The sequence below is a fragment of the Lampris incognitus genome, chromosome 10 (assembly GCF_029633865.1).
Source record: "Lampris incognitus isolate fLamInc1 chromosome 10, fLamInc1.hap2, whole genome shotgun sequence".
In the NCBI taxonomy this organism is placed as follows: Eukaryota; Metazoa; Chordata; class Actinopteri; order Lampriformes; family Lampridae; genus Lampris; species Lampris incognitus.
Window position 1 is genome coordinate 2,000,863 of NC_079220.1, and position 72,089 is coordinate 2,072,951.

The following is a 72,089-nucleotide window of genomic DNA, read 5'->3' on the forward strand; positions in this document are numbered from 1 at the left end:
ATCCAGGAAGTGGTGTTGTCTTCATTATTTCATTATCTGTTGTTCATTGTAGAAGAGATGATCTGAATGGATTCACATGTTCTGGATCCAGTGTCGGACAAAGTTCAGCTAATTCTCTATCTCTTATCGCCTATGTGTGATGGCTATGCAAAATAGAATCTATAGCTATATCTAATCTATATCTATAAGATCTATATCTAATCTATATCTATAAGATCTATTTCTACGTCTAATCTATAAGATCTAGTTCTATGTCTACAACGACATGTCTAGTTATGGGATGATGTTTGTCATGGTCTAGTTAACATTCATACGGTGATATTAGTTATAGAGTCATGGTCAGTTATAGATTAATATCGTCTAGTTGAGTCTTATTGTGATATTAATTGTAATTAGTGTGTTGTTGTATGTGGCTGTTATTAGCAAAGTAGAAACAATTAAACCTTTACAGCCAACACAAGATGTCATACACACAAACTCACATTTACAGCTACCAGTTGCACGGCTGTGGTCTTTCAGTTTTAGCCGTTTTGATGATGTCTGATGATTAAAGTGATTAACGCGAAAGAAAAACTTGAAGCAGCTTCTGTTTGGACTCAGAAAACATAACGCAGGTGATTTCCGGGTCAAACAGCACGAAGGCACTCCAGGAGAATGAGATGACTGACAGTCTGTCTCTCAAACCAGTCTGGTTAACGTCAAACCAGTTTGTCCTTTTCCAGCTAAACTTACCAAGCAGGAGCCAACATTAGAACATTAGAACTGTTTCAGTTTTCCCAATAAGCAATCTCCTGATGTCAGGAACAACATTATTTAAACTTGTCATATAAACCCTGTGACTGTTTTAGGCGTTTATATTGTAGCGAATTCGGGGGTACAACGCAACCACAGGAACTGCCGCGGCCGGGAAGCGAACCCGTATCGCCCGCACCGCAGGAGACATCGCTAACCGCTCGACTAAAGGGTCAGACTCGCCAGCCAACGGCCAGCGTGTCTTCTTATCCATGCACGTTACAATACTGTAACGAGAGGCGAGAAACCAACAACTAGTAGTGCAGAAGACTGAAAAGGCGGTGACAGAATGGTGCAGACGGGTCAGGACATTTGGGGAATTTACAAACTGAGTTTTCTAGCCAGTGAACATGAAAGAGGAAACCTGACGGCGTCTCTAAATCAACACCACCAAAACGGGTGGCGGGTCGGCTTCTGAGATTTACTCGCCAATCAGAAAATCTACCCGCATTTGGCGGGTGGCGAGTGTTCATTTGGGACCCTGCTCGTGAGCCTGAAGGCTCTGGCAACAGAAACCGAGAGAGAGCAGCCCACTGATCCCAACGATACCCGTCACTACTACTACTAGACCACTATCATTATTAGGCTCCAGCACCCCGAGAGCAGGATCAGCGGTTTGGAGAACGGATGGAATGGGAAGGACTTCATGAGGTACTGTTAGGACCATCGCGGCATCACGTGGCTCAGCCTCCCTGGGAAAGTCTACTCTAGGGTGCTGGCAAAGAAGCTCCGACCTGTTATTTATATCGCAGCGAATTCGGGGGGCAGTCTTGGAGATCGTCGCCACAGTCGGGACGCGAACCCGTGTCTCCCACTCCGCAAGCGACAACGTTAACCAGTCGACTAAAGGGTCCGACCCGTTAGTCAAGGACCCACGTGTCTACTTATGCATGCACGGTACAATATTATTGCGTTATATGCCCGTTTTACTTTTCAACTTCCACTTCAGCAGCAGCAGGCGGGACTAACAGCTGCGTCAGTGCTTTGCCGTCTGGCGTTACAAAATGACTTTTTGTCATTTACACGTTTGTGAATGTTGGAAACGTAAACGTAAGTATTTCCGCTTCCGTTGCGGGAAGATGGCGGCGCGAACTCCCGTTTGCAGCGGCCTCACCCTGTACCAGTGTGGGAAGATGGCGGCGTGAACTTACCTTTTTGGCGGCCTCACCCAGTAGCTACCGTCCATGCAGTACCTTTGTCCATGTCTGCATCTAAGTTGTCTTTGTTTGATGGCTGGGAGACTTGGCGCTGGATCTGCTGGGAGAGCTTGATCTGCTGTGTCCTGTGGGCCCGAAGAGGAAACACCAAGGGCGGTCTGACAGGATGTGAAAGCGGGGCAGGCTAAGCTAACTACTAGCCCATGCAAACCGGCAGTTCCAACAATGCTGAGGGCGGTCTGGCTGCGGCCTCACCTAGTGTTGACTGTGTTTTTAGTGTCACTGTGTGGAGTGCGAGGAGGTGTGTCAAGGGTGTCTGGCTGGGACAGCTGACGTTGGATCGGCTGGGGGAGCCTGATCTGCTGTGTCCGGTGGGCCCAAGGACCACGGCCCTGCCCGGAGCCGCACAGAAAGGAAGCATGGAGGGCGGTCTGACGGGACGTGGAAATGGGGCAGGCTAAGCTAACTGCTAGCCCATGCAGACCGGCAGTTCCGACAGTCATCCTGGCTGGCGTTCGCTCCCTTGGACAGTGATATGCTTCTTATTGATATGTATGATATGTATGATATGCGTTTTTGTAGTTTGGATGTGTTTTTGTCTTTGTGTCGATATTTTGTTTCATTTCATCTATGCATGTGCATGAAATGAAGTCACAAATAAATGTTTCTGATTCCTGATTCCTAAATCTAACGACTGAGGGAAAATGTCTTGATGCTGCTCAATAATCCAGGTAAGAAGATCACAGAAGGTTGAATCAGTTCATCTGGAGAAAATGTTTATTGACAGAAACACGTCACCATCATCTAAGTGACCTCTTCAGTCTCACCTGCCTGCAGGTACCCCACCCTTATAAACAATACAGTGACTGCAGTTACCCCACCCTTATAACAATACAGTGACTGCAGGTACCCCACCCTTATAAACAATACAGTGACTGCAGGTACCCCCACCCTTATAAACAATACAGTGACTGCAGGTGTCCCCACCCTTATAAACAATACAGTGACTGCAGGTACCCCCACCCTTATAAACAATACAGTGACTGCAGGTGTCCCACCCTTATAAACAATACAGTGACTGCAGGTGTCCCCACCCTTATAAACAATACAGTGACTGCAGGTACCCCCACCCTTATAAACAATACAGTGACTGCAGGTGTCCCCACCCTTATAAACAATACAGTGACTGCAGGTACCCCCACCCTTATAAACAATACAGTGGGGACTTCCGGCTGGCGCTCGACTTCGACGCACACGTAGCTCAGTAGCTCGTCCTCAACAACTGCTAAACTCCTTTTTTCAGTTAGTCTTTCGACCAGCACTGACACCACATGGCCGCATGGTGTCTCAGGAAAAGGCAACGGGAAGGCGACAGGATGTCGTCGTTAAAGAACAACCCCGTCTATGGTTACGATGCCAAAGGAAGAGCTGGACGACGCCCTGGCTAACGCTGTGGAGACCGCGTGGCTAGAACAGCAGGGTGGCCTCGACCCGCTACTCCAGTCGGCAGGGGAGAAGCGACGAGCAGCGTCCTCGTCCCACAGCTAACAGAACTAACGCCTCAAATTCAGCATACCAAAGATAATGTGGGTGAAATGGCCGAAGACCCCGAGTCCTCTCACCAAGCGATCCGGAGCAACACGGCGGAGTTGGACGCGCTGCAGGCTACGGAGAGAGCTAGCAAGCAACAAGCTAACGGTCTTCAGCACCAGGTGGGCAGCTAGCCTCAAAGACCACTCACATGGAGGACCATAGCCGGAGGTCCATAGCCGGTGGACCACAGCCGGAGGTCCATAGCCGGAGGACCACAGCCGGAGGTCCACAGCCGGAGGACCACAGCCGGAGGTCCATAGCCGGAGGACCACAGCCGGAGGTCCGACCTGAGACTGGTGGGGCTGAAGGAAGCGAGGAAGGGCCGGACGCCGGTGGTTTTCTGAGCAGAAACTTGCCGAAGTGGATCCCTTCGTCGGGAGAACGGGTTATCCGATAGACTTCACAGCAGAGTTAGCACAGATGCTAACCGGCCTCGCACGCTGCTCTTGGAACTGCGGGACTTCTCTGGTCGTCAGGAGGGCTGAGCTGCACAGCCCGGTAAGCACAGCGAGCAAACCCAGCTCTTCTTCCCGGACTACAGCAGGGAAACCACGAGCAAACGGGAGGAGCTCGCTCGCCCCGGTCCACAAGAGGGGGGGATTCGGCTTGGGCTCCAGCCGTTCCTGCTTTACCCGGCCCAGCTGAAAATCACCTATCGTGGGGGCACACCGTCAACTTTGGGACGCCACACGAAGCCGAGAAGTTTCCTCAAAACACCTTTCAACCTCCAGCAGCCCTGCAAAACCAGGAGATGGCCGCTTTGCTCCGGGGGCCGGACAACGGAGACAAGATGGCCGCCTCGTCAGCGCCACCGTGAGTTAATGTTGCCCACAGCTACACGATCTTGGTCTGCTGTACACTCTGACCACCTGCTGATCCGGCTGCTCAGCAGTGACGGGACTCGGCCTGGCGTTGCTATTGTTCATTCTTTCTACTACCACTACTACTACTGCTACTTCTACTACCACTACTACTACTGCTACTTCTACTACCACTGCCACTACTACCACTGCTGCTGCTGCTTCTGCTTCTACTACCGCTACTACTACTGCTACTTCTACTACCACTACTACTACTGCTACTTCTACTACCACTACTACTACTGCTACTTCTACTACCACTGCCACTACTACCACTGCTACTACTGCTACTTCTACTACCACTGCCACTACTACCACTGCTGCTGCTGCTTCTGCTTCTACTACCGCTACTACTACTACCACTACTACTACTGCTACTTCTACTACCACTGCCACTACTACCACTACTACTACTACTGCTACTTCTACTACCACTACTACTACTGCTACTTCTACTACCACTACTACCACTACTACTACTGCTACTTCTACTACCGCTACTACTACTACCACTACTACTACTGCTACTTCTACTACCACTGCCACTACTACCACTACTACTACTGCTACTTCTACTACCACTGCCACTACTACCACTGCTGCTGCTGCTTCTGCTTCTACTACCGTTACTACTGCTACTACCACTGCCACTACTACTGCTACTTCTACTACCACTGCCACTACTACCACTGCTACTACTGCTACTTCTACTACCACTGCCACTACTACCACTGCTGCTGCTGCTGCTTCTGCTTCTACTACCGCTACTACTGCTACTTCTACTTCTACTACCACTACTACCACTACTACTACTGCTACTTCTACTACAACTGCCACTACTACCACTGCTGCTGCTTCTGCTTCTACTACCGCTACTACTGCTACTTCTACTACCACTACTACCACTACTACTACTGCTACTTCTACTACCACTGCCACTACTACCGCCGCCGCTGCTGCTGCTTCTGCTTCTACTACCGCTACTACTGCTACTTCTACTACCACTACTACTACTGCTACTTCTACTACAACTGCCACTACTACCACTGCTGCTGCTGCTGCTGCTTCTGCTTCTACTACCGCTACTACTGCTACTACTGCTACTTCTACTACCACTACTACCACTTCTACTACTGCTACTTCTACTACCACTTCTACTACTGCTACTTCTACTACCACTGCCACTACTACCACTGCTGCTGCTGCTTCTGCTTCTAGTACCGCTACTACTACTACCACTACTACTACTGCTACTTCTACTACCACTGCCACTACTACCACTGCTGCTGCTGCTGCTGCTGCTTCTACCACCGCTACTACTGCTACTTCTACTACCACTACTACTACCGCCACTACTACTACTGCTACTTCTACTACCACTACTACTGCTACTTCTACTACCACTACTACCACTACTGCTACTTCTACTACCACTGCTTCTGCTGCTGCTTCTACTACCACTACTACTGCTACTTCTACTACCACTACTACTGCTACTTCTACTACCACTACTACTGCTACTTCTACTACCACTACTACCACTGCTACTACTACCACTACTACTACTGCTACTTCTACTACCACTGCCACTACTACCACTGCTGCCGCTGCTGCTGCTGCTGCTTCTACTTCTACTACTGCTACTACTACCACTACTACTACTGCTACTTCTACTACCACTGCCACTACTACCACTGCTGCTGCTGCTTCTGCTTCTACTACCGCTACTACTACTACCACTACTACTACTGCTACTTCTACTACCACTGCCACTACTACCACTGCTGCTGCTGCTGCTGCTGCTTCTACCACCGCTACTACTGCTACTTCTACTACCACTACCACTACTACTACTACTACTACTGCTACTTCTACTACCACTACTACCACTACTACTACTACTACCACCACTACTACTACTGCTACTTCTACTACCACTACTACTGCTACTTCTACTACCACTACTACCACTACTGCTATTTCTACTACCACTGCTTCTGCTGCTGCTTCTACTACCACTACTACTGCTACTTCTACTACCACTACTACTGCTACTTCTACTACCACTACTACTGCTACTTCTACTACCACTACTACCACTGCTACTACTACCACTACTACTACTGCTACTTCTACTACCACTGCCACTACTACCACTGCTGCCGCTGCTGCTGCTGCTGCTGCTTCTACTTCTACTACCACTACTACTACTGCTACTTCTACTACCACTGCTGCTGCTGCTGCTGCTGCTGCTTCTGCTTCTACTACCGCTACTACTGCTACTTCTACTACCACTACTACCACTACTACTACTGCTACTTCTACTACCACTGCCACTACTACCACTGCTGCTGCTGCTTCTGCTTCTACTACCGCTACTACTACTACCACTACTACTACTGCTACTTCTACTACCACTGCCACTACTACCACTGCTGCTGCTGCTTCTGCTTCTACTACCGCTACTACTACTACCACTACTACTACTGCTACTTCTACTACCACTGCCACTACTACCACTGCTGCTGCTGCTGCTTCTACCACCGCTACTACTGCTACTTCTACTACCACTACTACCACTACTACTACTACTACTACTACTGCTACTTCTACTACCACTACTACTGCTACTTCTACTACCACTACTACTACTACCACTACTGCTACTTCTACTACCACTGCTGCTGCTGCTGCTTCTACTACCACTACTACTGCTACTTCTACTACCACTACTACTACTGCTACTTCTACTACCACTGCCACTACTACCACTGCTGCTGTTGCTTCTGCTTCTACTACCGCTACTACTGCTACCACTACTACTACTGCTACTGCTACTTCTACTACCACTGCCACTACTACCACTGCTGCTGTTGCTTCTGCTTCTACTACCACTACTACTGCTACTTCTACTACCACTACTACTGCTACTTCTACTACCACTACTACCACTGCTACTACTACCACTACTACTACTGCTACTTCTACTACCACTGCCACTACTACCACTGCTGCTGTTGCTTCTGCTTCTACTACCACTACTACTGCTACTTCTACTACCACTACTACTGCTACTTCTACTACCACTACTACCACTGCTACTACTACCACTACTACTACTGCTACTTCTACTACCACTGCCACTACTACCACTGCTGCCGCTGCTGCTGCTGCTGCTTCTACTTCTACTACTGCTACTACTACCACTACTACTACTGCTACTTCTACTACCACTGCCACTACTACCACTGCTGCTGCTGCTTCTGCTTCTACTACCGCTACTACTACTACCACTACTACTACTGCTACTTCTACTACCACTGCCACTACTACCACTGCTGCTGCTGCTGCTGCTGCTTCTACCACCGCTACTACTGCTACTTCTACTACCACTACCACTACTACTACTACTACTACTGCTACTTCTACTACCACTACTACCACTACTACTACTACTACCACCACTACTACTACTGCTACTTCTACTACCACTACTACTGCTACTTCTACTACCACTACTGCTATTTCTACTACCACTGCTTCTGCTGCTGCTTCTACTACCACTACTACTGCTACTTCTACTACCACTACTACTGCTACTTCTACTACCACTACTACTGCTACTTCTACTACCACTACTACCACTGCTACTACTACCACTACTACTACTGCTACTTCTACTACCACTGCCACTACTACCACTGCTGCCGCTGCTGCTGCTGCTTCTACTTCTACTACCACTACTACTACTGCTACTTCTACTACCACTGCTGCTGCTGCTGCTGCTGCTGCTTCTGCTTCTACTACCGCTACTACTGCTACTTCTACTACCACTACTACTACTGCTACTTCTACTACCACTGCCACTACTACCACTGCTGCTGCTGCTTCTGCTTCTACTACCGCTACTACTACTACCACTACTACTACTGCTACTTCTACTACCACTGCCACTACTACCACTGCTGCTGCTGCTTCTGCTTCTACTACCGCTACTACTACTACCACTACTACTACTGCTACTTCTACTACCACTGCCACTACTACCACTGCTGCTGCTGCTGCTGCTGCTTCTACCACCGCTACTACTGCTACTTCTACTACCACTACTACCACTACTACTACTACTACTGCTACTTCTACTACCACTACTACTGCTACTTCTACTACCACTACTACTACTACCACTACTGCTACTTCTACTACCACTGCTGCTGCTGCTGCTTCTACTACCACTACTACTGCTACTTCTACTACCACTACTACCACTACTACTACTGCTACTTCTACTACCACTGCCACTACTACCACTGCTGCTGTTGCTTCTGCTTCTACTACCGCTACTACTACTACCACTACTACTACTGCTACTTCTACTACCACTGCCACTACTACCACTGCTGCTGCTGCTGCTGCTGCTTCTACCACCGCTACTACTGCTACTTCTACTACCACCACTACTACTACTGCTACTTCTACTACCACTACTACTGCTACTTCTACTACCACTACTACTACTACTACCACTACTGCTACTTCTACTACCACTGCTGCTGCTGCTGCTTCTACTACCACTACTACTACTACTGCTACTTCTACTACCACTACTACCACTGCTACTACTACCACTACTACTACTGCTACTTCTACTACCACTGCCACTACTACCACTGCTGCCGCTGCTGCTGCTGCTGCTGCTGCTTCTACTACTGCTACTACTGCTACTACTGCTACTTCTACTACCACTACTACTACTGCTACTTCTACTACCACTACTACTACTACTGCTACTTCTACTACCACTACTACCACTACTACTACTGCTACTTCTACTACCACTGCCACTACTACCACTGCTGCTGCTGCTGCTGCTTCTACTACCGCTACTACTGCTACTACTGCTACTTCTACTACCACTACCACTACTACTACTGCTACTTCTACTACCACTGCCACTACTACCACTGCTGCTGCTGCTGCTGCTTCTACTACCGCTACTACTGCTACTACTTCTACTACCACTACTACTACTACCACTACTACTACTGCTACTTCTACTACCACTGCTGCTGCTGCTGCTGCTTCTACTACCGCTACTACTGCTACTACTGCTACTTCTACTACCACTACCACTACTACTACTACCACTACTGCTACTTCTACTACCACTGCTGCTGCTGCTTCTACTACCGCTACTACTGCTACTACTGCTACTTCTACTACCACTACTACTACTACTGCTACTTCTACTACTACTGCTACTACTGCTGCTGCTTCATAGCTGTGTAGTTGCTACAGTTCTGCACATATTGTTCACTCTTTCTACTACCACTACTACTGCTACTTCTACTTCCACTGCTGCTGCTGCTGCCGCTGCTTCTACTACCACTGCTGCTGCTTCTACTACCGCTACTACTGCTACTACTGCTACTTCTACTACCACTACTACTACTTCTACTACCACTACTACTGCTACTTCTACTACCACTACTACTGCTACTACTGCTGCTGCTTCATAGCTGTGTAGTTGCTACAGTTCTGCACATATTGTTCACTCTTTCTACTACCACTACTACTACTGCTACTTCTACTACCACTACTACTGCTACTACTGCTACTACTACTGCTGCTACTGCTACTACTTCATATCTCTGTAGTTGCTACAGTTCTGCACAAATTGTTCACTCTTTCTACTGCTGCTACTACTGCTGCTACTTCTACTACCACTACTACTGCTACTACTGCTACTACTACTACTGCTGCTACTACTGCTGCTTCATATCTGTGTAGTTGCTACAGTTCTGCAGATATTGTTCACTCTTTCTACTACCACTACTACTACTGCTACTTCTACTACCACTACTACTGCTACTACTACTACCGCTACTACTACTGCTGCTACTGCTACTGCTTCATAGCTGTGTAGTTGCTACAGTTCTGCACATATTGTTCACTCTTTCTACTACTGCTACTACTGCTGCTTCATATCTGTGTAGTTGCTACAGTTCAGCACATATTGTTCACTCTTCAGGGCTGTTTATTCCTCACATTGCTTAACAAAGCTTGTTGAAGCTAATGGCGTTCTGCTGTGCAGGTTATCTGATAGTTTATGTCATAGGGACGGAATCGTTCACATCACGCATTGTTCGCTCTTGAGCAATCTTCCTATTGTTTGGATAAGTTGGTTGATATTCATGATGTTCTATTGTGTGTTTTATTTCGCGTTCTATATCATGGACTGAATAGCCCACAGTGCTGAAGCTCTTTGTGTACTTTGTGTATTATGCCAATTTCAACATCTCTTGTGTGGGGTTTTTCCTCCCCTGATTGTTTTCTGTTGTTTGTTGAACATCATGAGACACAGGAGGGGAGAGGGGTTGTGAGGAGAGGGGCTGTGAGGAGAGGGGTTGTGAGGAGAGGGGCTGTGAGGAGAGGGGCTGTGAGGAGAGGGGATGTGAGGAGAGGGGCTGTGAGGAGAGGGGATGTGAGGAGAGGGGTTGTGAGGAGAGGGGCTGTGAGGAGAGGGGCTGTGAGGAGAGGGGATGTGAGGAGAGGGGCTGTGAGGAGAGGGGCTGTGAGGAGAGGGGATGTGAGGAGAGGGGATGTGAGGAGAGGGGATGTGAGGAGAGGGGATGTGAGGAGAGGGGCTGTGAGGAGAGGGGATGTGAGGAGAGGGGCTGTGAGGAGAGGGGATGTGAGGAGAGGGGCTGTGAGGAGAGGGGATGTGAGGAGAGGGGTTGTGAGGAGAGGGGATGTGAGGAGAGGGGCTGTGAGGAGAGGGGATGTGAGGAGAGGGGTTGTGAGGAGAGGGGCTGTGAGGAGAGGGGCTGTGAGGAGAGGGGCTGTGAGGAGAGGGGCTGTGAGGAGAGGGGATGTGAGGAGAGGGGTTGTGAGGAGAGGGGCTGTGAGGAGAGGGGCTGTGAGGAGAGGGGCTGTGAGGAGTGGCCTTGCAGTACCGGAATGACTAGTGCATGTTCCATGCAAACCTTAGGTGTAACAAGGACCTGGCGGTTTGCCCGTTTGTATTGAGTTCTGTTGTTAAACTCTCCATTTGTCTATGGTAAATGTACTGTGCGGCCATTAGCTATTAAGGGACATATTCTCAGTTTAAGTCTTTCCTTTACTACTCATATAAAGTGGACTGTTTACATGTTATTTTGCTACACTTCTACACCACCACTTAAATGGCCAACTTAAATATGTTGAGCTGGAACATTCGAGGTCTGAACTCACCCATTAAGCGCACTTGTTGCCTGGAATTTTTACACCGCAAACACGTTTCTGTAGCTCTGATTCAAGAGAGTCCAAGCAGATGGCTTGTCCCTTTTGAAAGTATTGGGAGAGACACGGACACACTTCCAGAGAGATGGCCATGACCTCTATTTTGAGGGCCTCGTTGTTGAGAATCTCGAATCTGACATCCTGGCTGGAATTCCCTTTATGGAAAAGAAAGACGTCTCCATCAGAGCAGCCAAACACCAAATCTGCTTGAGCGAGGATATATACCGCTACGGCACCCTCCAAACACCGATGGACAGGCACGCCGTACGGCACGTGCTCCGCGCTCCGGATAAATCTACTGTGTGGCCAGGGGAACATCGAGCTCGAGCTGCCTCCTGAGCTGTGCAGTGTGGACAGTGAGCTGGCTGTTGAACCACACGTCGATGTCTCATGTGACCAGTCTGACACACAGCAGTGGCCTGCCCCAACTTTGCTACAGGGTGAGTCCGGGAAGATCCGTGTCCCAAATCTCACTGGCGAGCTGCAGCTGGTCCAGAAAAGCCACCACTTATGCCGTGTCCGCGCCACATATGTCCCGTCACTCAGTGACGCCGCCGTGCCAGCTGATCCCCCCAAACCGGCCCCGACGACCATGTCAGCCTTTTCCTCTGACCTTGTCGCTCTGGACCCAGATAACATCATGCCTGCTGACATCAGAGATGAGTTCCGCGCCCTGCATAGAGAGTTTGATGTAGTGTTTGATCCCCACTTTGAAGGATATAACGGCGCTGTGGGCCCGTTCCAGGCCAGGGTGAACATGGGACCTGTCCTACCTCTGCCCTTCACCAACAGGTCAGCCTGGCTCGCCATACAGGCAGAGTGGTCTGACCTTAGACGGAGTCTCATCGACGACGAGCGCAGAGACACTCTCAGGGACGCTTTAACCCACTTATGTGTGGGTCTGTGCCCTCTCGACGGCCCCTTTGCTGTGATCAGGACTGACCCTGCCCCTGGTTTTGCTGCATTGGCAGGGGATGGGGCCCTCACTATGTACAGACTAGTTGTTGAGGTGGGCAACGCCAAGAATGTCAATAAGAACCCAGTGGCGGAGAAGGCTGTTCAAGAGATCCAGGTGGAGATTCTTCGTCTCGAGCCTAACTATAGGGCTGTTACTCCCCTGTTACTCTCTGTCGCTACGGCCAACCTGAACAGTCGTGTTAGGTCGTGTGGATTGTCTGCCCGTGAAATGCTGCTTCAGCGTGACCAGTTCTACCATAGGCAGTTGCCTGTGGTCGACCAGGACCTCATCCTGAAACAACACTTGGAGCGTGTCACCAACCATCCGTACAGCATGAAATCAAAGGTGCCTCCCGCCATTCGACCTGGTGAACTGGTGTACCGGTATGGTGACCGGAATAAGTCAAAGGCCCGTGACAGGTACCTCGTCACGAGTGTGGATGGTTCTTGGTGCAATATCCAGAAGTTCACGGGGTCTCAACTACGTCGCACCTCCTACAGGGTCAGGCTGGGTGACTGCTACAAAGTGGAAGGTCCCTCTACGGCCTCTGAACCCCTCACGGACGATTTCGCGTCTGATGAGGACTTGGCCAACCCTGCCCCGCACTGCCCTGACATACCGCCAGCCATTGCTGAGCCCCCATCTGCACCTTTCCTGCCTTGTGATAACGATATGAGGCTGGGGGATGAGACTGTTCCTCCCGTCGAGGTCGAGCCTGGGGGGAGCTCCCCTGGCGAGTGTGTGCCTGCTCTTGCACCTGATGCTGCACCTCGACACTCAGAGCGTCACCGGCGCTTGCTGCGGCATGTAGAGGACTTTGAACTTTAGGCCAGTTGTTTATGTGTACTGGTGATAATGTGTTGTCTTAACTTACAGGTCTAGTTATACAGCCTGAGCTGGGATGTTGCCTGGTGTTCTGTGGTGTTATTGTTGTACTGTGTGTGTGTGTCTGTGTGTGGGGGGGGTCTTTCTTTTGGGAAAAAAGGGGTGACGCCAGTATTAATTGTGGTTGCTATGGTTACCAAGCCTCCCTTCTGGTCTGCCTGCGTTGCAGTCTCTGGTGTTCTTCCTGTTTTAACTAAATGGCTGCTGCCGCACGTTACCATCTGCATTGTGTGATTCACTGATGTCGTCTCTCATTACTGGCGTTTGTCTGCTCAGTGATGATTCGTCTTTGTCTCGCAATTTAAATCAGCGAAGACTAATGCTGGCAGGCTTTACTGCAGCAAAAAAAAGACCATACTGATACTGTGGTTTAATCCCAAACTTCCTTTAATTAAGTGCTGGATGGCGTTCTACCAGAGCGTAGTGTCTCTTCAGTGTACAACAGCACAACTCAATAGAGCCAAGCCTGCCACTGTGCAGGCTTGGTCAGGCATAGCTGTGTCCATAAGAGACTACCTTAAAAGAAGGGATCTCCCCCTCCCTGCACCCCTCCACACCCAGTAACATCAGACCTGGAGCAGGCCAGCTTTGGAAGGTAGTTTTTTCTCTCTTTTCAGTCCACTATTATTAATTTTCCCCCTGGGAATTTCTGTCTCTTACGCTGAGCTACTATGGATATGGTTTTTTTATTCTTTAAATTTTTTCCCTTTATTTCAGTCCCTAAACATTGTTACTAATGTGCTGCCCTGTTGTTGTTGTTTGTGTGTTGTGTCCTGTTTTTACAAAAAATAAAAATTGTTGATCACAAAACAATTCACTGACTGCAGTTACCCCAACCCTTATAAACAATACAGTGACTGCAGGTATCCCCACCGTTATAAACAATACAGTGGCATAACGACCCAAACCAATGACCAATTTCATATGCAAATATGTGTGTGACCATTAACTAGAGTTTCACTCGTCATGTGTACTATTCACAGAGGGTTGGGGAATAGTTGCAATCACAGCATTGTAAGATGGTGACAGATGTACTCTTAGCCCCTCTCCCCCTCCCGGTTCAGTGATGGTCGTTCCCTCGTCACATAGACGGCCTCTTTGACTCCCCATTCAAACCAGCGTTCCTCCCTATCAAGGATGGTCACATCCTCATCCCTGAAAGACTGGCCACTGGCCTGTAGATGGTGTAGACTGTGGAGTCCTGGCATGTAGATGGTGTAGACTGTGGAGTCCTGGCATGTAGATGGTGTAGACTGTGGAGTCCTGGTCTGTAGATGGTGTACACTGTGGAGTCCTGGCCTGTAGATGGTGTGGACTGTGGAGTCCTGGTCTGTAGCTGGTGTAGACTGTGGAGTCCTGGCCTGTAGATGGTGTAGACTGTGGAGTCCTGGTCTGTGGATGGTGTAGACTGTGGAGTCCTGGTCTAACGTGTTAGCTCTCCTGTGTTGTGCCATCCTCTTCGCCAGCGTCTGTTTAGTTTCCCTGATGTACAAGTCACAGCAATCCTCCTGACATTTAACAGCTACACTATATTGCTGTTTATGCCGGGGGACCCGATTCTTAGGGTGGACCAATTTCCATCCCAAGGATCGGGTCCCCTGTCCCCTAGTAAAACATGGCACGCATATTCAGTCTTACCGTTTCAGCAAACAACTGAATTTAAGAGGCAAACTGACCCTTTAAGTTGAAAGTTACCAGCCAAAAATAAAGTAAACCAGCTGACCAAAGTTGGTCTTTAGCAAATAGCAGATCAAGTTTCCTCTTACCAGCAATAATGAAACCAGTCTGCAGAGCAAACCGCAACCATGAATCCAACCTCACCACAGAGTTACCACCTGAGCCAACCTTTAGTTTTTATTTATTTATTTTTTAATCCTGTGCTGTCGGCAGGCTTGGCATTCAACACAGGGAGTTTGCATGAGTTACTCTGCAAGTGGAGTTCAGGTTCTCCACCTAAAAAAGCCATCTTTATTAATTATCAAGAACCGCTTCCAGTAACTCCGTCCTTTGGATGATCTGTGGGATGGCAAGAGCACAGGGTTTGTGGTGTAGATTTGTAGCTGCCACTGGTCCCCCTCTTCTGCATGGTTGATCAGCTATAGAACCAATCAGCATCGCTTCTCCAGGGGGGGACAATCACCACAAGTCAAACAAGGACACTTAGAAACAGAGAATGACAACGTGTATCTGATGAGACAGACAGAAAGACACACTGACGGGTGTTGGACAAAACATAATCGATCTTATCAGTATCAGTTTTGGGCAGTAGTTATAGTGATAAAACAGAAGACAGAAACAAATGAAGGAAGTAAAGGGGAGAAAGGACTAGGAAGACAGGGGTAATCCAGAGTGTTCCAGGGACTGTCCACCTGTGAGTGCATGGGATTAATTCCAATACATATTGGTGTCTTAAATCCACAACTTATCATAGTGTCTCCAAGCAGCAGACAGCCTCGACAGCCACCCAACTGCCCCGCAGTTGTGCAAACACCCCACGAGCAAGAGAACAACCGGAGCCCAAAGCACTGCAACCCCAGAGAAACACCGACCCAATAGGGGGGCCAGGACCCCGCAGAGCAACAGCCTCGCACGCCCCCGAGGAGCACAAACCAGTTCCCAAATCACAAACCGTATCCACACCCCCAAAGCGCATCCCAACCGCCAACCCCCAGGCGCAGGTACAGGGTGCACCTGAAGGCCGAGACCCGAGCTACGGACGGCAAGCAAGTCAAGTCAATTTTATTTGTATAGCCCAATATCACAAAATACAAATGTTCCTCAGGGGGATTAACAGCAACACAACATCCTGTCCTTAGACCCTCTCATCGGATAAGGAACAACTCCCTAAAACCTTCAACAGGGAGAAACAACAGGAAGAACCCTCAGGGAGAACAACAGAGGAAGATCTCTCTCCCAAGATGCACAACGTGACATGATGTTGTGTTTCAACAATTTACACAATACAACATTGAAAGAGGATAACACAATTATAATGGAATTATAAAATATGTGAAGAACAGGATGTGCAGGATGCTAAGCAGTGTCTAGACGCCACCAGAACAGCCCAGCACCCAAGCCACTTGACCAGCATCACCATGTAAAAAAAAAAATATATTACCACCCAACCAGTTGGCAGGCAGGGTAAACTCCATGCTCATCCACACCCGACGTAGGGGTGAAGCCCACCGTGCCACCACCAGTTAGATGTCCCATCTGGCCGCACGCAACGCGCACACACCCATGTAACCGAATACACCTGGGTCAGTCTACCTGACGGCAACACCCCTTGGGTGGACAGGGCCCTACCAGCACCCGTGGACCACCAGACATGCTGTCCCCCACACCATCCCCTGCACCCGCGGCCCCTGTCACAGAAAAGTCATGCAGCAGGAGCAAGTCTGACAGCCGCCCCCTGCTCTGTGGCCCACACCCACGACAATGACCCACCACACAGGGGCCCCGGAAAGCACCTGGCAGCATTCACCGCAGCCCTGCCGGAATGAAGCAGGAAGGACACCACGCAGCACAGAAGACAGAGCATTCCACTTGGGCAGGGGGCTCTCCCCGTCGCCCCCCAGGCAACCACTGATCTACACCGATGAGTCGCCCCTCCCGGTAGTCCTAGTGCTTATCATACGCTCATGTCGTCTATGGAGTCTAAGTGGTGGGGTGTGGAGGTATAAGTGGTCCAGGCTCATCAGGCCTGAACCACTCACGCTCCTCCTGCCCAGCCGACCCTGTCCTGGTACTGGGTGTTGTTTGGAGTGTTTGGAGTATGTGTGAATGTGTGTGTCTACTAAGCAGGTGTGATTGGGATTAAAAGCAGAGCTAGCAGCATCACAGGCAAGATCTCAACCACCCGCCTCACCTCCACCCAATGGCTCACACCTCATCTGTCCCGCAAACCCAAGGCCTATCATTTGGTGTGTGTGCTGCGTATGCATTCCAGAGCAGAAAGAGGAGGGTGAGGCACAGCAAGACCAATGTAGGAGTGCAGCCAGCCGGAGAGTGGCCAAGCAGACCCCCCTCCCCCCGGATCCAGCCTGCAGCTCATCCTTGGTATCATTTGCAGTGACCAGCCGGGTGTACTTGGCATCTCACCAAGCGCCTCCAGAATTACGGGCTGTCCTGCGCTTCCAGCAGGCCCCCGACCAGGACGCCACCGCCACACACGCAGCCCACGGACATGGATATGGCCAACATCCCCCCACCCGCCCCCTTGCGAGGACCACCCCAAGCGCCAAGAGCAGCAAGGAAAGCACACCCAGGTGGCCCAGGATGACAATACCCCCCCTCCCCCCGTGAGGGCAATCACCACCCGGGCAAACCCACCTTGGGCACCCCCAGCCAGGATCAAGTGCCTGCCTGATGTCCACGACCACACGGCACATCCCACTTACCCCGGCACGACCCCCCTCTCCCCCCACGGCACGCAGGCAGACGCAAGAGCCCGGCCACCCCATCTTCCAGGTAGGCGGACCCTGTGGCACACTGAACACACCCCGTACATGCACCTGTAAGCTGGCTACAGTCGCCCACCAAAACCACAGATCCTTCCCGTGCCTCTGCTGGCCCAGCCCGGGAGCGGGAAAAAAAAATGTTTTAAGCTAGTCATATGAGTAAGATCATTGATCATCGGAGGCAGTTGAAAGGTGCTGGTAGTTCATTTGATTTTTGCTTTTGGAGCCAGCTGCAGTTGGAGATACTGCAGAGAGTAGTGGCCACCGATGTCATACCTGTGCTTTAATGTTGGGAATTATAAAAACGAATTGTTTTCGAAAACATGTTCCAGATGAGTGATTCCTTGTCTCTTCCACGACTTGGAAGATTAATGTTCCTTTTTTTTGGACCCGCCCCCTTTCCCCCCAATTTGTTCCCGGCCAATTACCCCACTCTTCCGAGCCATCTTGGTCGCTGCTCCACCCACTCTGCTGATCCAGTGAGGGCAGCAGACTACCACATCTCCTCAGATATATGTGGAGTCACCAGTCGCTTCTTTTCACCTGACAGTGAGGAGTTTCACCAGGGGGATGTAGCACGTGGGAGGATCACACTGTTCCTCCCAGTTCCCCCTCCCCCCCGAACAGGCGCCCCGACTGACCAGAGGAGGCACTAGTGCAGCAACCAGGACACATGCCCACATCCGGTTTCCCACCCGCAAACACGGCCAATTGCGTCTGTAGGGACGCCCAACCAAGCCGGAGGTAACATGGGGATCGAACCAGCGATCCCCGTGTTGGTAGGCAACGGAATAGACCACCACACTACCCGGACGCCCAATATTCCTTTTTTTTTAACCCTGAAGTCGGACTTGTGCCAAATTGGAGTGAATTTATTTGGGGACAGACCTGTCAACAGTCGTTGCAATAAATGGATATTTAAAACAATGAGTCTTTATTGATTCGAGAGAAATGGGAGATCAGATATTCATGATTCCTGAGATTGCAGATGGTTTGCCAGATAGGACTGTCTGATATTTGGGGTGGCTAAACCACCACACTCTTTATTTTTTGTAGTGTTGTCAGTTTAAATCTTTTTTTTTTTCTGCTTCCAGTAGAAAGTGTTGGTTATGGAGTCCAGGGCGTTGAACCACTTGGCTATCAGTTGAACTGGGGTCATTGAGAAAATGTAGGTTATTTTTGGTAGTATATTTTTACTGCTGCTCACTTGCCAATTAGTGACGAGGTTGTTCCAGCGGGTCAGGACTTCTTCACTGGATTTAATTCATGGAGTGCAGTTAAGAGCAAAGCTGACAGATTGGTGGAGATATCAACACCCAGGTATCCGATACCGAGCCAGCCCTTCAATAAAGACATGATCAAAAGCTATGGACAGCCTCTGTTGGATAAGCCTGCAGCCGGGTGAAGGTCAGGACACTGGAACGGCAGGTTCAGCTGCCGGTTTGGGTTCTCCTCCTTCTGCTTTGTAGGTTGAAAAGGAGTCAGGGAGGTTCTTGGCATATTCCACCAGCTCGTAGGAATCTCTGATGTCGGTAAGACCGAACCAGAAGACCGTCCACAACCCGTTAACGAAACTTCCATCACAGTGCTTGAAGTACCTGAGAGAGAGAGAGAGAGAGAGAGAGAGAGAGAGAGAGAGAGAGAGAGAGAGAGAGAGAGAGAGATGAATTGACTGACCAATGAAGTGAACATGGGACTGGTAGATTGAGTAATCCAGATAAAATGACAGATTTTGGCTGACCTCTCCACCGTATGCTTAGATGATGTTAGAAAAAGTGGAATTATTGTGCTAGTCCGACTAAAACTGGACTTTTAAATACAAGTAAACGCGTTAGTCCGACTAAAACTGGACTTTTAAATACATGTGAACGTGTTAGTCCGACTGAAACTGGACTTTTAAAATACATGTAAACGTGTTAGTCCGACTGAAACTGGACTTTAAATACATGTAAACATGTTAGTCCGACTGAAACTGGACTTTTAAAATACATGTAAACGTGTTAGTCCGACTGAAACTGGACTTTTAAAATACATGTAAACGCATTAGTCCGACTAAAACTGGACTTTTAAATACAAGTAAACGTGTTAGTCCGACTAAAACTGGACTTTTAAATACAAGTAAGCGTGTTAGTCCGACTAAAACTGGACTTTTAAATACATGTAAACGCGTTAGTCCGACTGAAACTGGACTTTTAAAATACATGTAAACGCGTCAGTCTAACTGAAACTGGACTTTTAAAATACATGTAAACGCGCTAGTCCGCCGGAAACTGGACTTTTAAATACATGTGAACGTATTAGTCCGACTGAAACTGGGCTTTTAAATACATGTAAACGCGTTAGTCCGACTGAAACTGGACTTTTAAAATACATGTAAACGCGTTAGTCCGACTGAAACTGGACTTTTAAATACATGTAAACGCGTTAGTCCGACTGAAACTGGACTTTTAAAATACATGTGAACGCGTTAGTCTGACTGAAACTGGACTTTTAGATACATGTAAACGTGTTAGTCTGACTGAAGCTGGACTTTTAAAACACATGTAAACGTGTTAGTCCAACTGAAACTGAACTTTTAAATACATGTAAACGTGTTAGTCCGACTGAAACTGGACTTTTAAAACACATGTAAACGCGTTAGTCCAACTGAAACTGAACTTTTAGATACATGTAGACGTGTTACTCTGACTGAAACTGGACTTTTAAATACATGTAAACGTGTTAGTCCAACTGAAACTGAACTTTTAAACACATGTAAATGTGCTAGTCCGACTGAAACTGGACTTTTAAAATACATGTAAACGTGTTAGTCCGACTGAAACTGGACTTTTAAATACATGTAAACGTGTCAGTCCAACTGAAACTGGACTTTTAAAATACATGTAAACGTGTCAGTCCGACTGACATCGTACTAAATGGAATTTCTGGAAGTGGGACTAACACACCTCCATAATGCGGTTGGGGATGGATTTACTCTGGCATGTATACGCTTCAATCGGCCCCGAACTGGCCTAGGCGTTCTGCGCATGATCCATAGTTCCCGCAGCGATCTTTCACCCGGAAGTCGAACAGCGTAGTATCAACATGGCGAGTGCTAGAGAGAGAACCACGCACTTCTGGACAGACGAGGAGACAAACCTCATGTTGCGTCTGCTGAAGGAGTTGGATATCCTGGAGTACATGGATGGAAGGAGGACGCGGAATGGTGAACTATTTAAGAAAGTGGCGGAAAAGTTGAGTCGCATCCAACATGTGCGAGAAGCCTGTGGCGGTAAAGAGGGCACAAAGTGGAGCGCAGCAGAAGTGGCGTGGTTGGAACACTCCAGGAGCGTACAGCGTTGTCTTCTGCCTGCGGACATCACCATAAGCACCAGGGACAGCGTGCATCTCATTTGTACCCAAAGTAAAGCGTAGAGTACGTATGAACTGTACAGAACTCTAAAGTCGTCCATGTTTTCACCGCTCCACATGGAACCCGCTTGCTAACTTGTTTGTCGCTTCTTTGGTATGTGACGCTATAGGTCAACCGGAAGAAGGTCCAATAGCAACCAACTGAAAGGGGGCATATCGCCTCCTACCATACCGGGGTCGGACATACGTCTGTCACTAAATCGATTCTCCCCCGGTTCTTGTATACTGAGACAACGACAGTAGTCCAATTACATGTCCTGATGGCGCTGTAACCGTAGCTCCACTTAACTGTGCATGTAAACACACTGACTGACAGAGGGGAGGAAATGAAAGGGCTGGAGGGGAGGATGACTTAAAGACAAGGAGAAGAGAGAGCAACAGAACAGGGCACAAAGATTGTTTTCTTTTAAGTTGATTTTGTTTTATATTTTGTGTCAGGGAGATGACGGCCCTCTGGTAGTTTCGATGTTTCCACATCCAGACTTAGAAGAATGTCCATGTTTCACTTCCTGATTGTAAACGACCACACTTCTGATTGGGCGCTGATGTTTGCCAATGGTACACGTCTGAATTAGGGTTGTGTATTGGTGAGAATCTGGCAATATGATACGTATCACGATACAGGGTTACCAGTCAATATGTCGAGATATATTGTGATACTTTAATGTACTGCGGTTTCATAGGCCTGTGTTCTTTGTGCTTATGCTACTTCCTGTCTCAGTTTACGTTGTTGGGTTGGAGTGGATGAGTCAAATGGCTGAAGGTAGAGTATGACACTGTTATCTAGCGGTCGTGGGGTTACACACAACACAACATGGTTGTCACGAACCTTTACATGTAAACAATTAAAATGGATATAGTGGTTTTTAGAATCGATACAGTATCACAAAAGATAATATCTCCATACTCGAGTGTATCGATATTTTCTTACACCCCTAGTCTGAATGGCCTCATGGATGACCGAGATGATCCAGAGTGTGTGTGTGTATGTGTGTGTGTGTGTGTGTGTGTGTGTGTGTGTGTGCTTCCTACCAGGGGTTGATCCTGTTGGTGGCTCTGGATCTCCAGAACAGTTTGCCCAGGTCCTGTCTGATGCACTCCCAGAGGAGGTGACTGTTTCCCTGACCCTGCTTACTGCTGCTCACCACGAACTTATCCAGGTACAGAGTCCCGCTGGACACCGGCTCTCTGGTTACTATGGCAACTGCACTGTACCTAGAAAGACAGAGAGAGAGAGAGAGAGAGAGAGAGAGAGAGAGAGAGAGAGAGATTGATTGATTTTTAAAAGCTACATTTATTCAGAATACATTACAGTGCAACAGCTGATACTCAAACAAAGTCATCTCTTTATAATCCAGCTCATACAAAGAAAACAGTTTCAGGAAAAAAAGACCACTGACTAGTCTGAAAAAGTGTTTGTAATAACAAACAGAATTTCAAAATAAAATAGCCCAACATAACAAACACAAATTTGCCTCAGGGGTGTGTGGTGTGTGTGCAGCAACACAACATCCTGTCCTTAGACCCTCGCATCGGATGAGGAACAGCTCCCTAAAAAGTCTTTAACAGAGATAGAAAAAATCTGTGTGGAAGCTCTGCTCCCCTGTTGTAGGCCTTCATCATCTTCAGCTCTTCTTCAGACAGGTTTCAATTCGTAGCTTTAAAAAGTCTCTGTGTGGCATGTAGACCTCATGTTGAGCAGCTGAGCTACTGCCTTGGTGTTGTCAGGTCTCGATCCTTCTGCAGCCACTATGCGCTGTAGGGTGATGTTCCTGGCAGAAACCAGTTACTGGGAAAGTCCTGGAGAGCACCAGTTGTGGACAACCAGCCTGGCTCCATGAATCAGTGGCACCTCCAGCAGCAGTAGGAGGAAGCTCACCCAGTGCAACACACTCTTATGACCTAACTTACTGAGTCTTTAACCTTTTAGAACCTTTTCTTTTATTGGCCTGACACATCTTTCTAAGAGCTGTTGCATGTTTTCTCAAAAGGATTTTTTTTTCATCCAACACAGCAAACCCAACTAATTTCTGCACAGTCGACACGCTTTCAATAAATTTTTACGTTTCTGGAAAATACTCAGATACTTCCACAGCTTTTCCAAAGGTGTCATCTACAAAACCACTAATTTCCTTTAGTGAGTACAGATCTAGAATTTGTGACTGTGAGTCTGTAACAGATGTCTGTGAATATTCTCATTCATCCATGTCATGGTTATCCAAAGGAGTTGAATCAAGTGCAACTGGACTTGGTATATATCCGTGAAGACGTTTCGCCTCTCATCCAAGAGGCTTCCTCAGTTCGTGCCTTTCTGACTAGACCAAGCTAGTCTGACTGGCTGGTGACTCTGACTGTATTTGTAACAGATACAGTCAGAGTCAGTGTCACACCCAATTTCCTCCACCTCATCCTCACCAGCAACACTCTCCATAATGCCCGACTCACCCTTTCCCCCCATTTGCACCACCAGCCTGACTATGGTCAGGTCCAGCTGCTGGCCCTTTTCCGCTGCCTTTCCCTGGTGCCGGTTTCTGCTCTACTCTTTTCCTTTTGTCTGTTTTGACACTCGTGACAGCCTCATGTGAGAGTGACTGGAGGTGTTTACCCTGGCAAGGTTTACTGTTCTTAACTTGGATCCAAGGCTCTTGGATGGATGAAGTTGACCAAACTTGGGTCTTAGGTTTTGTGGCCACAGATGATAAGTCCAGGATTAACTTGTCCCTCTCCCTGAGTTCAGCCTGCAGTTGGGTAACGTCTGTCTTCAATTGTGCAAAGGTAAGACAGCAATTCACACAGTCATGTTTGATTTCAAGCAATAAGCAGTAAAGTTGGTGTAAAAGTCTATAAAGGTACTAAAAGCTTAAAATCCTCATAAAAGCAACCAGCTAGCCTAGCCACCAGGCTAAAAATAAACCTTACTAAGCTGGCACCAGTCAAGACAGTCCAGTAAGCTACATCCAGCTGAAAGCCAACTTGAAATTACTAATAACTTGAGATCCAAACGTCGGATGACTAAAATATTTTAACTTGCTAAATCATGGGTAAAACAACTAGGATCGAACAGTGTTTCATAAAATTGTGGCTAAAACTGGATAAAAATGTCAATTTATGACAGCGCTAGTGGACAAACAGAGCATCAATGTATGACTGCCTGCCTCCTCATAACCTCGGGTCCACGAGCTTCTGGCCTGTGAAAAAATCTGACCATTCTTTTTTCCCAGACCAAAGAAGTTGGATGGTGTGTCCATCTGACTAGCACTCTGAAAGCATGACCACACCAATGTCCCTCGAGCCATAGAGGCTAGTAGGTCTTTATGGGCAGCCCTGTTGGAATTCAGTACGTCCTCCATTTCCTGTGGACACCACAAAACTTTATAGTTTGACGATTTCAGCCTCAAGGTCATTTATAGCAGGGGTCCCCAACCACCGGGCCATGGACTGGCACCAGGCCGCAAATCATTTACTACCGGGCCGCAAGGAAACAATATAATTTACATCCATCCATCCATTATCCACAGTGCTTCTCCTGCTCTCAGGGTCACGGGGATGCTGGAGCCTATCCCAGCAGTCATCGGGTGGTAGGCAGGCAGACACCCTGGACTGGCCGCCAGACCATCACAGGGCAATATTCAAATAAAGGCCCGGTCCAGGCATATATGGCTGGACCGTGTAATGCTAGAGGGCTTTTAATTTGAAAAGGATACTTGAAGTGTGTACAATGATGTAATTCTATTTCGGCAGACCAATGGTAACTAACTTCATAACTCAGAGACCACTCAGTCAGCTCGCTACTAGCAGCTAGCTAGCTACCATGAGTACCGGTAAATAACAGACGTCGCTGGGGAGTTTCTTCGGAAGAGGTAGGGGTGATAAAAGGTGTAATGATGTTATGATACCGTTGATTTATAAGCATAACCTATATTCCGGTCGTTATTAACCCACCCCCGCCCCTCCTCCAGTCCGCCAGAGTATTGTCAATATTAAACTGGTCTGTGGTGCAAAAAATGGTTGCAGACCCCTGATTTATAGATCTGGTGATGTCTTGTGTGGGATTGAGAGTATACAGTCAACCTTCCCACAGTACCCCATGGCCCGAACAGAGTTACGTCATATGCTGTAGATCAAAAACCTGAGAGGACAAAGCAGTGTTAAGATGCCAGTATACATGTACCTACCCCTCATGTACCTACCCCTCAGACATGTACTTACCCCTCAGTTACCTTCCCCTCAGACAGGTACCTATCCCGCAGACATGTACTACCCTTCATGTACCCACCCCTCAGACGTGTACCTACCCTTCAGACACATACCTTCCCCTCAGACAGGTACCTACCCCCCAGACATGTACCTACTCCTCAGACGTGTACCTACCCCTCATGTACCTACCCCTCAGACCTGTACCTACCCCTCATATACCTACCCTTCAGACATGTATCTACCGCTCGGACATGTACTTACCCCTCGGACATTACCCCTTAGACATGTACCCACCCCTCAGACATGTACCTACCCCTCATGTACCCACCCTTCAGACATGTACCTACCCCTCAGACGTGTACCTACCCTTCATGTACCTACCCCTCAGACGTGTACCTACCCCTCATGTACCTACCCTTCAGACATGTATCTACCCCTCAGACATGTACCTACCCCTCATGTACCTACCCTTCAGACATGTATCTACCGCTCGGACATGTACTTACCCCTCGGACATGTAGCTACCCCTTAGACATGTACCCACCCCTCAGACCTGTACCTATCCCTCATGCACCTACCCTTCAAACATGTACCTAGCCCTTATGAACCTACCCTTCAGACATGTACCTACCCCTCAGACATGTACCTACCCCTCAGACAAGTACCTACCCCTCAGACGTGTACCTACCCCTCAGACATGTACCTTCCCCTCAGACATGTACCTACCCCTCAGACATGTACCTACCCCTCAGACGTGTACCTTCCCCTCAGATATATACCTACCCCTCAGATATGTACCTTCCCCTCAGACATGTACCTACCCCTCAGACATGTACCTACCCCTCAGACGTGTACCTTCCCCTCAGATATATACCTTCCCCTCAGATATGTACCTTCCCCTCAGACATGTACCTTCCCCTCAGATATGTACCTTCCCCTCAGACAGGTACCTACCCCTCAGACGTGTACCTATCCCTCAGACATGTACCTTCCCCTCAGATATGTACCTACCCCTCAGATATGTACCTTCCCCTCAGATATGTACCTTCCCCTCAGATATGTACCTTCCCCTCAGACATGTACCTTCCCCTCAGACGTGTACCTACCCCTCAGATGTGTACCTTCCCCTCAGACGTGTACCTACCCCTCAGATATGTACCTTCCCCTCAGATATGTACCTTCCCCTCAGATATGTACCTTCCCCTCAGATATGTACCTTCCCCTCAGATGTGTACCTTCCCCTCAGACGTGTACCTTCCCCTCAGACGTGTACCTTCCCCTCAGATATGTACCTTCCCCTCAGATATGTACCTTCCCCTCAGATATGTACCTTCCCCTCAGACATGTACCTTCCCCTCAGACATGTACCTTCCCCTCAGACATGTACCTTCCCCTCAGACGTGTACCTTCCCCTCAGACATGTACCTTCCCCTCAGACATGTACCTTCCCCTCAGATATGTACCTTCCCCTCAGACATGTACCTTCCCCTCAGACGTGTACCTTCCCCTCAGACGTGTACCTTCCCCTCAGATATGTACCTTCCCCTCAGATGTGTACCTTCCCCTCAGACGTGTACCTTCCCCTCAGACATGTACCTTCCCCTCAGACATGTACCTTCCCCTCAGATGTGTACCTTCCCCTCAGACATGTACCTTCCCCTCAGACGTGTACCTTCCCCTCAGATGTGTACCTTCCCCTCAGACGTGTACCTTCCCCTCAGATATGTACCTACCCCTCAGATATATACCTTCCCCTCAGATATATACCTTCCCCTCAGATATGTACCTTCCCCTCAGACATGTACCTACCCCTCAGACATGTACCTACCCCTCAGACATGTACCTACCCCTCAGACATGTACCTTCCCCTCAGACATGTACCTTCCCCTCAGACATGTACCTTCCCCTCAGACATGTACCTACCCCTCAGACATGTACCTTCCCCTCAGACATGTACCTACCCCTCAGACATGTACCTTCCCCTCAGACATGTACCTACCCCTCAGATATGTACCTTCCCCTCAGACGTGTACCTTCCCCTCAGACGTGTACCTACCCCTCAGACGTGTACCTACCCCTCAGACATGTACCTTCCCCTCAGATATGTACCTACCCCTCAGACATGTACCTTCCCCTCAGATATGTACCTACCCCTCAGATATGTACCTACCCCTCAGACGTGTACCTACCCCTCAGATATGTACCTACCCCTCAGATATGTACCTACCCCTCAGACAGGTACCTACCCCTCAGATATGTACCTTCCCCTCAGATATGTACCTACCCCTCAGACATGTACCTTCCCCTCAGATATGTACCTACCCCTCAGACATGTACCTTCCCCTCAGATATGTACCTACCCCTCAGATATGTACCTACCCCTCAGACAGGTACCTACCCCTCAGACGTGTACCTATCCCTCAGACATGTACCTACCCCTCAGACAGGTACCTACCCCTCAGATATGTACCTTCCCCTCAGATATGTACCTTCCCCTCAGATATGTACCTTCCCCTCAGATATGTACCTTCCCCTCAGACATGTACCTTCCCCTCAGACATGTACCTTCCCCTCAGATATGTACCTTCCCCTCAGACGTGTACCTACCCCTCAGATATGTACCTTCCCCTCAGATATGTACCTTCCCCTCAGATATGTACCTTCCCCTCAGACGTGTACCTTCCCCTCAGACGTGTACCTTCCCCTCAGACGTGTACCTTCCCCTCAGATATGTACCTTCCCCTCAGATATGTACCTTCCCCTCAGATATGTACCTACCCCTCAGACATGTACCTTCCCCTCAGATATGTACCTTCCCCTCAGATATGTACCTACCCCTCAGACATGTACCTACCCCTCAGACATGTACCTTCCCCTCAGATATGTACCTTCCCCTCAGATATGTACCTTCCCCTCAGACGTGTACCTTCCCCTCAGACATGTACCTTCCCCTCAGATATGTACCTACCCCTCAGATGTGTACCTTCCCCTCAGACATGTACCTTCCCCTCAGACGTGTACCTTCCCCTCAGACATGTACCTTCCCCTCAGATATGTACCTTCCCCTCAGACATGTACCTACCCCTCAGATATGTACCTTCCCCTCAGACGTGTACCTACCCCTCAGACGTGTACCTTCCCCTCAGATATGTACCTTCCCCTCAGACATGTACCTTCCCCTCAGATATGTACCTTCCCCTCAGACGTGTACCTACCCCTCAGATATGTACCTTCCCCTCAGATATGTACCTTCCCCTCAGATATGTACCTACCCCTCAGACGTGTACCTTCCCCTCAGATATGTACCTTCCCCTCAGACGTGTACCTTCCCCTCAGACATGTACCTACCCCTCAGACGTGTACCTTCCCCTCAGACGTGTACCTACCCCTCAGACGTGTACCTTCCCCTCAGACATGTACCTACCCCTCAGACGTGTACCTACCCCTCAGACGTGTACCTACCCCTCAGACGTGTACCTACCCCTCAGACGTGTACCTTCCCCTCAGACGTGTACCTTCCCCTCAGACATGTACCTACCCCTCAGACGTGTACCTTCCCCTCAGACGTGTACCTACCCCTCAGACGTGTACCTACCCCTCAGACGTGTACCTTCCCCTCAGACGTGTACCTACCCCTCAGATATGTACCTTCCCCTCAGACGTGTACCTACCCCTCAGACATGTACCTTCCCCTCAGACGTGTACCTTCCCCTCAGATATGTACCTTCCCCTCAGACATGTACCTTCCCCTCAGATATGTACCTTCCCCTCAGACATGTACCTTCCCCTCAGACATGTACCTACCCCTCAGACATGTACCTTCCCCTCAGATATGTACCTACCCCTCAGATATGTACCTACCCCTCAGACATGTACCTTCCCCTCAGATATGTACCTTCCCCTCAGATATGTACCTACCCCTCAGACGTGTACCTTCCCCTCAGATATGTACCTACCCCTCAGACATGTACCTTCCCCTCAGACGTGTACCTACCCCTCAGATATGTACCTTCCCCTCAGACGTGTACCTTCCCCTCAGATATGTACCTTCCCCTCAGACGTGTACCTACCCCTCAGACGTGTACCTACCCCTCAGACGTGTACCTACCCCTCAGACGTGTACCTACCCCTCAGACATGTACCTACCCCTCAGATATGTACCTTCCCCTCAGACGTGTACCTTCCCCTCAGATATGTACCTTCCCCTCAGACGTGTACCTACCCCTCAGACATGTACCTACCCCTCAGACATGTACCTACCCCTCAGACAAGTACCTACCCCTCAGACGTGTACCTACCCCTCATGTACCTACCCTTCAGACATGTATCTACCCCTCAGGCATCTACCTACCCCTCATGTACCTACCCCTCAGACATGTACCTACCCCTCAGACATGTACCTACCCCTCAGACATGTACCTACCCCTCAGACAGGTAGATGGAGTGCAGGCGTCCTCTCAGAGAGTCAGTGTAGTCTTGTTTCAGAGTTTTATCAAATGACTTGTTGATCAAAGCCAACAAACGGTTGATGTCTATACTGTCCAAAGAGCTGTACCTGTGTACACACACACACACACACACACACACACACACACGGCCAGGCATACATGGACACACACAGATTTAAAAAAAAACACAACACAAAAACCTTTTACTGGTTAATTACATAGTGAGAGTGTTTATATATATATATAGCAGCAACCAATGGGAGGATAGAAAACATTTGAAAAATAACATCAGAAACATTACAACCAATGGGGAGGGACTGGGGCTCATTGTTGCTGTGCACCATAGGTAGGGGCGTGACACAGGGCAATGTAGTATTTATTGGCTGTTTTGTTCTTTGTTGTTTAGCCCCCTTGGCAGCTGATGAGTGCGTGATGCATGAAACCGGCTTGTACTGCTATGTATTTAAGTTTTTTCCCCCCTACATCTATCTCAATAGTCTGCTCCTCATTTGTTGAGCACTTTCATCAACACCATTGATGGTTTCCGGGAAAAAAACAAACGCTATATTAAATATATTAGTGCTGTCAAAATCAACATGTTAACTTTTATCAATTTGAAATAATGCGTTAAAAAAATTAACACAATTAATACAGCTGTGTTTTGTTGACTTCCTGCGGCGGCTGTTTCACAGGAAGATTGGGGGATTGGTTGTGCGCTCTCCCTCCTGCTGGTCGGCACATGGAGAGCCGGCTTTTTCCTCTTCTCGGCTCCTCGCTGGACTGTTACAGTGCATAACCTTCGTCTCAACTTTCTCACAGCAGCATGCTTTATTTGTTCCCAGCCCTCATCCCCTCGTTGAGAATATTAGATGTCCTACTATGATGTGCCATTAGAATATTAGATGTCCTACTATGATGTGTCATTAGAATATTAGATGTCCTACTATGATGTGCCATTAGGGTGCATATGGGGTTCTGTGATGTGCCATTATGAACACATAATGAACGTCAGGAATTCACCACACTTTAATTCAACTGGCACTACAACATGGAACACGTTTTTTGTTATCATTTATTTTAATACATTATTACCTTCTAAGCTGATTTTTGATGGTTTTGAAATTCAACTGGCACTTTAACACATAGGCCTGGGTTTTGTTATTGGAAACCCGAAGTTCACAGGACAGAATGTGTTCAAAGCTAAAACAACGTTATTTTAATTTTAAACAATAGTATTTCAATTTAAATATACTTATATAGAGATGTGTGTGTGTGTGTGTGTGTGTGTGTGTGTGTGTGTGTGTCTGACCTGTGGATGGGGTCTCCGTTTTTGATGAGAGTTCCAGAACCTTGAGGAAAACAGCAGGAAGAAAATATTAAGCGAAAAAATAAATCTATCAGGTGGAGAAAGAATAGAACAGACTGAGTGTCTTTGTGGTGGAATAAAAAAAACAATCCAGACTCCCACCATAATCACCACAATCAGTGGAGCTCCGCTACCGTCTTGGCCTTTTACTGGCTGACCTTTACCCTAGGACCCTAACTGTGACCCTGAGCTTGACCCTGGGTACCTCCCCCCCCCCCAAACACACAGGTGGCACACACCAATGTAGCAAATTCATGGGGGCAGCCAGGAACCGCCACAGCCAGGACATGAACCCAGGTCACCCGCACCATGGGCGACTGCGCTAACCAGTCAACTAAAGGGTCCGACCCGTTAGCCAAGGGCTAGCAAGTCTACTTATCCATGATCATTCCACTACCCCCTCTTTCGGGAAGCAGGTCCCCGCGCTTCAGCATGTCAGCTCCCTCACGCCTCTTGGTGCATGTGCTTTCGATGGCCTCACAGTCTCACCATCCCACTTCTGACACCAATGTAGCGAATTCGGGGGTCAGCTGGGAACTGCCACAGCCGGGACGCGAACCCGGGTCTCCCGCACCACAGGCAACTACATTAACCTGTTGACTAAAGGGTCCGACCCACAAGTGGGCAACTGTCTCCCCAAATCCATCGTGTATTCATAACATATTCTATTTCAGTAAGTTGACCTGAAGGCTATTGGGTGCAGTTTATATGTAAGACCGGCATCAGACCTGCAGCACTTTCTTGCTTTTTCAGCTCCAAACCAATTTTCCTGTACGCACAAGGGTCTTCAAATCATTGAACTACAGTTTCAAATGTCATCTAGACTTTTGATGTAAAAAATAATTTAACATCTCTTCTCAAGAGCTGCTAAATGAGCTTTTTTTAATGCAGGGTAGATTTCTCTGTAGTTTGGTTTTCTTTACCATCTGTCCAGCTCTTTCTGTCCATACATTAAATATACGTATCATCATTGATTTATTCCCAGACAACCTCTAGGATCATGGCTCATGATCTGCCTCACAGATCATAATATGCTGTACCAAAAACAAATTCCACCGGCCTTGGTTGTGTGGCTAATAAACTATCTATCCATCTACATATGTTGTCGTCACTCGGGATTGCTAAATTGATCACTGTCTTCTGTGCCTTGTCGACCACCACAATATCTGGTTGGTTAGCCACCACCTGCTTGCAGTCTGGAACTTGAGAAGTCCCACACGATCTTAGCTTTGCCATTCTCAACCACCTTTGGCACCATTTCTCATTTAGACTTGGGGACTTCCAGTCTGTATTCAGTACACTATCCCAGCTACTTGGTTATGCCTTTCAGTGTACGCTTTCCCAGCTAGCATTTTACACCCTGCTACTAAGTGCTGGACTGTCTCAGAGGTGTCGTTGTACAGCCTGCATCTTGGGTCTTTTCTGGTGTGGTAGACCCCTGCCTCAATCGATTTGGTCCCAAGTGCCTGTTCTTTGGCTGCTATGATCAGAGCCTCTGTGCTGTCCTTCAGTCCAGTGTTTTCTAGCCACTGGTAGGATTTCTTGGTATCAGCCACATCTTTTCTGTCAATGGTACATCCCATGGAGGGGCTTGATCTTCCATGATACCTCCTCTTCTTCTTCCTCCCCACTCTGTCTTCTGCTGCCCGAGATACTCACTCAGCAGTTCATCCTGGGGGCCCCTCTTTCTTATGTACTTGTGGATGTTCCTTGTTTCATTCTGGATACTGGCTCTGACACTCAGTAACCCTCGGTCCCAATCTTTTCGCTTATCGTTCAGTCTCAGGCTGCAGGATTTCAGGTGGAACCCTCTGTGTATTGTGAGGAGTTTCTGTGTCCTGCTATATGTGGCCTTTATCTCCTCCTTGGGCTACCTTAATATTCCAGCTTGGTATCTGATGACTGGTAGGTCATATGTGTTGATGGCTTGCATCTTATTCTTCCCATTGAGCTTGCTCTTCAGGACCTGCCTCACTCTCTGGGGGTATTTTGCTGTAGCTGACTTCTTTATTGTCTCCTCATGGTTTCCTTTCGCCTGTGGAATACCCAGGTAGGTACTTGTATCTGTCCTGTATGTCTGTTATCCAGCCATCGGTAATTCAATCCCTTCAGTCCTCACCACCTTTCCTCTTTTTGCCACCATTTGACCGCACTCATCCAACTCAACGCAGCAGTGGAAATCAACACTAGGGGCCAACTCACAGAGGTAGACAATCACAGAGGTAACTATCAAATTTGGCATATACAAACCCTAATTCAAGGAATTTAGGGATTTCATCATCTACAGTCCATAATATCATCAAAAGATTCAGAGAATCCAGAGAAATCTCTGCATGTAAGCAGCAAGGCCGAAAACCAACATTGAATGCTGGTGACCTTCGATCCCTCAGGCGGCACTGCATTAAAAACCGACATCATTGTGTAAAGGATATGACCACGTGGGCTCAGGAACACTTGGGAAAACCATCGTCAGTTAACACGGTTCGTCGCTACATCTACAATTGCAAGTTAAAACTCTACCATGCAAAGTGAAAGCCATACATCAACAACACCCAGAAACGCCGCCGGCTTCTATGGGCCAGAGCTCCCCTGAGATGGACTGACGCAAAGTGGACAAGTGTGCTGTGGTCTGACGAGTCCACGTTTCACATTGTTTTTGGAAATCATGGACGTCGTGTCCTCCGGGCTAAAGAGGAAAAGGACTGTCCAGATTGTTATCAGCGCAGAGTCCAAAAGCCAGCATCTGTGCTGGTATGGGGGGTGTTAGTGCCCATGGCATCATAGGTAACTTGCACATCTGTGAAGGCACCATTAATGCTGAAAGGTACATAGAGTTTTTGGAGCAACATATGCTGCCATCCAAGCGATGTCTTTTTCAGGGACGTCCCTGCTTATTTCAGCAAGACAATGCCAAGCCACATTCTGCAGGTGTTACACCAGCGGGGCTTCGTAGTAAAAGAGTGCGGGTACTGGACTGGCCTGCCTGCAGTCCAGACCTGTCTCCCATTGAACATGTGTGGTGCATCATGAAGCACACAATACGACAACGGAGACCCCGGACTGTTGAGCAACTGAAGTCGTACATCAGCAAGAATGGGAAAGAATTCCACCTACAAAGCTTCAACAAGTAGTGTCCTCAGTTCCCAAACGCTTATGGAGTGTTGTTAAAAGGAAAGGTGGTGTAACACAGTGGTGAACAAGCCCCTGTCCCAGCTTCTTTGGAACGTGTTGCAGGCATCAAATTCAAAATAAGTGAATATTTGCAAAAAAAACAATAAAGTTTATCAGTTTGAACATTAAATATGTTGTTTTTGTAGTGTATTCAATTGAATATAGGTCGAAAAGGATTGGCAAATCATTGTATTCTGTTTTTATTTATGTTTTACACAACGTCCCAACTTCATTGGAATTGGGGTTTGTACCAAGGTGATGCAATATCCCCACTGCTGTTCTGCATAGGCCTCAACCCCCTCAGTCAGATTATCACAAAGAGTGGATATGGATACAGGTTCAGAAGAGGAGTTACCATTAGCCACCTCCTATACATGGATGACATCAAGCTGTATGATGCCAGGAATGAGTGAGACATCAATATCCACTACAGCAGAACCTGCAGCCACAGACCAATATGAACATTTTTTTAACAGAGGGCTTCCAGATAGACCAGAGTGAGTTTGTGTGTGTGTGTGTGTGATTGTGTGTGTGTGTGATTTTCAGAGAGAGACAGAGAGAGAGACAGAGAGAGAGACAGAGAGAGAGAGAGAGACAGAGAGAGAGATACCTTTATGGCTGAACAGCTCTGTCAGCAGGGTGTTGGCAGATGTAATGACAGCAGTAGATTCTGTTGGCAGCTGGTTCAGCAGCCGCGCAATGACCCCGATTCTCCTCCTCTCTGCCGGGCTCAACCAGGATGCACTGGACAACATTGGCAGGTCGCCAGGCAATGACACCGAACCCAGAACCTGGAACAAAAGGAAGGATGGAACACTGAACACTACCGCCCTTGATCCATCGTATCTGTACTACATCTGTCTTGTCTTAATATTGTACCCAGTGTTTGTAGGCAGTGTGTGTGTTGTGCTGCTTCCATAGACATTGTGTGTCAGTGTGTATATATAGAGAGAGTGTGTGTAGACAGTTTACATAGAGGGAATGAAGAAAAGCGTGATAAAAATTACAAAAATTCAAATCCCTCAATTCAGTCAGGAAGAGGAAATTAAGTTAGAAATGAAGTAGTGATATTTTGTGTAATGGAGGGCAACGAGTCCAACCTCCACAGACTGATGTTAGAACGCCTAATAAGGCTTTTTAGTAACCACTTTGCTGTTGTTTTTAAATCGTTGCACAATATTTCTATTTTTTTATGGATTCCCCCCCCTTCTTCTCCCCAAATGTACTTGGCTAATTACCCTATTTTCTGTGCTGTCCCGGTCGCTGCTCCACCCCCTCTGCTGATCCGGGGAGGGCTGCAGACTACCACATGTCTCCTCCAATACATGTGGAGTCACCAGCCACTTCTTTTCACCTGACAGTGAGGAGTTTCACCAGGGGGACGTAGCGCGTGGGAGGATCACGCTATTCCCCCCAGTTCCCCCTCTCCCCTGAACAGGCGCCCCGACTAACCAGAGGAGGCACTAGTACAGCAACCAGGACCCATACATCTGTGTAATAATATCTGTGTAAACGAGGGGTTGAAGTGTAGATGGAGTTGTGGTTAAGCTGAGCTGGACAATGCCATGCCTTGTGGTTGTGGTTGCGGAGGCCTCCGGCGCTGTTGAGGAACATGACTTTGTGGGGCTGCAGGGCTCTGCAGACAGCTGCCGTCACCTCCAGCGGGTCCAGTGGCACCGAGCAGCCGTCACGGTCTCGGCCCACCGGACAAATAAGCGGGATGACGCCACAGTCCAGACTCCACTGGAGGAGACCGGTGTCCACGGCAACAGAGGGAGAAGCACTGCTGATGGAGGAGGAGAGAATCTATTTTAATGTAAAGAACTTTGAGCCTCATTTTATTTGATTTTTCTACTTGGCCAATCACCCCACTCTTCCGAGCCGTCCCGGTCTCTGCTCCACCCCCTCCGCCGACCTGGGGAGGGCTGCAGACTACCACATGTCTCCTCCGATACATGTGGAGTCACCAGCTGCTTCTTTTCACCTGACAGTGAGGAGTTTCACCAGGGGGACGTGGGAGGATCACGCTATTCCCCGCAGTTCCCCCTCCCCCCTGAACAGGTGCCCCGACCGACCAGAGGAGGCGCTAGTGCAGCGACCAGGACACATACCCACATCCGGCTTCCCACCTGCAGACACGGCCAATTGTGTCTGTAGGGACGCTCGACCAATCCGGAGATAACACGGGGATTCGAACCACCGATCCCTTCGATGGTAGGCAACGGAATAGACCGCTACGCCACCCGGACGTCCATCTTTTAATAGTAGAAATGGCTTTGTAACCCTTTCCAAACTTTCTTCAACTTTTTTTGACCTTTCCAGACTGATATATCTCAATGAATTTTTTTCTCATCTCTTCTGGAATTTCTTTTGATCGCGGCCCAGTGTGCTGCTTGCTGAGACCCTGTAGTCTACTTCACATTGATGGTGAGGTTCTCTATAAGTCATGTTTAGATTCAATGGGGCAGGAAGTAGTCAAGCCTGGGTGTGTCTGCTCTAATTTAACCACATGAGCAATTACATTTGGTTAACTGGTTGGCATGGGGGTGCAGTGGTTAGCACGGTCGCCTCACAGCAAGAAGGTCCTGGGTTCGAGCCCCGGGGTAGGCCAACCTTGGGGGTCGTCCCGGGTCGTCCTCTGTGTGGAGTTTGCATGTTCTCCCCGTGTCTACGTGGGTTTCCTCCGGGTGCTCCGGTTTCCTCCCACAGTCCAAAGACATGTAGGTCAGGTGAATCAGCTGTACTAAATTGTCCCTAGGTATGAACCTGTGTGTGTGTGTGTGTGTGATGGCCTGGTGGCCTGTCCAGGGTGTCTCCCCGCCTGCCGCCCAATGATTGCTGGGATAGGCTCCAGCATCCCCACAACCCTGAGAGCAGGATAAGCGGTTTGGATAATGGATGCATGGATGGATGGTTGAGTAACTAAGGGGGCAATTACCTTTTCACAGCACTGTGTCTATCTATCTATCTATCTATCTATCTATCTATCTATCTATCTATCTATCTATCTATCTATCTATCTATCTATCTATCTATCTGCCAGTTCGTCTGTCTGTCTATCCATCATCCATTTGTCTTTACCTGTTCGTGTATGGGGGGTCCTGCAAGCGCAGCAGGGCCTCAGCAGAAAAGAAGGGCAGCACAGTGGCAGAGTGCTGCTGCAGAGCCTGAGTCAGCAGCTGGCTCTGCTTCACCAGATGACCTCTGACCTTCTCACTGCAGCTGTCCGACTCTGCCTCCAACACAGCCATAACCACCACCGGCTTCATATCCATCCGCTGCAGAAAGGAGAGCCCAAATGCCAAGCTCTGCACCATCTCCCTGCTCTGGAAAACTGACTTGTCCACCTGCAAACATACAGACACACACACACACACACACACACACACACACACAGGAAAGGACACATTAGTCAGCCATCAGAATCAGAAACACTTTGTCATTTCATGCACTTGCACACATGAAATGAAATGAAACATCATTTCCCCCAGACCACAGCAGTGCAACACAAAGACAAAAACACATCCAAAAACTACAGGAACACACATATCCAAACTAACAAACATATCCAAACTAACACACATGTCCAAACTAACACACATATCCAAACTAACACATATACCCAAACTAAACAAAAAATAAATCACTGTCTAGGAGAACGAACGCCAGCCAGGATGACTGTCGGAACTGCCGGTCTGCATGGGCTAGCAGTTAGCTTAGCCTGCCCCACTTCAGCGTCCTGTCAGACCGCCCTTGGTGTTTCCTCTTCAGGCACAGCTCCAGGCGGGGTCATGGTCCTTGGGCCCACAGGATGCAGCAGACCAGGCTCTCCCAGCCGATCCAGCGCTAGCTCTCGCAGCCATCAAACTAAGACAAACTTAGACGCAGACGTGGACAAAGACCCTGCATGGACGGTACTGGGTGAGGCCGCCACAAATGTGAATTCGTGCCGACATCTTCCCACACCGGTGCTGGGTAAGGCCGCTGCAAACGTGAATTTGCGCCACCATCTTCCTACAGCAGAAGCGGAAATATCAGGCAGTAAGATCACATTTGCTAGGATTAGATCTGATTAAGACACATGAGCTAACTGACAGGTAACCAAGGTGAAAATTGCCCGCTGAATGACACGTTAAAAACACTGACAGGTAAAAGGTCTTGTGATTGGATGGATGGATGGTTGGTAGGCGGACTGACTGTTTATTAATCCCCAGATGTGTCAAATGTATATTAATTTTGAAGACCATCCATTAACCAGAGGGCCGAGCTTAACGCCTTCCTAAAGACAGCATCCCCCCTGCTGAATGTCATAGAACTACTACCATGACGACTACTGCTACTACTACTACTAAACTACTTCCGGCTGCTCCCGTTAGGGGGCGCCACAGCGGATCATCCGTTTCCATCTCTTCCTGTCCTCTGCATCTTCCTGTCACACCAGCCACCTGCATGTCCTCCCTCACCACATCCATTAACCTCCTCTTTGGCCTTCATCATACCCAGCATCTCTCCTCCACATATGTCCAAATCATCTCAATCTTGCCTCCAAATCGTCCAACCTGACCTGCTCCTCTAATATAGTCGTTCCTAATCCTGTCCTTCTTCATCACTCCCAATGAAAATCTTATCTTCAACTCTGCCACCTCCAGCTGCGCCTCCTGTCTTTTCACATGTATTGTTAGTCAATGTATAGAAGTTATATGGGTTTTGACTGCTATGTTTTAGTTCTGAGAGCACGCGTAGTATAAGCGATTGGTCCACAGAGTTGGTATCGGTTCCATACCGTGTCGTTTGGCTGGAGAAATTATAAAGAAGTCAACAGAACCCAATTGTAATCTGAGTGGCTGATCTTCGCCCCAGAGACTGTGAAGAAGACGATATATATAGTGTCGAACTTTAGGATTACAGACTGGTGGCAGCTAGGTTTTGTTCTGGTTATTTCTCATCTATCTATGGCCAAGGTAAAACTACATACCTGGTGGATCCAGTGAGCCACGCTGCTATGTGGTGCGTGAACTGGTGCAAAGGTTCGTGGCTGAAGTGTCAACATTAGCCAGGAGAATAAATTTGCGAATTGCGTCGTTGTTTTGAAGTTCAATTATATAGTATGTAGCTCGGCTAACAAGATGTCATTTGCAGCGGACTTACAGCCCAAGGATGTACCGTTGCCTGTGGATAAGGTAGACGAGGGTGACGGTAATATTACGAGGGTTATTCACTACAGACTTTAACTCCCTCTGTGTTTCCACGGAGGTGACAAAGACAAGGACAGTTTTCCTTTCTGGAAAGCTAGATTGGAGCCTGCTGTGAATTCTTGTGCTGATGCACAAGGGGGAAATTTTGCTTCCATTCTACCTACCAGACGAAGTAGTGATGCATTGGCATATTGGCTCGCTCTCACACCAGCAGTGCAGCAACATTATGATCAAAGTGTAGCTAAGAGGAATAACGCTTTCAGTAGGAAACAATTTTTGCTACACTTTCAAACTTTTGTGATTGCAAGGCCACGCATGCCTAAGGGGCCATTAGAAGTCTTTGCAGCTGAAAAGTCCACGGTGGTGTAGCGGTCTAAGCATCAGCTTTGTGTTGATGCAGTTGCCCACTGGGGTTCGCGCCTCGGTCTTGTCAGATCCGATTATGGCTGGACTCGATGAAGCAGCAATAATTGGCAACGCTGTCTTCGGGAGGGGGGCGGAGTCGGCTTGTGTTCGTCACATGAATAAGTCTCTGGCTGTGTTGGAAAAAGCAGTGGTTCGGCCTGGATTCGCCTTGCGTCTCCTTCGAGACTGCCGGCCGGAGAGATGCAGTTGACGAACGCATGCAGTACAAGGGTAGGTGTTTGAACTAAAATAGGGATCGATTGGCCACTAAATTGGGAGGAAAAGGGAAAAATCAGAAATAAATTTATAGAAGAAGTCTTTGCAGCTGAGATCACAAGACTGGTGTTGGAAGCTTTTCCAGACTATGGTGTGCCTGCAATTGCTATGGAAACATTAAGAAGATTTGTTGCTGGTCTGGAGCCATCTATTCTAGCAAAAGGCCATGAGCATGGAGCTACCACCTTAGAGGAGGCTTTATCCACTGCAAGCAAATGGGACACACACAGAAGGCTCCGACACTGGCTGCCCCAACCAGCATACAACTATCAAGCATGTCCATTGCCCCCTCCTCGGGTGAGGTCACTGCAGCCATGGTGTCCTCAAAACACAGTGCATCAGGCCAGTCTCCTGAAATCTTGCAGGCAGTGAAGGAACTACCTGCTGATCTCAAGGCCCTGAAAGTGGAAGTGACTCAGCTAAAACAGTTACAGCCCTAGTGTACGCAACCCTTCTCATCGAGACATGCATAGACACAGCCACTACTCACCTGACTGCGCCCGTGTAGAGAGGGGCAGGGACAGTTATCGCCAGTCTCCAGATCCATCTCCTGAGAGGTATGCTCACACTTCATACAGCCGCCATAGAACACTACCACCAGGCGACCATGCACAGCGCAGTTACTCCTCGGGTCAAAGAAAACAGTGATACTCACCCACACCTCCATCTTCCCTGTGATGTCTGTATGGTTCCCCTGGTGGTTATGACCTTGTCCAACACTCTAGTCCTCATTGTTGCCGCAGCTCCAGTCTTGGCGACAGATACACTGACCAGTGTGAGTCACGTGGGTGATCCAGAGGGTCCGGACCTGAAAGGGCTGAGTACAGATATGGGAGAGACAGACGATCAGCATCCAGAGACCATGAGCACGCAGTGTGTAAGTTTTGAAGAGGAGGACTTTTATCAGGGAAAGGCATGGTAGCAGTTACTATGAAGTATCCCCTTCTCCAGAGAACCAGGCCCCTAAGACTTTATAATCAAATACCCTACATGACAGCCCTACATCATATGTGTTTGCTGTCATTGAGAACACTGCTGTTAAAACTTTTCTTGACTGTCATTGAGAACACCGCTGATAAAGCTTTTCTTGACACAGGATCTGGAATTTCGTTGATCAATGAAGCTCTGCGGATATCAATACCTGATCTACAGATAACACCCATTCAAAAGCCATATGTACAAGGCGTCTGGGTTGATGTGGTGGTCTATTCCATTGCCTACCAACACAGGAATCGCCAGTTTGAACCCCCCTGCTACCTCCAGCTTGGCTTGGCGTCCCTACAGACACAACTGGCCGTGTCTGTGGGTGGGAAGCTTGATGTGGGTATATGTGCTGGTCACTGCACTAGCGCCTCCTCTGGTCGGTCGGGGTGCCTATTCGGGGGGGGGGGGACTGGGGAGAATAGCGTGACCTCCCGCACGCTACATCCCCCTGGTGAAACTCCTCACTGTCAGGTGAAAAGAAGCGGCTGGTGACTCCACATGTATCAGAGGAGGCATGTGATAGTCTGCAGCCCTCCCCGGCTCGGCAGAGGGGGTGGAGCAGTGACCGGGACAGCTCTGAAAGTCGGGTAATTGGACAAGTACAATTAGGGAGAAAAAGGGGGGAAAATCCAAAAGTCATATGTACTGGCAAGGTCAGTGACAGGTGATCCTCTTGTTACACTTGGTATGTTCCCCATCGCCATCTCACTAGGGGATGAGTGTGTCACACATAATGTCCAGGTAGTGAAGCATGCTATTCAATCAGTGATTCTTGGATGGGACTTTTTGCAGAAACATCATGTAGTCATTGACCTGAGAGAGAATCACCTGAAACTCTGGAATTGGACAGTTCCTCTGCTCCGCTCCACATAGATTGCCCCTCTCAAGAGAACGCTGTGTCATTAGTGCCTGTGACTATTCCTGCCATGTCGCAAATGAACGTGTTAGTCAAGATCCGATCTGCCACAGGTGAACTATATCAAACCCCTAATTACACAGGCATCTTGGAACCTGATCCCTTCAACTTGCCAGGCCTCTTAGTGGCATGCACATTGACCCCTATCAAGAAAAGCATCGCTTGTGTTCGTGTGATGAACCCCACCAATGACGATTGTCATGTGCCATGTGACAAGAATAGGGGAATTTCACTCTGTTGTAAATCAGTGTGGGGAAGAATTCTCAGTTGTCGGGTCAACAGTAGCTGAAACAGGCACAGCCTCAGTCATACCCCAATGTTGACCTCAGCCAGGCAGCACTGGACCATGAACAATGGGGTCAGCTGGAGAGTTTTATTAGAAAATACTCTATGTCTTCAGTGCTAATGAGCGAGACTATGATCAAGTCAGACACTGTATTAGGACAGGTGATGTACAGCCCATCAAGCAGCGAGCCTACAGAGCATTACCCAACATCCGAGCTGAAATAGACAGGCAGGTTCAGGAGCTACTTGACAATGACATCATCGAAGAGAGCTTGAGCCCATGGTCTTTGCCTGTCATTTTGGTGAAGAAAAAGGATGGCAGTTATCGTTTTGTATCGATTTCAGGAAACTGAATGCCGTCACTGTGAAAGATTCATATCTCTTGCCACGCCCAGGAAATGCCTTAGATAGCTTGTCGGGCTCACGTTGGTTGAGCACCATGGATCTGTCCAGTGGCTACTGGCAAGTGGGACCGGAATCCAAGGACAAACAGAAAACTGCATTCACCACTGGAAGCACTTTATACTAGCTTAAAGTCATGCCGATGGTACTGACGAATGCAACCCCGATGTTTCACAGATTGATGGAGTTGGTGCTTGGTGACCTCCACTGGAAAGCGTGTTTCATTACCTGGACGATGTGCTCATCTTTAGCCGAACCTTCCTTGACCACCTGGAAAGCCTTGAAGAAGTCTTCAGTCATTTCCGTTCCGCTGGCCTCAAGCTGAAAGCCACCGAATGCCACTTTGCAGCCAAGTACCTTCAGCCTTGAAGTATGCCCTCACTAATCCCCCTGTAGTGGCTCATCCCATCTCCTCTCAGCCATTCCTGCTATACACTGATGCATCCCAGGAGTCCGTGGGAAGCATGCTGGATCAAATTCAAAACCACAGAGAGTGAGTTATAGCATATGCGAGTTGCACCTTGACTCCATCACAGCGAAAATGGTCTACATATGATCATGAGTTGTGGGGTACTGTGTGGTCAGTGAAGCATTCTGTCTGAGGTAAATTGGTCAAGATCATCACCGACCATAAGCCGCTACTAAATCTGAGGAGAACACCAGCGACCTCTGACGGGCAGACATGGACGATGGAGACTGTAGCTCAATGTGTATGACTACACCATCATTCACAGGGAAGGAAAACAGCATGCCAATGCAGATGCCATGTCCAGACGGCCTAATTCAGACACATGATTGAACGCAGTTCAGTGTGTATTATCCGCTTCTACTACTAGTACTGGTGACATCTACTGGTGAGAACTCATAACACCAGAACAGTTCCAGATACCTGCCCCGCACTTTCAATTAGGGATGTCCCGAGCCAATCCACGGCATCGGTGTCGGATCGATACTGGTCCAGAATGCCGGATCAGATATCGGAGGGGAGAGAAAAAAAGATCCGATACCTATCCGATACAAATCATGGGGAAATCTTGCTTAAACCATCACCTAAATGCTTGTATATGATATCTTCTTCTTCGTAGTCTTCTTTCTGGCTTTCTTCTTCATATTTGTACTTCCTGTGCTGCGCACCTCCGGTTAAGTGGCGCAGCGTGTCAAGGGATAACAGCAGCAGTAGCCAGTTACTGGAGGGGTGGCAGCGCTGTTGGTCAGTTTAACACCACAAATTTAATTAAGCATTTGGAAGAAGAAAAAAAACATCACATGGAACAACACCAGGAATTTCTGCATGCAACGGCTGCAAAGAAAAGCAAAACGCCCAAAAAGCAGACACTGATGGAATCAATAAAAAGACGAGAGAAACTGCTCCCAGACAGCAACTTGGCGAAATCGATAACGGAGAAACTAGTTCAGCTTATTGTCCTGGACAACCAACCCCTTTCGGAGATGGAAAATGTGGGGTTTCGATGCTTAATTGAGCACCTCGAGCCTCGCTACACTTTGCCCAGTCGCCATGAGATAATGGAAAAGGCCATCCCTCGTATGCACAACGAAGTTTGCAATTTTCTCTCCAAGAATGCAGGCGCGGTTAGTTTCACAACTGACATCTGGAGCTCAGACGTGAGTCCAATGTCCTTGTTGAGTCTGACCACGCACTGGATAGACTCGGCTTTTACCTTTAAAAAAGCGGTGTTGCATGTTTCGTGGCTCACACAGGGGAATCCATTACGGCAGCCATTGAGGAAATGCTGCGTGAATAAAAACAAAGTGGGTGTAGTTTTAAGGGATAATGCACAAAATATGAAGAAGGCATCAAGCTGGCGTGGCGGGTTTAGGATGCTTTGCGCACACATTGCAGCTGTGCGTGAGTGACTGTTGTCGCAGGGCAGTGTAAGTGATGCAATGGCCAACGGGAGAAAAATAGGCCACTTCAACACTCACCCCTTGCTTACCCACGGTTAGAAGACATCCATCCATCCATCTATTATCCGAACCGTTTATCCTGCTGTCAGGGTCGCAGGGATGCTGCAGCCTATCCCAGCAGTCATTGGGCGGCAGGTGGGGGGACAACACCCTGGACAGGCCACCAGATAATCACACAGGGCCGACACACACACACACACACACACACACACACAAATCCATACTTAGGGGCAATTTAGTACAGCCATTCACCTGACATACATGTGTTTGGACTGAGGGAGGAAACTGGAGCACCTGGAGGAAACCCACGCAGACACGGGGAGAACATGCAAACTCCACACAGAGGACGACCCGGGACGACCCCTCAAGGTTGGACTACCCCGGGGCTCGAACCCAGGACCTTCTTGCTGTGAGGCAACCGCGATAACCCCTGCACCACTGTGCCACCAGAAGACATCCAAGTAGAGATAAACATGCAGCCTAAAGGTCTGCACCAGGACGTCCAAACTAGGTGGAACAGCACTCAGTACATGACTGAAAGCCGCACTGCACAGAAGCGGCCATGGTGTGCGTATATGGCTGAATGTGACCTGCTGGCCACACTAACAGCAAACCAGCGGGGCCTACTGGAGAAGGCTTCCACGGTTCTGGTACCTTCTGAGGAGATGACAAGGAAGGCGAGTGCCTCCTCCGCATCTGTAGCTGATGTCCTCTGCATTGCGTGTGTCCTGAAACGTGTTCTCAGTCAGGAAAGGAGGCTGACCAGGGGATTAGGACCATGAAAAGTGCCCTCCTTGACGCAGTCAACAGACGTTTTAATGACGTGGAATCTGAGTCATTATACTCAGTTGCAACTCTGCTGGATCCACGTTACAAAGACAGGGGAGGGAATTTTTATTAGCTTAATCTGATTAAACGTTGTGTGTGTGTGTGTGTGTGTGTGTGTGTGTGTGTGTGTGTATGAGAATGAGAGCAACAAATTCCTCACACCTTTGTATGGAATTTCTGCTACCATTTCATTATTTTCACAACTCACATATCAAGTATAAGAGCAGACAAATAACTTGACATTAAAGAAATTATTTGACTATTAATATATTTTATCATATTTGATATATTTTAAAATCTATATTTAAAAATATATTTATAATAAATAAATTAAAATATATATTTTATACGTATATTTTTAAAAATGTTATGTTATATTAATTATATATATAAATACATTTACATATATACTATATTATATATTTTTTTAAAATAAATTTTAAATATATATTTATATAGAATTAAAATATATATTTTATCATATTTGATATATTTTTATATTTTATTTTATATCATATTTGATATATTTTATCACAATTCCTCGTCCATATATCCAATTGTGTGTTGGCCCCGTGATGGCCTGGCGGCCTGTCCAGGGTGTCTCCCCACCTGCCGCCCAACGACTGCCGGGATAGACTCCGGCATCCTCGCGACCCTGAGAGCAGGATAAGCCATATGGATAATGGATGGATAGATATTTTATCATACCAGGTACTTCACCAATGCAGACACTTTGAGACTTGGAAAGGAAGCATTAATGGCAGAGGTAGGGAAGCTGGAGGAAGTGCTGAAGATTACACCTGAAACTACAGCCTGCGAGCCAGCAGACAAGACTCCATGGATGGAGGCTGCAGGCACAACTACCAGCAGCCTTGGCAGCATCTGTGATGAAATTCTGGAGGAAAGCATGGTATTACCTGGTCCTGGGACAACCACAAGTGCACAAATTCAAGTGCAGACCTACCTCAGTGAGGCAGCTATTTCACGGTCGGACAATCCCTTGCCTTGCTCGAATGCCAGCCAACCTCAACTGCCATCCTTGGCAGCCACGGCAGCTAAATGTCTCTGTGCTCCCTGCACAAGTGTAGAGAGTGAGAGGCTCTTCAGCACAGCCTCCATTATATTGATGTAAGAAGGAGCAGGCTGACGGCGGCGCCCGCTGAAAAGCTTATGTTGCTAAAGAAGAATCTGCTCCTCATGGTTATGTGAGCAAACTTCATATGTTCTCCAGCCTTGCTACAGAGAAATGGCACATGTGAAAGTTATTTTTTTTGTTTTATTTTTACAATTGTTAAAAATAAAGCAGCTAGGCCAGTAAGGTCAGTTTAAACTGTGTTTGTTAATGTTATTTATTTGGAAGTTGTGTTTTACAGTGTCATTTCCACATAGCTGCACGGTAAGGGGTAGTTTTGGATATGTTTTTTTACAATGCTGAATGCTGCTGTTTAAACCAGTTTGACTTCAAACCTGTTGGTTGCTTTAAGTACTGCAGTACATTTTGGGTTTTTTTTCTGTAGTGTTTGAATAAAGGGTGGCAGTCTTTCATAACCAACTGTTGTTGTGGATTGTATACAACTACTTACTACTATTTCCGGCTGCTCCCGTTAGGGGGCGCCACAGCAGATCATCCGTTTCCGTCTTTTCCTGTCTTCTGCATCTTCCTCTGTCACACCAGCCACCTGCATGTCCTCCCTCACCACATCCATAAACCTCCTCTTTGGCCTTCCTCTTCTCCTCTTCCCTGGCAGCTCCATATTCAGCATCCTTCTCCCAATATACCCAGCATCTCTCCTCCACACATGTCCAAACCATCTCAATCTTGTCTCTCTTGCTTTGTCTCCAAACCGTCCAACCTGAGCTGTCCCTCTAATATACTCGTTCCTAATCCTGTTCTTCTTCATCACTCCCAATGAAAATCTTATCATCTTCATCTCTGCCACCTCCAGCTCCACCTCCTGTCTTTTCGTCAGTCCCACTGTCTCCTGTCTTTTCGTCGGTGCCACTGTTGTGGACTATATACTGGGGAAGTATTTGTTTGTTCTCCATTTGAGTGAGATTTTTTTAGGTGGGTAATTGGCTATCACAAGCCAAGTGTTTCCATGTATTTCATTATTATTATGATTTGTACATGCAGGTGGCTGGCATGACAGAGGGCGATGCAGGGGACCGGAAGAGATGGAAACATTTGATCCGCTGTGGCGACCCCTAATGGGAGCAGCTGAAAATAGTAGTAGTAGTAGTAGTAGTACAAGAGTAAAACAAAATATTAAAGTGATATCGGTATCGGAAGTGAAAAAGTGGTATCGGGACACCTCTACTTTCAATCGATCTGGATGCGTTACGGAGACAACAGTATGCAGATGACTCCCTCCTGACTGTAATTGGCCTGGAAAGAAGAACACAAACAGCAGCTACTTTGGCACTTACTTGCGTCGTCGCCTCCTGACTAGATCCTTGCTTGTGTTGTATTAACTCTCAGATGTAGGTCGCTTTGGATAAAGGCATCTGCTAAATGAAAGTGTACCATTGTAACATTGTGGAAGGTTGCAGCGCTCATCTGCAACCATGAGGAAACTCTGGCATGACTCATTCATGATGAAGATGGCATGCTCTGTAGAAAATTCAAATCATCGCCGCACACAGCACCTAGCAAGTGGTGCAAGGAATGCTTGCCATGTCAAATTCAGAGTTTCCCCATCCCCTCGCGAGCGAGCCCCATTGCAGTCTATTCATGCCTCAGTGTAAGCATGTAAGCTTCCGCTTCCGGTGTGGGAAGATGGCAGCGCGAATTCACGTTTGCAGCAGCCTCACCCAGTACCGATTTAGGAAGATAGCGGCTCGAACTTAGGTTTGTGGCGGGCTCACTCAGTACCGTCCATGCAGTGTCTTTGTCTGCGTCTAAGTTTGTCTTGGTTTGATGGCTGGGAGAGCTGGCGCTGAATTGGCTGGGAGAGCTTGGTCTGCTGCATCCTGTGGGCCCAGGGTCCATGGCCCTGCCTGGAGCTGCACCCGAAGAGGAAACACCGCGGGCGGTCTGACAGGATGCTTCGGAAGCCGGGCAGGCTAAGCTAACTGCTAGCCCATGCAGACCGGCAGTTCTGACAGTCATCCTGCCGTTCGCTCTCTTGGACAGTGATTTTTTTTTTTATAAGTTGGATATACACTCACCGGCCACTTTATTAGGTACACCTTGCTTGTACCGGGTTGGACCCCCTTTTGCCTTCAGAACTGCGTTAATCCTTCGTGGCATAGATTCAACAAGGTACTGGAAACATTCCTCAGAGAGTTTGGTCCATATTTACATGATAGCATCACGCAGTTGCTGCAGATTTGTCGGCTGCACATCCATGATGCGAATCTCCCGGTCCACCACATCCCAAAGGTGCTCTATTGGATTGAGATCTGGTGACTGTGGAGGCCATTTGAGTACAGTGAACTCATTGTCATGTTCAAGAAACCAGTCTGAGATGATTCGAGCTTTATGACATGGCGCATTATCCTGCTGGAAGTAGCCATCAGAAGATGGGAACACTGTGGTCATAAAGGGATGGACATGGTCAGCAACAATACTCAGGTAGGCTGTGGCGTTGACACGATGCTCAATTGGTACTAAGGGGCCCAAAGTGTGCCAAGAAAATATCCCCAACACCATTACACCACCACCACCAGCCTGAACCGTTGATACAAGGCAGGATGGATCCATGCTTTCATGTTGTTGACGCCAAATTCTGACCCTACCATCCGAATGTCGCAGCAGAAATCGAGACTCATCAGACCAGGCAACGTTTTTCCAATCTTCTATTGTCCAATTTTGGTGAGCCTGTGCGAATTGTAGTCTCAGTTTCCTGTTCTTAGCTGACAGGAGTGGCACCCGGTGTGGTCTTCTGCTGCTGTAGCCCATCTGCCTCAAGGTTCGACGTGTTGTGCGTTCAGAGATGCTCTTCTGCATACCTCGGTTGTAATGAGTGGTTATTTGAGTTACTGTTGCCTTTCTATCAGCTCGAACCAGTCTGGCCATTCTCCTCTGACCTCTGGCATCAACAAGGCATTTTCGCCCACAGAACTGCCGCTCACTGGATATTTTCTCTTTTTCGGACCATTCTCTGTAAACCCTAGAGATGGTTGTGCGTGAAAATCCCAGTAGATCAGCAGTTTCTGAAATACTCAGACCAGCCCGTCTGGCACCAACAACCATGCCACGTTCAAAGTCACTTAAATCACCTTCTTCCCCATTCTGATGCTCGGTTTGAACTGCAGCAGATCATCTTGACCATGTCTACATGCCTAAATGCATTGAGTTGCTGCCATGTGATTGGCTGATTAGAAATTTGCGTTAACGAGCAGTTGGACAGGTGTGCCTAATAAAGTGGCCGGTGAGTGTATGTCTTTTTTTAGTTTTGGTAGTTTTTTGTAGTTTGGATATACGTATGTCGTCTTGTAGTTTGGATATGTGTTTTTGTCTTTGTGTTGCACTGCCGTTGACTGGGGAAATTATATTACGTTTCATTTCATGTACACACGTGCATGAAATAAAAAGACAAATAAATCTTCCTGATTCCTGATGCAGACCGTCCTTTCCAGAAGGTTGCTGCTGATATAACAGAGCTTCCAGACACATCACAGGGAACTCGGTTTGTGTTAGTCGTTATGGACTATTTTACGCACTATATCAATCTTTTCCCCATGAAGGATCAACGTGACACCACGGTTGCAGTGTATTTTTGAGGAGTACACTAGACACCATGGTACTCCTGAGTCCATCCACACTGACCAAGGTAGGCAGTTTGAGTTGGACTTAGTTAGACAACTGTACGGCATGCAACACCGGCAGCATATTCTAGTGAGCTGGCTGCACAGTTATCTCAGGCTTTTGGAGAAGCAGCTCAAAGGTCTGCCGCAGCAAAACTATGGCAGACACCAATATGACAAGAAAGTGGTGTTTCAGCTATACAAGATGGGAGATCTTGTGCTGCTTGATGATCCAGCTCAGCATGTGAACAAGTTGGCACCCAGATGGAAAGGACCATTCCTTGTTGTGAGACCGATGGACAATAATGGCAGCCCAGGTGGGACATATGAAATCACAGATCCACAGCATGAAGCTTTTGCAGAAATGGGTATTTCACCATAACCACCTTAAAGCTTTCAAGGGAAATTTGCCTATTAGCCCAGTCAACCCCAGTACCTCAGAGTCGCCTGGTGTGCATTTGGGTCAGGTGCCAACCTGTCACTGCATTATCTGGTGCTTTCTCTTATCGTCCAGCCACCCCTCCATACGTGCCCAGACGAACTGTTCCAACGAGGAGTAGGCCTACCCAGCCTGTTCCAGTGGCTGTGCCAGTTCCTCATTCTTGCCCTCCTCCAGCTGCTGCTGGTGGTGCTGATGACAGCAGGTCCTCTTCTCCTGCCCCGGCTGAACCCTCTGGCACCACGCACAGTGGCCGCACGGTCAGGCCACCCAATAAGTTTGGAGACTTTCTTGTTTAAATATAAATAAACAAAAGAGACTTGTATTTTAATGTTCAGTATCGCCCCTCTCCATACATTTTACTACAAGTTGTGTACATGTATTGTGTAGCCTCATGCCGTTAGCTGGATTGATTTCAGGATTTAATAATGTTCTGCTATTAGTTATTAAAAAAGGAATGAATGGATAACATGACATGTATTACGTTAGTCACTGTATTTAAAGTCTTGGGGTCAACTGTCCAAAGTAATGGGGAGTGCAGAAGAGAGGTGAAGAAGGGGGTGCAGGCAGGGTGGAGTGGGTGGAGAAGAGTGTCAGGAGTGATTTGTGACAGCAAAGAGTTAAAGGGAAGGTTTACAAGATGGTGGTTAGACCAGCTATGTTGTATGGTTTGGAGACAGTGGCACTGATGAAAAGACAGGATGGAGATGGTGTGGACATGTGTGGAGGAGAGATGCTGGGTATACTGGGAGAAGGATGCTGAATATGGAGCTGCCAGGGAAGAGGAGAAGAGGAAGGCCAAAGAGGAGGTTTATGGATGTGGTGAGGGAGGACATGCAGGTGGCTGGTGTGACAGAGGAAGATGCAGAGGACAGGGAGAGATGGAAACGATTGATCCGCTGTGGCGCCCCCTGACGGGAGCAGCCGGAAGCAGCAGTAGTGGTAGTTAGTCATTGTATAGTTGTTATCCATGTTTCAGGACTGATGTGAAGGCCACTGAAATAAGGACATGTCCTCTGTTGCAGGGGACGACTGTAAGGTTGGGGTTGGGTTCATAACGTTGTTATTAGCGATTTTAAACATGAGCAGTGCGTGGGTCATATGACACGTATTGTTAGTTAGTGTGTACTAGTTGTACTAGTTATACTAGTTATAAGGGTTTTAACCGCTTTCTTTTAGTCCCGGCGGGACGTTCCTGGTGGGAGCGATTTGGCAAAGGACGCGTGAGCGCGAGCGAGCGCGCTCGCGGGCGTGGTTTAAGCGCGAGGCATCAGAGTCGAACCCGTTAGGCCGGAGAAAATAAAGACACCGGCGGAACCGGATCGTCACCCGGCTGGTTTATCTTCGCCCCGGGTGGTTTAAAGGGTGCGGAACCATAGGACGGCATTAGTCTAATGGCGTGCATAATTAACATATCTGTAAGATCATTTGCATATGTAGCTCTGCCGCTTCAGACCGGCAGCAGGCTTTTCTCAGGACTAAAACGTCACCGTGTTTTGGTTCGGGTGTTTGGATCAGAACAGTAGCCCAACCCTCAACCGGCACCAAAATGATCCCGTTTAACTACTCAAACACTTGGAATTTGCCATAAAGTAGAAACTGTTGCGTGCCTTTCCCCTTTTTAACGGTCGTCTCGAGACGGTGCGGCGCTGGTGTTTAATTGTGTATCGCACGTGCCGAGTGGAGGCGGCAGGCTGATGACGCGACGCCTCCTCCTATGAAGGATGTGCCGACTGGCTTACCTGTAGCACGGCGAAGGCCGGAGCCTGGGCCGCCGTGGCTCTCTGGAAGTGGGTCAGCCAGTATCGGGCCTCCCGCGGGTCACCGCCGATCTCGTTCAGGAACGCCTTGACGTCTCGGTAGATGAGGGTCCGGTTGTTCACAACGGGACGATCGCAGGAGTAGCCGGGGAACTCCTGCTGGGCCAAAGCCGCGGCCTTTCCTCCTTTCCCCGCCGCGCTGGAGCTCACCGAGCACCGCTGGAATCTGAACATCCTCCGCTGAGGACCCGCGGGCTGGACCATCACCGGGTTGGACCAGTATTTTCCTGCCAGGACCACCACCCTGCAGCTGGACGGCCCGCAGTTCATTTTGGCCATCCCTGCCGAAAATGAAACACACTAAAAAATAAAGTCCTCCTGTGCTGACGGGACCTCCGCTGTCAGCCGAACCGGTCGTTCATCCAAACCCATTCAGTACGCTGCATGTCGACGTCGGCACAAATCTTCAGTTTCAGGACGCCGGGTGTATTTAAAGGGACAGTTCCTATTTTTACTCTTTTAAGGCCCTTTCGAGAGAGGCGCGTGTAGGGGCGTGACTTGTAACGGGACTCCCGTCACATCACTTAACCTCCCAACCGCGGCGGGGGGCGTTTCTTGAACTGTCGAGTCCGCGGCGGGGGGCGTTTCTTGAACTGTCGCGTGAACGTTCCTGTACTGATGTGGGCGTAAATGGCACTTGGGAGGCGTGTCTTGTACGTTACGCCCCTCTCTTGCAGTCGGCAGACAGATACCTTTGGAGCTTTCCAGTGTTTTTTAATGCTGCGTGGGTGCTAAATCCGGGAATGAATGAACGAATGAATCCAATAAACGGTAGAGGCAAACCGGAAGTCACTATGATGGATGAGAGCAGGACGTTAAAATCAAGATGACACCGGTAAATGCCAACAACGGCAGGCGGCACTGTCGTCCAGAGTTAAAACTTTTTGATTTTTTGCCGTCCTTTACAACCACATGTTACGTAGCACGTCACAAAACAAAAGATGGCGGATTACTTTTAAAGGTATATGCGTTTTTTTTAATCGTCCTGCTGTTCTGTCACACGGTTTGTGGTTTTTCCTGTTCCGTTTTGCCAACTACCGTTTACCGCCCCCCTTGAGGCGAGTATTTGTTCCCTAGGATGAATTTGGGGACGTTTCCGTCCTCAAGCGCTAGGATTGGCCAGACCAGCATGTCAGTCAGCTTGCCAGTAGTCCCGCCCTCAAGCGCTAGGGTTGGCCAGGTCAGCCTGTCAGTCAACCTGCCAGGAGTCCCGCCCTCAAGCGCTAGGGTTGGCCAGGTCAGCCTGTCAGTCAGCCTGCCAGGAGTCCCGCCCTCAAGTGCTAGGGTTGGCCAGGTCAGCCTGTCAGTCAACCTGCCAGGAGTCCCGCCCTCAAGCGCTAGGGTTGGCCAGGTCAGCCTGTCAGTCAACCTGCCAGGAGTCTCTCCCTCAAGCGCTAGGGTTGGCCAGGTCAGCCTGTCAGTCAACGTGGCAGGAGTCCCGCCCTCAAGCGCTAGGGTTGGCCAGGTCAGCCTGTTAGTCAACGTGGCAGGAGTCCCGCCCTCAAGCGCTAGGGTTGGCCAGGTCAGCCTGTCAGTCAGCCTGCCAGGAGTCCCGCCCTCAAGCGCTAGGGTTGGCCAGGTCAGCCTGTCAGTCAACGTGGCAGGAGTCTCGCCCTCTAGCGGTAGGGTTGGCCAGTCGAGCGCGAGAAAGTGAAGCGAAACGATGAGAAAATGTGCGACGTCCAGCAAAACATCACCGACCGTCCACCACTGCTGAAGGTCAGATTCCGTCACAATAAACACGACTGGTACGGACATTCAGTAAGGGATAATCCCTGACGAGGTGTCCATTTCAGGGAGACGTCAAGCCCAGCTTACTGACCTTTAGAATAGGAAGTTGTTCAGCAAGACTACTTCCCTTCTGGAGTGCCAGGGCCCCCCCCTGCGGCCAGAGTGTGAGCCGGTACCCTCAGGTCGTGGGTTGGGGATGCCCTGTATTAGGACTAAGAGACACAAGACTTCCATTCACTTGTTAAATGGTAGGTAGTTTTCAGCTGTTGTCTGCAGGTCAGGTGTTCCATGGTCTGGATGTTTGAACTCCTTTGGGTCTCCTTGCCCGTCATGTCCTGATGTTGTTGTTTTGTTTTGGTTTGGGGTTTTTTTTTGTCCATCAGTGATGTGTCAATTCTGCCTTGGTGTTTGTGTGAGAGTTTTATTTAAACTGGCTGCAAACTAATTAGTCTGTAAGGGACAATAAAGACACTTTGACTTGGACATGATTATAATGGACGAGGAGGAGGCCATTCATTCCTGATTATGGACACCTCGAAGGGCATCATCTCGCTTACACCATGGTCACTTGCCAAAGAAATAAAAAGTAAGACAGTTCATGTGTTTTGCAATTAAAATCTGGTTTTGCACAGGCCATAGCTGTTTCCCTGGTAACGCCCGGGGGGGTTGACTAATATTTGGAACAGTCGTTGCCATCCCATTAAGTTCTACTGCAATGGAAAAGATATTCACTACTCCAGTAAAGAGGATGAACCTTAAGACAGATTTGGCAACGGGAGATGTGACGTGGTCCGCTCAGCTCACTCAGCTGTGAGCCAGAAAGCTAACGTTATGCTAGCAAGACTCGGTGTCTATTATTCCCACCCATCCGTCCATCATCATCCAAACCGCTTCTCCTGCTCTCAGGGTCGCGGGGATGCTGGAGCCTATCCCAGCAGTCATTGCACGGCAGGCGGGATGGCCAGCAGGCCGTCACAGTATATCACAACATATTTTATTCCAGTCATTGCAACCAATACATCACCATGGTAACATATTGTCACGCGTGTTTAGTTTTGCCGCCCTGCCGTCCAGCGCGTGTCTCGATCCCCGTCTGCCTGAGTCCACATGGACGCAGCACCCGTTTACTGCAAATGGCGTGTACTTAACATTACTACCCACCATTTCCCCAAGCGGTCCATACATGGCATTGTTTTCCTGTGTTTCCCGCCTTCCAGGCAGCCGTTGGTTTCCACTCATTTCAGAAAGGCATAAAATCAAATTTCTTCTACGTTTTGTTTTTTCAATATGCTAATTTTTCTCCCATTAGTGCAGGTCCAACTCCATATTTTCCTAGGATCCATCCATTCTCTTCACTCCTGCTTTTCCCCTGTTGAATTTGGGCAGGTTTCGTTATACTGGGGTAAAGCACTGGGGGGCGCACTTGTACTGGAGTCACTTGAGCAGCATGACAAGGGTTGAGGCTACAGAGCCACAGATGAAGGCACAATATTCTTTAGTATAATTCTCGTAAATCCTTGGCCGGACCCAACAGTGTGTTTCAGAGGCGTCTACCAGGCGGAACAAGAGAGGGGATGTTCAGGACACGCTGCTCTCCACATCAGTCTGCAGTCACAGCGTCCTACAGAAGAAAGTCTGCAGAAGACCACGAGTCAGCGTGATGGAAATGTGAACTTTCCAAACAGGACTCGTAGTCATGTTTAACTATGGAAGAAGTCCTTCCAACACCAAGTCAGCGTGAAGACCAGCCAACTAAGGTCCTCTGGAAGGGACTCTAACTCACATGTCTACACGTACAGTCACAGCTTGAATTTCATGTACAATGTTTTCATATTGTTCTTTTATTTTTTATTTTTCTTATTTACTTTCATTTTAAGAATATATTTATAGTTATCTTTTTTTTGGTTTTTCACTTTTGCACTTGCCCCTCTAACTGTGGTCCTTTGATCTGTTTTTACATGTTAAATTCTAATCTCTGAGGAGCTCGTGTCTTGTTGAAAGTAATGTGGGTTCAAACCCTGACCTGGGTTAAATGTGATTAATGAGAGGGATATTCTGGCATACCTGTGGAGGCATGGAGGTGTTTAGGAGAGATGGCAGTGGGGTTTTTACTAGATTGTTTAACACAATCTTGGAAAGTGAGAGGATGCCTGAGGAGTGGAGAAGAAGCATACTGGTACCGATTTTCAAGAACAAGGGCGATGTGCAGAACTGTAACAACTACAGAGGTATAAAGCTGATCAGCCACAGCATGAAGATATGGGAAAGAGTAATAGAAGCTAGGTTAAGAGGAGAGGTGGTGATCAGCCACAGCATGAAGATATGGGAAAGAGTAATAGAAGCTAGGTTAAGAGGAGGAGAGGTGGTGATCAGCAGCAGCATGAAGATTTGGGAAAGAGTAATAGAAGCTAGGTTAAGAGGAGGAGAGGTGATGATCAGCAGCAGCAGCAGTATGGGTTCATGCCATGAAAGAGCACCTTAAAGAGTTGATTATGTAAATTCTGAGGGGTAGTTGGTATGTGTGTGTGTGTGTGTGTGTGTGTGTGTGTGTGTGGGCCGACCTCTGACACACAAGGCTGATATTTTATACACCAAAGTGATCCTTTTTTCCTTCATAGTCAGGCATGTTGGCTTCTGCTAGTTGGACCAAGGTGTGGACATCACCCGTCTCCTGTCGCTTCCCAGTAGCTGCCAGCATTTGCTGTGAATTTTTCCATGTTGTGTTGTGTAAATTGTGTAAACATAACATCATGGCACGTTGTGCGTCTGGGGAGAGAGGTCCTCCTCTGGTGCTCCCCCTGAGGTTCTCCCTGTTAAAGGGTTTAGGGAGGTGTTCCTCATCCCATGTGAGGGTCTAAGGACAGGATGTTGTGTTGCTGTAAAGCCTCCTGAGGCACATGTGTAATTTGGGATGTTGGGCTACACAAATAAAATGGACTTGAATTAGTATAACGATTTGTCCTGTTACATACTGCATGTTTATTTATTTCTTTAAGTATATTAAACTGTACTTGTTCATTATATATTTCCCCAACACTTACGTTGTTTCAAATTACCCGTTCACCAGGTTTACACAGCTCTGCTACTTGATAGAGTCATAGCTAGATATTATATATTCATAGCTAGATATATATATATATATATATATATAAATATTATTTTTTAAACCTTTTCTACCCAGTCTTTTAGATTTTTCCCCTCTTTTTCTACCCAGTTATATTCTCCCACTCTCCCGGGCCGTCCCGGTCTCTGCTCCACCCACTCTCCCGGGCCGTCCCGGTCTCTGCTCCACCCACTCTCCCGGGCCGTCCCGGTCTCTGCTCCCCCCCCCTCTGCTGATCCGGGGAGGGCTGCAGACCACCACATGCCTCCTCCCATACATGTGGAGTCACCAGCCGCTTCTTTTCACCTGACAGTGAGGAGTTTCACCAGGGGGACGTAGCACGTGGGATGATCACGCATTGAACCCCCAGTCCCCCCCCCAAACAGGCGCGGACCAGAGGAGGCGCTAGTGCAGCGACTAGGACACATACCCACATCCGGCTTCCCACCCGCAGACACGGCCAGTTGTGTCTGTAGGGACGCCCGACCAAGCTGGAGGCAACACGGGGATTCGAACCACCGATCCCCGTGTTGGTAGGTAACGGATTAGGCCGCTACGCTACCCGGACGCCGTCACTGACAGTTTTTTTATTTGTTTGGTTTTATTTGATGCCATGCGTCACGACAATACATCCCATGCTCCATCTCTGCTGTACCAAGTGAAACACCTATAGCTTTGACCCAGAATGCATTGCACTCACGTCGCATTCGCTTCACTTTGGGTCAGATTTCAACCAAGCAGTGTGCTGAAAAACACTGGAATCTGAATTACACATTTCAAAAGAAATGTCTTTGTGAAATTGCCTTTATTTACTCAAACTTCTGTCATATAGCTGTTACCAACTCCGCCCCCTTTCCTCTAACATCCAATCAGGTTTCTACACTTGAGCTCGCGTGGTTACATAACACCCAATGCTATTCAGTTATTCATTCAGTAATACATGTCGTACCAGTTGCTTTCCCACGAGTTCCCAGAGAAAGTGATGCCCCACGAGCAGCCAGACTGCTGCCTGACCCGCAGCCTGTCTCCGGCCTGCAGCCACGTCCAGTGTGTACACAGCCTGCTGAGCTGGCCGCTGTGAACCATGCAGCCCTCCTCCACCCTGTCATTGACCAGGAAGACCCAGATGCTGCTGCGGCTGCCCAGGCAAAGCGCGGCGCTCAGGGAGAGCCGGTACTCCCCCTGGAAGGGGGCGGTGAAGACACCCGAGTCTCTGTCGTACCCAAAGTGGGAGGTTTTCTCAAAGCCGTGACCGCTGTCGTCCACAACCAGGTCAAACTTGACCGGGTCGGCGTACCCACGGACCTCTCCTGTCCGGCCCAACAGGAAGTGCACCACCTGGACCTCCAGCGGGGGGACAGTGTACTCGTAGTCGGCTGTAGTCGTATCAGGTGTAGTCATAAGAACTGCCCCTGCAGAGGGTTGAAAACATGCAACATGACTCTTACATTGTGAGTCGTTTCAGATGATGATGGTCTTTACTTCCTCCCCACCACTCGTCATTATTCCCACATGGCAGTGATCAGCAGTGGAGTATGACTGGGGACCGAGTTCCACCCCTCATGCCACCAGTGGCTTTACTGCATGAACAAAAATGCTTTTCCGTTCTTTTTTTGGAGGGGGGGGTGTTTTCATTTACTTACTTTTCCCAAGGTAATCGGTTCCTTATTTTTTAAGTAAACCTAACTTTTAAAGTTTACAGTGTATGATAGAAAAAAAACTATCAAAATAATAAAGCCGAGATTAAAAAAATAAACCCTTTACAGAGACACTGCATCTCACCTTCACACACCACGCCAGCGTCCTCGTTGTGGAAACAGTCGTGATCCCCAAACCCAGAATGTGAGCAGTCTGCCAAGGACCACTCGCCCCCCTGACAGTGCACCTCATCCAGCCAGATGAGGCCCGAGCCCATCCCAAAGTGGCCCCGGGCAGGGGCCTGAAGGGCCCGGCCACAGCCCAGCTCTCTGCACACCACCTGGGCATCGGTCAGATCCCAGCTGTCATCACACACCGTCCCCCACTGGTCCTCATGGAAAAACTCCAGTCTGCCAGAACAGTTAGACGAGCCGTCCACCAGCCGCACCGCTGCAGTAAAACATTATTATTATTATTATTATTATTATTATTATTATTAGTCAATGTGCAGCTAGTGAACATCCATCCCACCTATCCTGCTCTCAGGGTCATGGGGATGCTGGAGCCTAACCCAGCAGTCCCTGGGCGGCAGGTGGGGACACACCCTGGACAGGCCGCCAGGCCATCACAGGGCCAGGGCCCCCCACCACCACCACACACACACACACACACACACACACACACACACACACACACACACCCCTGGGGACAAGTTAGTATGTCTGATCCACCTGACCTACATGTCTTTGGACTGTGGGAGGAAACCGGGGCCCCGGAGGAAACCCACACAGACACGGGGAGAACAGGCAAACTCCACACAGAGGACGACCCGGGACGACCCCCAAGGTTGGACTACCCCGGGGCTCGAACCCAGGACGTTCTTGCCGTGAAGCGACCGTGCTAACCACTGTGCCACATGGTGGTTTAAAATCCCCATTCAAAAGCAATCAGCAACAAGAGAAGAAGACCTCCATGAAGAAAAACCCACCGTCTCTCTCTAACACATGCACACACTCGTATACTCACATGGTCGCTTCATCTCAGACGTGTCTGTTTTGTTGAAAGCCTAAAACACACACACAAACTCATGGTGGGTGTGTGCTCGGTGAACATAAAAGATGCAGTGATGTGATTTTATTTACTGACTGATATTCAGCAGCTTGTTCGTCTTCTTTTCTGTAAGGTTTCCTTACATATGTGTCGTCCACTGGAGCCGTCATACCCGACCCACTCAGCAGAGCCAGCATCATCATCACCACGGCAACCATATCTGCCATCTGCCCTGTTTAAAAGACCAGATGCCAGTTACACACACATATAGAAATATATATATATATATATATATATATATAGCAATATATACAACAATATATAGCAAATATATATATATTGCAATGTATATTTTTGATATATATATATATATATTTATATATATATCTCAAAAATATTTATATATATATAAATAGCAAAAAAAGAAAAAAATATATAAAATAATAGTAAAAATCAACCAGTAGCGAACGCTGCAGAAATTTCCTCAACCTTGCTTTGTCTCGTCTTCATCGTCCATCATCATCCTCATTCTATAGGTTTTGTTCCGTGCTCTGAACTTTGAACTTTGGCTCTCTCACATCCATATGCAGCGTACGTTGTTGACTGTGTGTTGTGTATACATGTGTGAATCCACCGTGTACATACGTAGTGTCGGTGCTGTCTTTGGGGTGGCGTGTGCTCGTGTCGGTGGTCCCGGCGCCCCTTGATTACGTCACAAGAACTTCACCGTATTCTCCATACACATGACAATAAAGATGGACGTGAAGTTGATTTTATTCTGACAGGGACATTTTAAGGTTCATAAATTCCAGTGGATTTCAAGTACCGAGTCTTTTTCAAAGTAAACAATTGTTTCGTCCCAGTAAAAGAGGTTTGTGTTTGTGTTCGTCAAGGCAGAAGTTTCTGGAGAACTTACCTCCTCACTGCTCAGCAGACCTCTCGTGGTGGAAACGACCGAAGAAGATCGAGACTAAAATATTTCAGCCGGCTATTTATACACACACACACACACACACACACACACGCACACACACGGACATACAGACACACGCACATACACACAAGCACACACATACACAGACACAGACACACGCACATACACAGACACACACATACACACACACATACACAGACACACACGCACACACATACACAGACACACACATACACAGACACACACACATACACAGACACACACGCACACACACACACAGACACACACACACACACACACACACACGCACATACACAGACACACACGCACACACACACACATACACAGACACACACATACACAAACACACACATACACAGACACACACACACACACACACACATACACACACACACAGACACACACACACACAGACACACGCACATACACAGACACACACGCACACACACACACATACACAGACACACACACACACACATACACAAACACACACATACACAGACACACACACACACACACACACACAGACACACACAGATTGAAGGCGTGCTGGATGGAGTAGCTGTTCTTATCCATCTGATATTCATGTGAATTTTGCTTGAGGATATTTTCCGCGTCCAGCCCGGCGTCCTCTGGGACCGTCATCTCTTCATGTTTTCCAAGCGAGGCCGTGCGAGAAGCGGTGACACCCAGCAGACGCCCCGCTGGGACGCCCTGTACCTGCTGCATTTACTGGAACAAGCCCCGCCCGCTCGAGTCGGACCGGGATTGAGTTGCACAGCTTTCATTGAGCTCAATGGTTCAGTCTGCAGCCGTGCCCTTTAACACACAAATAACCGCCACAGTTATCAGGATACCATTAGAAACCAATCTCACACACACACACACACACACACACACACACACACACACACACACACACACACGCACTTGCTTGCTTGCTGGTTGTCCATGGTGCCCGATGATGACCATCTTCTTCTATTTGTGGGTCCTTTGAGGACTCAGATAGCAGAAGATACCTGCGCAGCAGAGATGGTTTTTAAAGTGGCATGGGGGGTGGGGCGCCTCTCCCAACGCCACATGACTTGATTGTAGAGGAGATGGTTCCGATGGCAAGGGGGATCCCTAGACGACCGGCACCTCCACACAACTGCAGGGAGCTGCCGGAAATCCAGTTTTTCGGAAACCGCCTCGAAGCGTGCCGCCACAGCTTGCTTTTCTGTTGGGGTGAGCTCCCTTAGCCTTATGTCTTCCAGACTCACCCACAAGGCAGCGGGGCAGTGGTTGATAGGTGCCAGGGTGTGTCCACCAGGGTGGGCCTGCACACTGTATCTCTGGGGCCCACTGCTGCTCCAAGATCCCCTGCCAAGTTAGCCTGGGGCCGCAAGACCCCAGTTACCACGTGTGGCCACGGGGAGGCCTGGCAGGAGTCTTGGTGAGGGAGAGGCTATGTACTGGCAAGGGAAGGGTTACACGCTAGCATGCTTCCCTATTCGCCACAGAGGCTAGCCAGCGGCAGCAAGCTAAGGGCAGGAGTCTTGTTGAAGGAGAGGCTATGTACTGGCAAGGGAAGGCTTACACGCTAGGATGCTGCCCTATTCGCCACAGAGGCTAGCCAGCGGCAGCAAGCTAAGGGCAGGAAGGACACAAGCGGGTTGGAAGAACACATGCACCTTCCCTCCAACTACACACTGCTGCACTAGACGCATCACAACACTCTGTGTGTATGTACACACACACACACACACACACACACACACACACACGCACACACACACAGACAGGTGAAAAATTAAAGGTAAACCCAACATAAAGTGTATTCCACCTTCTGCTTCCGGTGGGGGAAGATGGCTGTGCGAATTCACGTTTGCAGCGGCCTCACCCAATGCAGGTGAGAGAAGATGGCGGCCTCACCCAGTGCCGGTGAGAGAAGATGGCGGCCTCACCCAGTGCAGGTGAGAGAAGATGGCGGCCTCACCCAGTGCCGGTGAGAGAAGATGGCGGCCTCACCCAGTGCCGGTGAGAGAAGATGGCGACCTCACCCAGTGCCGGTGTGAGAAAATGGCGGCCTCACCCAGTGCCGGTGTGAGAAGGTGGCGGCCTCACCCAGTGCCGGTGAGAGAAGATGGCGGCCTCACCCAGTGCCGGTGAGAGAAGACGGCGGCCTCACCCAGTGCCGGTGTGAGAAGACGGCGGCCTCACCCAGTGCCGGTGTGAGAAGACGGCGGCCTCACCCAGTGCCGGTGAGAGAAGACGGCGGCCTCACCCAGTGCCGGTGAGAGAAGATGGCGGCCTCACCTAATGCCGGTGAGAGAAGACGGCGGCCTCACCCAGTGCCGGTGTGAGAAGATGGCGGCCTCACCCAGTGTCGGTGTGAGAAGACGGCGGCCTCACCCAGTGCCGGTGAGAGAAGACGGCGGCCTCACCCAGTGCCGGTGAGAGAAGATGGCGGCCTCACCCAGTGCCGGTGAGTACTGTTGCTGTGCCCTTCAAGCATTTCAGAACTATACAGGAAGTAGCCGGAAAACCCCAAAACATGAAGGAAGAAATCAGCGCATTCCCGGAGAAAATAAGTGGTGTATTTTGGAGTAATTCATCCTTAATATCGCCCCGTGAGAGGCAGAAGGGGGTTACAGCACGCGGTGGCGGGACACATTCAGAATATTAACAGTAAAACTGGCTTGCGTGGACTCCGGGCTGCCGGGGGGGGGGGTGACTGTAATGGAGGGTGAAGCTTACCGGTCGCATCAGAGATGAGAAACCCCACCAACTAATCCTGAAACACACTGTGGACCAGCTATGGTCTCGCTCTGCAGGGTAAGTTACATATTTCAGCTGTTATTGGTATATTTTTGATAATCCATTGTCAACATCACCATGTTATAGTGTTGATTTTGGCCAAGGTTCCCCATGGCATTCTTTTATCCAGGCTTTTCGGGGGTCCTGTATGGGCTCCTGGGGATCACAGGACGGCCAGGGACATGCCCCGGGGCCGGGGGAACCGCTCCATGAGTTTTTTTTTTTTTACCTTTGGACCAGAACCGGTATTTTCAACAAAATACGGCAAACGAGATGCCCTCGCGGGCGGGAGGACTTTTCCGAACGACCGGTCCCCACCTGGAGCTCCCAGAGGGGGAGAAACGTTTAAAATAGGCCGGATATGAGGAGGTCAGACTGGCCAGAGACCCTCCCAGCCGACCCTCCCCGCGGGTCTTGATGCTCTGAAATGAAAGGTGGAACCTGGCTAACCTGTGGCTAGCATAACAAAGCTATGTTAGCGGGCTAGCTAGCATTAGCTATCATTAAATTAGGTATCTCTGGCCACAGACTAAGCTGGTTATGTTCATAAGGTACATTAATAATGTTATTTTGTCAGTCAGTAATACTGGTAATAATCATTGTGTGGGTAAAAGTAACGGTAATAATACGTTAGCTGTATTAGCTATCAATAATAGCTAGTAGCAAGGTGTCTGTGAATGTTCTCCTTCATCCAGGTCATGGTTCTCCAAAGGAGGTGAATCAAGTGCAACTGGACTTGGTATATATCCGTGAAGACGTGCCGCCTCTCATCCAAGAGGCTTCCTCAGTTCTGCCTTTCTGACCAGACCAAGCTAGTCTGACTGGCTGGTGATGAGACTCAGAATTTATCCTCTTTGAGTCGTTATCAGCTAGTAGCAAGCTAGTAGCAAGCTTAGCTCGGAGCAGACAGGTATTTGTGTTGGTTCTGGATGGATGAAGCTGGCCATGGGGTGGGTCTGCTATACTGCCAGATCTATTGCCCACATTGCGCTTCTTGCGTTCTGGGTTTCGGGAAGGGAAAGAGAATTACACCCCTCCAAACTCTTCACATATCTGGTATCCGGTCTGCAGACCCCATAGGCCCACCGTTTCAGCATGTTGCTGTGTGTTTGCAAGCTTGACGGACCTCCCTCACATAGAAACCGTTGCTAAGGTAGGATTGGACAAGCGCCGTTCTGGGGCGGGACTTTGCGAAAGGTCAATTCGCCGCCCGGGCTCCGCAAAATTGCTGGACCAGAAGCCGGAACCGCTGACGTCAGTGGCTACGGGAGGGGCTACCGCAAGACATTCGCCGCCCCGTAAGCCTTGGCGCATGTCTGCTGGTGTTCAGTTTGGCAGTGAAAATGAGAAATTCGCCGCCATTTTGAGAGAAGCTGAGTGAAAGCAGCAGCGGTGAGAAGTCGAGCCAGTGGTCTGTGGGGGAGAACGGAAGGGCCGGAGAAGCTGGCAGGTATGCGGGGGAGTGAGAGCAGTGCTCCAGGTGGCTCGGTTCAGTAGAACCACGGGACGAACCACAAACAACGTGAAGAAGGTAAAGAGGGATTAGAGCAGGGGTGGGTGGGGGGCAGTCTTATCCACAAAGGGCCGGTGTGGGTGAAGGTCTTTGTTCCGACCAAGCAGTTCCACACCTGATCCCACTAATCCACCAGCAGAGTGTCTGCTCAGGACCTTGATCAGCACACACAGGTGTGCAGCTGCTTGGTCGGAACAAAAACCTTCACCCACACCGGCCCTTTCTGGATAAGGCTGCCCACCCCCACCCACCACCCCTGGATTATGGAGAGAAAAGCCAACTGTGGATAAGTGGTGCAGGAAGGAAGGAAGGGGCTGAACACCGGGCTGAACACCGGGCTGAACACCGGGCTGAACACCGGGCTGAACACCGGGCTGAACACCGGGCTGAACACCGGGCTGAACACCGGGCTGCTGGATAACGGACTCGGCGACAGACCAGCTAGCTAACCGAGGGACCGGTGCATTAAACTCAGCGACTGCAATGCTGGAGGCTACAGCGCCACATCGCCGTGTGACCCCGGTAAGGTTTCTTCTTCTGTCACATACCTAAAGGTTAAGGATTGTGTCTTACACGTAATGTATTTAATGCTGTACAACAGACAGGTTCACTTGCTGTTTTATCACGTGTGCAGTAGTATATGTAGTGCAGCATATCCGCCTTCTGATATGGGAACTAGGCGACCACTAGGGGTGGGCTTTTTAAGGCTTTTTAGGCGGGTGTTTGGCGGAAGTGTGGGGGGGGGGTCCTTATAATTTGGATTGAGTGGCAAGCAGGTCGTGACTGTAAAGGAAAGGGCAATAAACCTGACTGTTTCAATTGTCAGGAGTGCGATACGTGATATGGGAAAAGCCCACCCCTAGTGGTAGCCCACCGCTAGTGGTAGCCCACCTCTAGTGGTCGCCCACCTCTAGTGGTAGCCCATCCCTAGTGGTAGCCCACCTCTAGTGGTAGCCCATCCCTAGTGGTAGCCCACCTCTAGTGGTAGCCCACCCTAGTGGTAGCCCACCCTAGTGGTAGCCCACCTCTACTGGTAGCCCACCCCTAGTGGTAGCCCACCTCTAGTGGTCGCCTAGTTCCCATATCAGGAAACTGATACGCTACAGTAGCGATCATGAATGAGTAGACTCTCTAGCCGGTGGTCGTTACATATACAGATACAAAAACCTCATACTAATACCTGCAAACCAAAAAAGTACATGAGGGCGCTGTACCGAGGCTGCCATCCCCGGCGCCACCTTCCGCAAAATGCTCCTTGTCATCCATCCATTATCCAAGCCGCTTATCCTAATTAGGGTCGCTCCTCGTCATGGATTCTATAAGTCTCTGTGTAATTCCCTCGAAGCACAAGCAGACACACGTGTCTTTCTTGCTGCTGGTTTATTTGAAGGCTTCTGTCCAAATCCACCGTGAAAACTAAACACACAGTATTGACGAAAAAATATAGAGACCATGTTCGCTTAACGCAAAACATTAGCATGCACAGCACGTGGAATAACATTTTACCAAAGTAACATACAGATAAACAAAACAACTACCTCGTGGGCCACATGCTACAAAAAGGGAATAATCTTCAATCGGCTCTGTGCATAACTGTAGTCCACTGACTTCCGGTTTCTACTGCAGCGGTCATAATAGTTTCCTGTTTGTTGGCGTGTGCTATTGACAATGGCATATTTTTGGCGATGCCTGCAGGATTTACCATAGATAAATGTCAACCACATGCACACAACTGTCCTCACACTTTCACCTGCACCTGCCAGCAGACGGGTGAAAAGTTACGAGTTGTACATATCAAGTTAGGTCCACAATTATGAGGATGAGTATCCCCATCAATTATTAACAAATAATTGATGGGGATACTCATAATAACAATAATAATTTTGGGGATACTCAAATAATTTAACAAACAGCTTATGGAAGGATATATATATATATATACATTTGCCATGGATAAATATCCTCATAATTTATCATGGATTGTTGACATTTATCCATGGTAAATCTTGCAGGCATCGTGAAAAATATGCCATTGTTAATAGCACATGCCAGCAAACAGGAAACTGGTATGACCGCTTCAGTAGAAACCGGAAGTCAGTGGACTACAGTTATATACACGGCCGATTCTTCCTTATAACCGTTAACATAAAATTAAAGTCTGTTGTAGCTAGCATAAACCTTTCACCGGCGCATATATGATACCCTAGTGTGCTGCTTGCTTGCCGGTATTGCTTATGAGTCTTACTCACGCGAAAGCAGCCCAACAAACTTGTACCCCAGACAGCATCCGGATGTGGGCCACTTCAGATAATGATGCGGCACTGCTGGCCTTCTTCTGGCCCTGACAAAATGGCCTGAAGTGGCCCACATGTAAAATAGCAAATATGGCCCAAATATGCCGAAACAAATGTGGGCCTTTTTTGGCCAAGATGCGGTGATATCTGTAAAAGATACAGGATGCTGTATCTTACCTATCTGAAAAGTCACTCAGTCCCACAAATGGAGCCAGTAAACTCAGGGCCAACAGAAGTATCGGTTGAGGCTGATGCTCCCCCAGAGACTGTTCCCTCAGAGACTGTTAGAAGGTACCCTACACGGAAAAGAAAACCTCCAGACCGCCTCAATCTGTAATGGGTTAGTTAGTGAGTGGGGCAGTTTACCACCGCTCACCCAGGTTGTGTAACATGTGCAAGTCCTGTTTTTTTTTAATGCAAGTGATAGTAGGATGTTTTGAGTTATGTTATCTGCTTTAAAGTATTCCGTGTTGCTCTGCAGGAATGTTCGGGTGTTATTCAGGAGATATAAATAGGCATCCAGGTTTTTCGGGAAACTGAGCTAAATAAATGGGGAGGAGATGTGATGTATTTTGTGTTTGTCTGCTCTGGACATTCCCTCGGGTGTCGTTAGAGGGCGCCAGTAATTATATATTGGGCATCGCTGTTTCCGGGTTGTCTCATTCTGCTCTCTCTCTCTCTCTCTCTCTCTCTCTCTCTCTCTCTCTCTCTCTCTCTCTCTCTCTCTCTCTCTCTCTCTCTCTCTCTCTGTGTAATAAAGTCGGATCACAGCACAATGAAAGTCCGCTTCGCTCCTGTTATTTTATTACGTACTTCAAGTTTAGCACAGAGAAGTCGGTGACTTCCATCTGTGAATCTAACAAATTAGATTCTGTGAATCTGCAAAGATATAGGCGCGGACCACCCAAGTGCCATCATTCCACATGGTATGTGGGCCAGATGAAAGTGTCGGTGTGGGACGGGTGCGGGCCACAGCAATTTTGCTATCTGGGACATAGCTTCTGTGCATTTTGGGTTTTTAAAACAATGTGAGAACAACAGAATATGTAGTCGGTGCGTTTTTGTGTTGTTTCACCATCTAGTATAGTAACTAAGATTGCTATTGGCAGCATGTTTACCCATGAATGACGTCATGAATGACGACTTTTGGCTAACGTTAACAAAAGTCAGCTAGCGTGGGCGTTATAACTGCTATGTGACATTAAATTTTTATTAATATTCCTTCTCACGACAGCTTCTGGAAGGAGATGCTTATTGTTGCAGGGAAAGTAACGTGTTATAATTACGGAGGACCGCGAGGTAGCAGCTTAAAACGTCACTGTAGGTCGTAATAAGCTGCTTGTACAAACGACCGATGGGGTCATTTTGTGGTGAAGGACAGTTTCTTAGTGCCCTAGTGGTGTACAGCTTTCATGGAAATATGAACAAAACTGTTTCACTTCTTCTAATGTTGGGGTCACTGTAGGAAAACTTGTCACATGTCAGGTTGAAAACAGATCATTTCAAGTCGTTTCTGTGCTGTTAAACAGTGTTGTGGGTCATGTTGGCCCGTTAGACAACAGAAGGGTTGAACTGACGTAAATCACACAGAGCTGGAATATTTTAAGAGCTCTCTTCTGAAGGGAACCATTTTAAATCACATTTTCGTGTTTTCACGCTTAAAACGGAGACCTCTTTAAAAGTAAAAGACTCTTTTGTTTCTTTGCCCATGGGATTTACAAAAAAAGCCTTCCAATGAAATCACCTGATTCAAAAAGAATAAATAAAATCATCTCATTGAAAAGCCACAGAAACCTCCGAATTGCGTCTGCTTTTTAACGACATTATTTCTCAGTGATATTGTACCTTTAGCTTGGAAAATAAAGTTGCCTAAATGTTCACCGTGACGGACTCTCTTTCTCAGCAAGTAAATGTTCATACTGAAATGAAATGAATTGAAACCAGAGACTCACTGGAAGGGAGAACAAACCACACAGAAGCAAATGAAAAACTACAGTATTGCGTCAAAAAATGCCCTCTATTCATTTCGATTCAATTCAAAACTTTATTGCAGACTCAGAGTCCATAACAGACAAAGACAAACAGGTAAAAGACAAACCCCAGACAATACAAAGAGTAAACACAATAAAATAACATAAATGGAACAAATCAGCGTCTTATAAGAAGGCAGCTATACCAGTGGTCCTACTGCTGCGATTGGTGGCGTGTGGGCCTGAGTCTTATATTAGTTAAACCTTTGATTGATTACATTATCAGAGTCACTGAGCCGGCAAATAAATGTATACATGAGATTTCTTAGAAGAGCCTGAAAGGTACTGACTCCTGCAGCCACAGACATCTCACTTGCACTACACCATCTAGGTCTTTTAGTAGTATTTTCACTGCATAATTATAAGCTACTCGAAGCCTCTGTAAGCTTGCTTTTTTATAGTGTGACTACAGGTGTGCAGTATAGAGTAGTGTACAATATGTAGTGTGACTACAGGTGTGCAGTATAGAGTAGTGTACAATATGTAGTGTGACTACAGGTGTGCAGTATAGAGTGGTGTACAATATGTAGTGTGACTACAGGTGTGCAGTATAGAGTGGTGTACAATATGTAGTGTGACTACAGGTGTGCAGTATAGAGTGGTGTACAATATGTAGTGTGACAACAGGGGTGCAGTATAGAGTAGTGTACAATATGTAGTGTGACTACAGGTGGGCAGTATAAAGTGGTGTACAATATGTAGTGTGACCACAGGAGCGCAGTATAGAGTAGTGTACAATATGTAGTGTGACTGCAGGTGTGCAGTATAAAGTGGTGTACAATATGTAGTGTGACCACAGGTGGGCAGTATAAAGTGGTGTACAATATGTAGTGTGACTACAGGTGTGCAGTATAGAGTGGTGTACAATATGTAGTGTGACAACAGGGGTGCAGTATAGAGTAGTGTACAATATGTAGTGTGACTACAGGTGGGCAGTATAAAGTGGTGTACAATATGTAGTGTGACCACAGGAGCGCAGTATAGAGTAGTGTACAATATGTAGTGTGACTGCAGGTGTGCAGTATAGAGTGGTGTACAATATGTAGTGTGACTACAGGAGCGCAGTATAGAGTAGTGTACAATATGTAGTGTGACTACAGGTGTGCAGTATAGAGTGGTGTACAATATGTAGTGTGACAACAGGGGTGCAGTATAGAGTAGTGTACAATATGTAGTGTGACTACAGGTGGGCAGTATAAAGTGGTGTACAATATGTAGTGTGACTACAGGTGTGCAGTATAGAGTGGTGTACAATATGCTCTGAACAGAAACATCTCCACACTAACTGAACACACACCAAACTTGCACGACAGATTGTTTGCTTATGCATACGTCATGCAGCATTGCCTATAAACATCACCATCGTCTGTCATTTGCTCAGTAATACAAACCCCAATTCCAATGAAGTTGGGACGTTGTGTAAAACGTAAATAAAAACACAATACAGTGATTTGCAAATCCTTTTCGACCTATATTCAATTGAATACACTACAAAGACAAGATATTTAATGTTCAAACTGATAAACTTAATTGTTTTGGGTTTTTTTTGCAAATATTCACTCACTTTGAATGTGATGCCTGCAACACTCTCCAAAGAAGCTGGGACAGGGGCATGTTCACCACTGTGTTACACCACCTTTCCTTTTAACAACACTCAATAAGCGTTTGGGAACTGAGGACACTACTTGTTGAAGCTTTGTAGGTGGAATTCTTTCACATTCTTGCTTGATGTACGACTTCAGTTGCTCAACAGTCCGGGGTCTCCGTTGTTGTATTTTCCGCTTCATAATGCGCCACACATGTTCAATGGGAGACCGGTCTGGACTGCAGGCAGGCCAGTCTAGTACCCGCACTCTTTTACTACGAAGCCCCGCTGTTGGAACACCTGCAGAATGTGTCTTGGCATTGTCTTGCTGAAATAAGCAGGGACGCCCCTGAAAAAGACGCCGCTTGGATGGCAGCATATGTTGCTCCAAAACCTGTATGTACCTTTCAGCATTAATGCTGCCTTCACAGATGTGCAAGTTACCCATGATGCCATGGGCACTAACACCCCCCCCCCCCCATACCATCACAGATGCTGGCTTTTGAACTTTGTGCTGATGTAGCGGCGAACTGTGTTAACTGACAATGGTTTTCCGAAGTGTTCCTGAACCCACCTGGTAATATCCT

At 48.2% G+C, this 72,089-nt stretch overlaps 2 protein-coding genes across 3 annotated transcripts in view; one reads left to right on the plus strand and one right to left on the minus strand.

Moving 5' to 3' along the window:
- Positions 1 to 566, plus strand: part of LOC130119145 (ABI gene family member 3-like) — a 28,116-nt gene extending 27,550 nt beyond the window's left edge. The window contains exon 10 of the mRNA XM_056287562.1: positions 1 to 566. This exon is cut by the window's left edge and continues 194 nt beyond it. The gene's annotated coding sequence lies outside the window, so the exon portion shown is untranslated.
- Positions 567 to 18,904: 18,338 nt separating this feature from the next.
- nags (N-acetylglutamate synthase) lies at positions 18,905 to 53,213 on the minus strand. 2 transcript variants are annotated; one of them, XM_056287696.1, is made up of 8 exons: positions 52,727 to 53,213; positions 37,661 to 37,926; positions 36,149 to 36,362; positions 35,190 to 35,370; positions 31,352 to 31,391; positions 30,018 to 30,149; positions 22,430 to 22,612; positions 18,905 to 19,584 (listed from the first exon to the last, which is right to left on the minus strand). In XM_056287696.1, the coding sequence occupies exons 1-8, from the start codon at positions 53,081 to 53,083 to the stop codon at positions 19,395 to 19,397; spliced, it is 1,563 nt and encodes a 520-aa protein (XP_056143671.1). In that variant the 5' UTR covers positions 53,084 to 53,213; the 3' UTR covers positions 18,905 to 19,394. The 2 variants fall into 2 exon arrangements, with proteins under 2 accessions (XP_056143671.1, XP_056143670.1); XM_056287695.1 differs by having other exon boundaries at positions 36,149 to 36,365.
- Positions 53,214 to 72,089: the final 18,876 nt, after the last annotated feature.

Bases quoted from the DNA above. Each gene is read 5' to 3' on its own strand.
- nags (XM_056287695.1), bottom strand. From the start codon at position 53,083: ATGGCCAAAATGAACTGCGGGCCGTCCAGCTGCAGGGTGGTGGTCCTG. The intron at 35,371-36,148 runs GCATGGCATTGT...CTTTTGTTCCAG, and splicing joins TCCGCAACCACAACCACAAG to GTTCTGGGTTCGGTGTCATT. The intron at 22,613-30,017 runs GTAGGTACATGT...CTGTCTTTCTAG, and splicing joins TCCATCTACCTGTCTGAGGG to GTACAGTGCAGTTGCCATAG.